The sequence below is a fragment of the Vombatus ursinus genome, unplaced genomic scaffold, assembly GCF_900497805.2.
Source record: "Vombatus ursinus unplaced genomic scaffold, bare-nosed wombat genome assembly UNPS02012515.1, whole genome shotgun sequence".
Classification (NCBI taxonomy): Eukaryota; Metazoa; Chordata; class Mammalia; order Diprotodontia; family Vombatidae; genus Vombatus; species Vombatus ursinus.
The window spans coordinates 1-57,568 of record NW_020952293.1 but is presented as its reverse complement, the minus strand read 5'-3'; the positions used below and the strand labels follow the sequence as shown (position 1 = coordinate 57,568).

At 42.4% G+C, this 57,568-nt stretch overlaps 1 protein-coding gene across 1 annotated transcript; it reads left to right on the top strand.

Moving 5' to 3' along the window:
- Positions 1-12,555: 12,555 nt before the first annotated feature.
- LOC114039952 (WAP four-disulfide core domain protein 8-like) lies at positions 12,556-35,629 on the top strand (the record flags this gene model as incomplete). Its single annotated transcript, XM_027857908.1, has 8 exons — positions 12,556-12,589; positions 13,155-13,255; positions 13,316-13,407; positions 23,695-23,795; positions 32,284-32,433; positions 33,301-33,468; positions 34,559-34,699; positions 35,501-35,629. Coding segments are annotated over exons 1-8 (916 nt in total), but the record flags the coding sequence as incomplete, so codon positions are not given.
- Positions 35,630-57,568: the final 21,939 nt, after the last annotated feature.

Sequence of the window (57,568 nt, the reverse complement as noted above, 5' to 3'; positions counted from 1 at the left end):
AAGAGAAAATGGAGAAAAAAGAGAAGAAAAAAGAGAGAAGAAAAGAAGAGAAGAAAGAGACAGAGAGAGAGAGAGAGAAGGGAGGGAGGGAGGGAGACAGAGAGAGATTAGCCTTCACCCCAGATGCTAGAACTAGGAGCAACAGGGGCAGGTGGGAGGACAGTTTCAGAGGCAGATTTAGGCTTAGTGTAAGGAAAAATTACTTAATTAGAGGCTATCCCAAACTGGAATAGGCCTGCTTTGGAAGATCAACTACTACAGGCTGCTAGAGGTCTTTTGATAGAGACTGGATGCCCACTTTTCTTGAGACCAGAATTCTTGATCTCACCAGGAGCTAGGAAACAGGGTAGATGTCTTCCAAGGTCCCTTCCAACTCTGGGATTTGGTAATAATGTAACCTGGACAGTCCAGGATGTCCTTTGGGAAACTCACCTCTGTGATGTCCTTATCGGTCCAAAGCTCTCCCCTCCTTATTCCCTTTCTCCCTCCCCCCATCCCAGCCTCAGGCTCGCTAAGCACCTAGCTTTTGGTCACACAAAGATTTTAGTTCATGTAAACTAGAAGCTTTCTGGGGGATTCCACTGGGAAGCAGAAGAAAAACAGTTCCTGCCTCAGGGACATCTGAATGCTTCTTGGGCCTGCCTACCTTTTGGTCTTTGATACAGCTCCGAGGCTCCTTTCAGGGAGAAACTGAGGATCAGGAGGCCAGAAAAGAGGCTACTAGGCCCCATGCTGAGACTGGAAGGCAAGAACTGGGAGACTGGGAGGGGCTAGCTGTTGTCACCTGTACAACACTCAGGGGCGGGAGCTATAGTCTGGAGGTGTCCCAGTTTCCCTGGGTTCAGCCTCTTGACCTCTGCCACGTCCTCCAAAGAACCCTCCTCCAATTAATGCTGGTCATCAGTACCATCTGAGTAGTAGGGGCCAAAAGCATCAGTAATGACTTGTGTTCACCCTTCCTAGTACCGGGTCAATTCAGTGACATGATGTGAACAATCATGACATAAAAGCCAGCGGAGAGGAGATCTGGTCCTCACAGAATCCTCCTTATCACCTAATCTGCCCAGGGCCTGTGTCATCCTCTTAAAAATGAGAGATTGCCACTGGGGAATTTGAAAATGCCTTCCAGTCTACTGCTCTTTGTTCTGAAGTCTATTTTAGATTTAATGCCACACAAATGCCCAGGTCCCTCTGTTCGCTGGGGGTTGGCTTACCTTCTTTGGAGGCATCATTGTCCCTGGGGGAAACTACCTAACTCATCGAAGACACTCCTGCAAACCCAAATCAATGCAGTTTAGTCATTGCTATGGCATCGTCATCAATCATCATCAGCCCTTCCCATCCACCATCTTTTCCTCCATCTTCTCTTCCTCTTTCCTCTCTTCCTCCTTTTCTTCCTTGTCCTCTTCTTCTTCCCCTCTTTCTACGGAGACTATGCCCACTAAAGACACTGTTTCTCTCCCTTCTCTTTCTCTTTCTCCTTTGGCTGCTTCTTCTTTCCTCTTCTCATCCTCCTTATTCTCTTTTCCCTAATCCCTCTTTCTTCTGTCTCCTACTCTCCTCCTTTTTCCTCCTTTTCTTCTCACTTCTCCTCTTCCTCCTCCTTCCCTTCTCTCCTCTCTTCTTCTCCTCTTCCTTTATCCTTCTTCCATTCTTTGAGTACCTATTGTGTCCAGGTGATGAACCAGTTATTACCAAGGTGACCAGGCTGAAGCAGGATGGGGCTTTGGGGTTGGTGAGAACAGAAACAGAGCAAGATAATGGGCACTATCCAGAGGGCAGACCTGATGGGGTTGCCAGCAGGGTTATTCAGGGACACTACGAAGGTTGGGGAATGGGGAGGGCAAGGCACTGTGCTAGGCAATTTACAAATATTAACTCATTTGATCCTCACAAAACCCTGAAGGGTAGTTGCTATTATTATCCTTATTTTACAGATGAAGAAACTGAGGCAAACAGGTGAAATGACTTGCCCAGGGTTGCACAGCTAGTAAGTGTCTGAGGCTGGATTTTAACTCAGGTCTTTCTGACTCACAGTAATATTCCATTACGTTCATGTAGCACAATTTATAATTTATTTAGCCTTTTTCCCCGGCAGTGAGCATCTAATGTGTTCCTTGTACTTTGCCACCAGAAAAAGGCTTACTAAAGGAATAGCTTTCCTAGCTATTTTTCAACTTGATTCTTGCAACAGCCCTGTGAAGGATATAGAGCACAGGTTATCCCTAATTTATAGATGAGGAAACTGAGGAACAGAGAGAGGGATGAAATGAAACGTTTCAAGGTCATGGCAAATTGGTGGTAGGACCACGACTTAATCCTGGCAGGGTACCTGGCACATAGTAGGTATTTGGCAAATGTTTGTTGATAGACTAATAAATGTTTATTGACTAACTGTCTCTATGACACTGTCTTCAGCATGGGGCTGGAGGAAGAGTGGAGAAAGAGGGAAAGTGGAAGCACCTGAGGTAAGTGCATACAGGTTATTACCAATACTGCTGGCCTCCACGTGGGCCTCGCTGCCTAGCAGACACTGATGTTCAGTATCTCTGTCTGCAGAGGTTTGGGGCAGGGGCCATGGTGGAGGGAGGGGTGAATGTTGAGGTTGGGGGCTCTGAGTAGACACTGATATCTATTCCCAGGCAAACTGTCCTATTTAATGTTCTTCACACATGATATTCCATCGCCTTTAGCCTGGCTGTATCCCATACCTAGGTTGTTGTCCCTTTGCTTCTCAATCTTTGGGGATCCACAGCTTCCTCAAGAGTCAAGCCAAGCCCCCCTTCAGGAAGAGGCCCCTTGGAATTATTACTGCCTTCCCTTTGCAAGTTCCCTTGTTGCTCTTCTGTATAAGTTTTATATATACTTAAATAGCAAGGCTGTGCCCCGAGATGTAGCCTGCAAGCGAGCATCATTGTGTGGCTCAAAGGGAGGCAGAATAGACACTTGGAGCCTCTTCTCCTCCCACCCTTCTCCAGAGGAGACTTTTAAGCCCTGCCAGGAGAGAAGCAGGAGGGCACTACTCTGTTCTCCTCAGAGAGAGGGATTATCAGGCTAGAATTATATCTGTCTGTTCCCTTCATTGTTATTAGTCTAGGGGGATATAATCAGGCTCAATCTAACTTCTGATCAATGTTCATTATTGGGGGAAGCAGGACCCCAAACATTATATCCAAGGCGTTACCTCATTCCCAGCAAAAACCAGTTTAACAATGAACACACATAGCTCTTAGCTAAGAAAACCCATTTATCCAAATCGGTAGCAAAACAGGAATCAGAGAGGATAGATAGAAGTACACATACCAGACAACGCAGAGGGACGGCGCTCGCCCATTGGAAAAAGGATAATTCAGCTCAACCAAGATAGAGTCCTAGATGTCACCCAAAGGAAAACTCCCTAAAGTCTCTAGTGTAACAAGCTAATGACAGGACCATGATGGAGGCTTCTGGCTCCTGTCATGTCTTCCCAGAGTATTTTTCCTCAATGACCTGAAGTGGGATTGGCTTCTTCCATCTTCTCTCTGGAAACTAGAAATGCCTAAAGTCCAAAGAGACTCAGCAACTCAAAGACAACTGGAAAAAGACTTAAGACATCTCCTTTCTCTCCGTCTCTCTGTCTCTGTCTCTCTGTCTCTGTGTCTCTCTGTCTTTGTCTGTCCATCTGTCTGTTTGTCTGTCTCTCTCTCTCTCTTTCCCCTCATACAGGCACAGGGCATTGTGATTCACCCATCAGGACAGAATACCATCCCAATGGGCTTTGGGACTAGAGTTACACTGACATATGTGTGTATATGTATATGTATGTATGCATGTACATATATATATATATGTATTTGTTGTCTCACTCTTTAGAATGTAAGTTTCTTGAGAGCAGGCATTATTTTTGCTTTTGCTTTTTTTTTTGTCTTTGTATCTCCAGTGCTTAGCAGAGTTCCTGGCACATAATAAAGGTTTAATAAATGTATGTTGATTGATTGATTGCTCTCCCATAGAGGGAAATATTGGGCACTCTATTCTCTGTCTTCTGGAGCTATGGAAGCAGCTTGTTCTTCCCTGGCCTCTAATTTCTGGTTCTAGGTTCCTGGCTTCTAGCCCCAGTATGGAACCCTCCAACTACTTTTCTGAGCTCTTACTTCTCAATCTTACCCTGAGAGGGGCTCCAGGTGCCATCCTTTAGGTAGAACTGGAATCAGCTCAAGAAAACCCTTTTCCTAAGACTCCTGATTTCTTCTCTAACCTCTGTCATCTTAAAAGCAATCTTGGGAGTTGTTGGGAAGGAAAATGGAGGGCATTGGAGGAAAAAGCAAAACATATCTTGCTCTTCCTGATCAAGATCTCAACACTAGAGGATGGGGTGCCTTGGCAAGTGAGGAGTAGATCCTACAGGGTTGGAGGGGAGTTATACAGACAGACTTTTTTCAAAGGGTCAAACTAATACTACATTAGAAGGACTTGGGGACAGAGAAGTTCAGAAATAGAAGGGAAGATAGAGACCTCTGGTCTAACCCCATCATTTTACAGAAGAGGAAGTCCAAAAAGAAGTTAGTAACAGAACAGGGATCTTGACTCCTAATTCTCTTTGCCCTCCCATCTTCTTCCTACACTCATGTACCTTCAGCCCCTAGGACTACTAGATCCATCCAAATCCAAACTTCCATTCACTCCCCCAGCCACTCTTCTCTAATAGACTGGCATTTGGTGTAGCTGACATAAATCTGAACAGAGTATGGACCTCAGGCATCAAGAACCAGGAAGCAAAGGGAACAGAGATGTAAGAGTATCACAGCGCAGTGAGGTGGTGTAGTGAATAGCCTGGAGTCAGGAGGAACTGAGTTCAAATCTGGCCTCAGACACTAGCTGTGTGACCCTGGGCAAGTCACTTAATCCTGTTTGCTTCAGTTTTCTTATCTGTAAGAGGAGTCAGAGAAGGAAAGGACAAACCACTTCAATATGTTTGCCAAGAAAACCCCAAATGGGGTCACAAAGAATTGGATGTGACTAATCAAACAAACAAGAAGAGTATCCTGGAGAAATGTGTGAAAGGGGTTGGAGAAGATGCACTCAGCACAGTGTTTGGCTTATAGTCGGCTTTATATAAATCCCATGTTTTATCCCATTTCCTTCCATGTCCACAACCTCAGTGTCATCAGCTGTGTCACTCTTCTCCAAATTCTGTAATCAGTCAGTTGTCAAGTCTTATCATTTTTATCCCCATGAGATCTTTTACCTTTTTTTTGCATAAACAAAACCAGTGCAGATAAGATTAGAAGGAAAACAGGAAACTGGGAAAAAATCTTCGCACCAAGTTTCTGAGATAAAGGCCTCATTTCTCAAATATACAGAGTATTGAGTCAAATTTACAAGAATATGGTCATTGATAAGTGGTCAAAGATATGAACAGGCAGTTTTCAGAAGAAGAAATCAAAGCTATCTATAATCATATAAGAATGCTCCAAATCACTATTGATTGTTGTTGTTTAGTCATTTTTCAGGTATGTCTGATTCTTTGTGACCCCTTTTGGAGGTTTTCTCAGCAAAGGTCCTAGAGTGGTTTGCCATTTCCTTCTTTAGCTCATTTTACAGATGAAGAAACTGAGGAAAACAGGGTTAAGTGACTTACTCAGGGTCATACAGCTAGTAAGTGTCTGATGCTGGATTTGAACTCAAGTATTTCTGACTCCAAGCCTGATACTCTATCCACTGTGCCACCTAGTTGCACCACAGATTAGACAAATACAAATTAAAATAATTCTTAGGTACTACCTCACACCTATCAGATTGGTTAATATGAGAGAAAAAGAGAATGACAAATGATGGAGGGGAAGTGGAAAACTAGGGATACTAATGCACTGTTGATGGAGTTGTAAACAGATCCAACCATTTTGGTGAGCAATTTGGAACTATGCACAAAGGGCTATAAAAACTGTGCATACCCTTTGACCCAGCAATACCATTACTAGACATGTATCCCAAAGAGCTCAAAGAAAAGGGAAAAATGACCTATAGGAACAAAAATATTTATAGCAGCTCTTTTTGTGGTAGCAAAGAACTGGAAATTGAGATGATGCCCATCAATTGGGAAATGACTGAACAAGTTGTGGTATATGATTGTGATTAAATACTGTTGTGCTATAGAAATGACGAGCAGGATGCTTTCAGAAAAACCTAGGAAGACTTACATGAACTGATGCAAAGTGAAGAGAGCAGAACCAGAAGAACATTGTACACAGTAACAGCAATATTGTATGATAATCAACTGTGAATCGCTTAGTTATTTTCAGCAATACAATTATCCAATACAATTTTAAAGAGACTTATGATGAAAAATACTACATACCTCCAGAGAAAAAACTGATGGCATATAAATGCAGATTGAAATATATATACATATATATGTATATATACATACACATAAACATATGTACATATAAACATATATACACACATATACATATACATACCTATATATGTAAATGTATATGTGTATGTGTGTATACACACAGATATAGATATAGATACATATTCTTAACTTTATTATTCTTGGGGTTTTGGGTCAGTTTTCTTTTGCAACATGGCTAATATGGAAATTTTTTCATGACTGCATGCGTATAATCTATATCAAATTGCTTGCCTGCTTAAGGAGGGGGAAGGGAAGGGAGAGGGAGAATTTGGAACTCAATTTTTTAAAAATATGAATGTTAAAATTTTTTTTTATGTGTAATTGAGAAAAAAATATTTTTTAAAAAACACCAAAAAAATCTACAAATAAAAAAGTAAGAAAGGTTATGCACTATTTAAAAAACTCTTACTTTTGTCCCCTTCTCTCTATTTACACAGTCACAACCTTAGAATTCAAGTCCTCATCACCTCCTAATGGGCTTCCCTCTCCCCTTTCCAATTCATCCACCACACAGCTGCCAAATTGGTATTTATTAAATACTGACCATAGCAGTCCCCTGACCAAGTAGGTCCCTAGTGTCTCCAGAATAAAATACATTTTCCAACATTTAAAGCCCTTCACTGTCTGGATCCAACCCATCTTTCCAGTCTAATAACACATTACTCCTGCTCATGTTTTCTTCTCTAGGTAGATGTCCCTAGACTGTGGGACTTGGGGTCTAATCTAATCTAATCTAAATCTTTTCTCTCTCCTATAATTCCAAAAGACCTAGGTGGAACAGTGTAAAGAGCCTTGGATCTGGAGCCAGGAAGACTTCAGTTAAAATACAGCCTCACATACTTACTGGCTGGTTGAGTGTAAATAAATCACTTAATCTCAATCTTCCTCAGTTTCCTCATTGTAAAATGGGGATAATAGCCCCTGTTTCATAGGATTGTTGAGTGGACCAAATGAGATAATCTATGTGGAGGGCTGTATAAACCTCACTCATACACAGGGATTGTCAAGACCAGAAATGTAGATCAACCACTACCTGACCAGAATCTCCTTGTCCTCCTAAACCTATTTTCCTCCCTCCTTATGACCTCAAACTACTTCATCCCTCAGGACTTTCTCAGACAATTACTCATGCTCTGACTTTACTTTTGTCCTTCCCTGACCATGTAGATAACCAATTAAATTCCATTATCAAATTCTATTTGATATTATCTGTTCTATTCTGTTCTATTCTATTCTATTCTATTCTATTCTATTCTATTCTATTCTATTCTATTCTATTCTATTCTTCTATTATCAAACTCCTCCCCACCTTGGTTTGTCTTAATTCATTTGAAAAACTCAGTCCTAGGTTACTCCTACCATCCACCTCCTCTATTCCTACTTATATAGCCAAGGACTTAACTTTTACTTTACTGAGGAAATTGAGGCCATTCCCCCAAAATCTCCCTCTTCTCCCCTCTTTCTCATCTCACATTACTCAGAAATCTTCCCCCATTATCTCCTCCTGTATCTTACGAAGAGATAACATTTCTCTTCAAGGCCAGTCCTTGAACATTTAATCCCATCTTGTTCTGTCTTCTCTAGTAGATTGACCCCACTATCATTCCCCACTCTTTCTCTAATCTTCAATCTTTCTCTGTCTACTGAATCCCTCTCTTCTGCCCCTCACTCTCCCCCTGCCACCCTAAAAATATCCGTGTCCATGTCCTTCCCATATTTAACAAATTCTCACTTATTCCAATATCCCAGATAGTGATTCCCCTATATCTCTTTTCCTTTTCTTGACTAAACTCCAGCTGTCCACACTCAGTGTCTCCACTTTCCTCTACCTCTCTTCTTAATCCTCTCTATCTGTCTTCTAACCTCATCATTCAAATGGAACTATCTTCTCCAAAGTTGCCCACATTCTCTTCATTACAATAGGCCTTTTCTTAATCTTGATCCTTCATAACCTCTCTTTTCAGCATTTAACACTGTTGATCATCTCTTTTTCCTGGATACTCTCTTCTCTCTGGGTTTTCATGACATTGCTTTTTTCTGATTCTCCTCCTACCTATCTAACTTCTCCTTAGTTCCTATTGCTACGTCTTCATTCATACCATGCCTATTAACCATGGATGTCCCACAAGATTCTGTCCTGGGCCCTCTTCTCTTCTCCTTTTGTACTATCTCATCTGGTGATATCATCAGTTCCTATGGAATCATTTATCATTTCTGTGTAGATGAGTCTGAAGTTTATATATCCAGCGCTAGTCTCTCTCCTGAGCTCCAAACCCACATAATCAATTGCCTTTTAAACATCTTGAATTGTATGTGCCTTAGGTATCTCATACTCAACATTTCCAAAGCAGAACTCTGTATTTTCCCCCAAATCATCCTCCCTTTCAAACTTTCCTATTCCTGTTGAAGGTATTACCATTTACCCAGGTCAACTAAGCTTGAAAATTTGTTATCATCCTTGATTCCTTATTCTCATTTACCTCCCCATCTGCAATCCATTTCCAAACCTTTTTATTTCTACCTTTATGGCATCTCTGTACACATCCTCTTATCTCCATTTACACAGTCACCACCCTACTTCAAGTCTCAATATGTCTCATCTGCTGGTAGAACAGTAGATAGAGTGCTGGGCCTGGAGTAAAGAAGACCTGAGTTAAGTTCAGCCTCAGATGCTTATTAGCTGTCACTTAACCTCTGTCTGCCTCACTTTCCTCATCTGGAAAATGAGGATAATGATAGCACCTATTTCGAGAGTTGTTATGAGGATCAAATGAGATCATATTTGTAATGTTTAACACAGTGCCTGGCACCTAGTAGGCTGCATAGAAATGCTTTTTCTCTCTCACCTGGACTATTGAAATAACCTTCTAATTGGTTTCTGCCTCATATCTCCCTCTATGATACTCCGTCCCCCATTCAGCTGCCAAAGTGATTTTCCTTAAGCATAGTCTGACCATATCACTTCCCTACCAAGAAAACTTAATTATTCCTTGTAAATCTAAGTATAAACTCCTGTTTGACATTTAAAGTTTTTCACCACCAGGGCCCTATCCACTCTTTCAGTCTTATTCCCCAGACTCACAACCTTGATATCATCTTCAACTTATCACTATCTAACATCTCCTAGACCCAATCTTATGCCAAGGCCTGTTGATTTCACCTCTGCACCATCTCTCAAATATGCCCCCTTCTCTCCTCTAACATTTCCCCTACCCTGGTGCAGACCCTCATCACCTCACACCTCGACTATGGCAATAGCTACTGGGGAGTCCGCCTGCCTCCAGTCTCCTCACCTCCAGTCCATTTTCCATTCAGCTATCAAAGTGATCTTCCTTAATTAATCATAGGTTTGACTATATCATTCCCTGCCCCCAATCTGCAGTGAATAAAACCCAGTGGTTCCCAATCACCTCCAGGATCAAATATAAAATGTATTGTTTGGCGTTCAGAGCCCTTCATAACCTGACACACTCCCCCCCCCCCCGTCTTTCTAGTCTTCTTACATATCACACCCCAGTATTTACTCTTTGATCCAGTGACGCTGACCTCCTGGCTGTTCCACAAACAAGACCCTCCATTTGACTCCAGGCATTTTCCCTGGCTGTCCCCCATGCCTGGAGCACTCTCCCTCCTCATCTATGTCCCATGCCTTCCCTGGCTTCCTTCAATTCCCAGCTTAAATCCCACCTTCTACAAAAAGTCTTTCCCAGTTCTCATGAATTCTAGAGCCTTCGCTTTGATGGGTATCTCGAATTTATCTTGTCTGTAGCTTGTTTGCACATAATTATTTGCATTTCATCTCCCTGCCCCCTTAGAATGGGAACCCCTCAAGGACAGGGACTGTTTTGTGCCCTTTTTTGTATCTCCAGTGTTTGATATAGTTCCCGGCATGTAGTAGGTGCCTAATAAATGTTTATTGACTGACTGACTGACTCCCCTCTGTGCATTCTCTGATCCAGCCACACTAGCTGTTCCTTACATATGGCATACCATCTCCCATGCTTGTGTCTTTGCACAGGTTGTCCTTTATCCCTAGATACCCCTCCACTCCTTAGTTTCCGTGTCTTCTTTCAAGCCAGCTCACAACCTACCTCCTGCAATACTTTCCCAGTCCTTCACCCCACCCTGTGCTGCTCATACCTTCCCTATGATATTACCTTCCATCTACTCTGTATATATTTTCTCTGTATCTAATCATTTTCATGTTTGTCTCCCCCACTAGATTGTAAGCTCTCTGAGAGCAGGAACTCTTTTTGCCTTTCTTTTTATCCGCAGAGTCTGACACAGTGCCTGGCACATTGTAAGTGTTTAATGAATACTTGTTGACTGACTGATACTATGACCTTTCAATTTCTAATAGTTTATATTCTAACCCTCAATCAATTAACAAGCATTTATTAAGCATCTTCTGTGTGCCCAGCATTGTACTAGGCACTGAGAATATAGATATAGAAAAGAAAAATATTCTCTCTCTTTTTCTCTCTCTCTGTCTCTCTGTCTCTGTCTCTGTCTCTGTCTTTTTCTGTTTCTCACTGTTTCTCTGCCTCTGTTTCTCTCTCTTTTTCTTTCTCTCTGTGTCTGTGTCTGTCTCTGTCTGTCCCTTTGTCTCTCACTGTTTCTCTCTCTGTCTCTGTTTCTCTCTTTCTTTTTCTCTCACTGTCTCTCTTTCTCTATCTCTTTGTCTCTTGCTGTATCACTCTCTGTCTCTGTTTATATTTGTTTTTCTCTCTGTCTCTCTGTGTCTCTGTCTCTGTCTATCTCTTTCTGTCTCTCACTGTTTCTCTCTGTGTGTCTCTGTTTCTTTTTCTTTCTTTTTCTCTCTCTCCTCCCTATCTTACTCTGGTTGAAAGTGCAGCCACCACAGTCTAATGCTACTTCCAATTAACTCCAGAGCTTTGCCCAGCTCCTTTTCAGACCCAGGTTAGGTTGGCCCTGCTCAGGAAGCTCTTTGAAGGTCACCAGATTATTGGCAGACTTAACATGGACACCTAATTGGCTTTAGTCCTACAGCAACTCAAAACTCTTGAGCTCAAGCAATCCACCAGCCTCAACTTCCCCCCAATTCCTAATCTTAAGAAGCTTAAATTTTTCTTGGGGGGAACATACATAAGAGAGTGAGTAGGAAGATTGTGATGGGATACTTGAGGAGATATGAGAATATGAGAAGGGTCATAACAGCCCCGGTAAAAAGACCCTGAGCAAGTCACTTAACCCTGTTTGCCTCAGTTTCCTCATCTGTAAAATGAGCTGGAGAAAAATATGGCAAATCGCTGTAGTATCTCTGTCAAGAAAACCCCTAATGAAGGAGTCATAAAGAGTCAGATATGACTGAAAAAAATGACTGAACAAAAAGACTACAGAAAGGCTAACTAAAGGTAAAGGAGTTGGGAGAGAGTAAGGAAAGAGCAGAGCTCATGGTCAAGGATTCAGGTTGAGAATGTCAGCAGTTAGTAGGACAGGGCAGTCAGTAGAAGGAGACAGAGAAGGGACAGTAAGAACAGTCAGAAAAGAACAGGCCAGGGCAGACCCTCTCTACTCTGTCACAGAGCCCGGCCCAGGATGGGGGAAGACAAGAGGAGGGTTGAGGTTAGGGTTTACAAATCATTCCAACGCTGTAGGCCCCTGCCTGGAACCCACTGCTTAGTGTGAGGGATTGTCTGATGTTGGCTACTGCCACGTGAGAGTTGTGGCAAGATGGGGTAGGAACAGGATATGGGGAAGTAACCGGAGCTCACTCTCCTGAGGCAGGGGGCTGTGCCATGTGGAGTTGTGGTGAACTGGGGTAGGAACAGGATACGGGCAAGTAGCCGGAGCATGTGCTCCTGAGGCAGGGGGCTGTGCCACGTGGGAGTGGGATGGCAGAGAACGAGCTTCCTTTGTCACGTCCTCTCCCTAGGTGCAGCGCTAACCCCAGACATCCCCTTCCGGTAACTGATCCTACAACGAGTCACTAGTGGGCGGGCTGAGGAGGAGGGACGAAGAAGGTACTTAAGGGACAGTAGGGATCGGAGCGTTCACTCTCTTGCTCCTGCTCTCTTGCTCTTGCTTTCCTGCTTGGCCTTGCTGTGATGGCCTCTGAATAAAGCTCCAGTGTTGGCACCTCCTGATCGGCTCATCTCTGTGTTTATCTGGGTGGGCACCAAAGACTGGTAAGTATGACCCTGGCAGCCTGCTCGTTACAGGAGGAGAGTGCGTGGCATGACCAGCACAGCTTAGCAATCTCTTCTCCATGCTGCCTATACTGTCCCCATCCATCCTCCTCATCTCCCTTTCCCCTTGATCCCCAGTCTTCTAAACCCTGGACTCTGCCCCTGGATCCTCTGGCTTTCATACATGAGCTTTTGCCTCATCTTGCCTAGAATTAGGCCACCATGACACTTCTCTGTCATCTCTACACATCCCCCTCCCCAGCTCTCCTTTACATATTGGATTCCCCACTAGAACACAAGCTCCTTTAGGGCAAGCATTGTCTTGTTTCCTTCCATATGTATCCCTAGCACTTAACACAGTGGCACATGGTAAGGACTTATCTAGCTAGCTGGCAATGATGCCAATGCTAGGCACGAGGCCTGGTGGGAGAAGGCCTGAGCAGTAACTGATTTGTCTGTTCTCAGACAAACAGGAGTCACCTCTTGCCTCTAGCCCCCACCTCCAGAACAGCTGCTTGTGGCAAGGGGATGTTGAATGCTCCCTATCCTATACAAGCTTCACAAATAGCCTCAGCAGCTAGTCATTTCCTGGTTCCTGGCTCTAGACTTCCAGCCTCATCAGGACCCAGCAGCCTCTTTCCTGGCCTCCTCCTCCTCAGCCTCACCTTGGAGAGAGCTACCAGGCTCCACAGGCACCATTCCCCAGGTAGGGCTGAGAGTAGCTCAAGTGGGCTTTTTTTCTGGGGCTTCTGGTTCCCCTGAGCAGGGGTGTCCCTTCCATATCTTGAGCAAAATGTTGGAGATTGTGGGGAAGAGGAAGTTGGAGCCTGTGGATACACAAGAACATCAAAAAGATGGGCAAACCCAAGAATGTGGCTCGTTTTCTCTTCAATTTGTGGGGGTTAAAGAGAGAGATTAGGATACTCAATGGAAGGAAGGCTTGCAGAGTTATCTAGGCCCATCTCATAAACTTGGAATTGTTTTATTTTTATCATTATTATTATTAATGTCAAGTTTGTAAGTGTCAGAGGAAAAAGAGAACTTAAAATATAGCATGTTAGAGCTCAGAGGGACCTTAGAAATAAAAAATGCTAATCCTCTCATTTTACAGATGGGAACATAGAGGCCTAGCAAAGTTAATTGAACATGAAGTCCAGGTATCTTGGCTACCATTTCTCTTTCTACTCCAGAAGGAAGACCTTTTATGCTCTGCACATGCTCATCTCCAGTCTTCTTCCCTCACTCTTTCACCTGCCCCATCCCACCCTCCAAATATAAAACTTCCATCCCTTTCCTGTTCAAGCTGCTCAGCACTGGTTATCCCTTGGCAAGGATTTGACAAATTTGTTCCCACCCAAGTCACAACAGTTGTAGTTGCGCATCTGTCCTCCCATCCCCGACTAGTCCAATGCTTAGTTCCAGTTTGGATTCTGGATCACCTTGGGTTTTAACCCAAAGAAAGCAGTTGAAGGTTAGGATCACATTTCAGGGCCCTGAGATGAGTGAGAGTCAACATCCAAGGTGGGAAAGAGACCTTATTCTGGGCTAAGGGGAATGGATGAAAGAGAGTTAGTTCCCTGAGGTTGTTGGGTATGGAGAGGGGAGATGGGTGGTGGCCAAACTTCCTCAGGTCTGCAGAAACTGGACATATGCCCGGAAGATATTCTAAATGTACTATCAAGGATTCCCGGGACTGCTTTGAAGACAATCAGTGCCTAGAAAATATGACATGTTGTCATTTCAGCTGTGGCTACAAATGCCTGAATCCAGGTGCTGGCAAGGCTCTAAGTCCTAGGGAGAGAGAAAGCAAAGAGAGAGGTGAAATAGATATCTTCCCCTAAACATTACTCCACCCTTACCATCCCATATTTCCAGCCCTTTTATCCCAAGGGGTCATGCCTCCCTCTCCACTCCCCCAACTCACAGCAGGTTCTCACATCCACTTACCCTATCTCTGGGCAGCCATCTCCCTTCCTTCTACTATCTAATGGTCCATGTAAAGAATTGACCCTGAAGGGATCTCCAGGAAATAGGTCCTCTGACTGGCTGTCCTAAGTTTACTTCTATTTGCTTAGTGTTTGAAGATTACAGAGCCCAGTCATTTCAACAGCCCTAGGAGGTAGTACAAGTGAATAGGAGTGGGGGGGCTGGCTTAGAGGGGAAGAGCCTTACCCAAGGTCACATAAGCACTGGAGGCAGGATTTAAATTAGATCAGGCAGAACACTCTGTTAAACCATATTTGAAAGAACAAAACCTTAAACTCAATAGTCCTAGGACTGAGGGTAGCTCAGCCCTTCTGGGGCCATTCCCTCAGGCCCAGAACAGAGATCCCTGGCCCTTCTCCCCACCCATGGGATTCTAGGCCCCAGAAACAGAGCTTGTTTTCAGTCATGGAAGAGAAGACATTACCAAACACCTCTCCTTCCTTGCCTCCAAACAGTTCCCCAACCATTAGAAATCACAGGAGAGCAGATTGTCCAAGCTTAGTAATATTATTTCAATCAATTCTTTTCAGTTCCAAGGGCCTTTCCACTTTAGCAGTCACAAGCCACATTGGGCTGTTTCTTGAACCTTCTTTCAGGTATTGGCTCATTCTTAGGACACTTTAAAGGGCCCTGGCTGTTGACAAGAAGGGAGCACAAGTATCTCCACTCTAGGCCAGAGAATCTGGCCTGTGCACCCACTTACGAAATTCAGCAGATAGAGTCAAGTGATTTATCCCCAACTCAGGAGCCAAGCAAAATGAGGGAATGGGGAAGGGAAGTTAAATGCTGCCTTACGAACCCCACCTTCCTTCTCTTTATCCCTGGGCTCTCTTCCTCCTCTTCTCCCCCATCCCTGGGCCCTTTTCTTTCTCCCCTTGAACTCTTCTCCTCTCCCTTTTCTTGCTCAGCCTTGGGATCTCCCCCTCTCCTCTCCCTTTCTCAGGATATCCATCCCTCTCCCACTTGGAGTGTCTTTTTCCTATCCTGTCCTTCCCCAACCCCAAGTTTCTTCTCCAGGGTTTCACCCCGCAGTTGCCAGGATGGCCAGCCCTTACCACTCCTGACTCATCTCTCTCTGGTGACTCCTGAGCCCCATTCTCTTCAGATCCATGCTTGTTGCCTTTGGACCTTGGTTCCTACATGACCTCCACCCCTTGACGGTACTTGTCAGCTAACTACACTTGCCACCTCTTTTTCTATAGTGACTGCAAAGGCAACACTAATAAGGAGGACTGCAGGAAGGTCTGTGGAAGTACAACCCCAGAGGACCCTGCCAAAGACATACAACCCAAGCCCACAGCTTAGAGTCTGGAGCTTGGTTGAGTGGCAGGTCATTCTCACCCAAGACTTCTTCCTCCATCCTGAGTGTCCTCATTCTAGCTGAAACACTGGCCAGCTGTGTGACTCTGGACAAATCTCTTTCTGAGCTGTTTCCTCTTCTGTGAAAAGTGGATGGAGGAGGATGGTTGCTGGAGAAAACAGGTTCTTAAAATGCAATAGAAACATGAACTATTATTATTCTTCCCTCTTCTGCCCCAATCCATAACACTCTTCCCTTTAAAAAAAAAAAGTGCTCACATCCTACCTTCATCCCTCTATCCTACCACAGAGTTGACCAAAAATACCTCATCTGAACCTTATGACCTTAGGAAGGGGCACTATTGTCCCCCTTTTATAAGTGGCCCTCAAAAGGGAGTGACATGCCCAAGACTACAACTGGTTTTAGTGGAAGACCAAACAGGGGCTTTAGTGAGAACCTTTGCTTTTACAGCTGAGGCAACTGAGGGGAAAAGAAGACAAGTAATTCATTTACCATTAAACGCTGAGTCTCTCTCATTCTAAGCTGTCTCCCCCAAGGTATAAATCATGAAGAGGTTTCCCCATGGGTGTGGTTGACCCAAGTACACTTTGCTATTTACTTTTGCTTTTTAAAATTTTTTTTCTAAAAATATAACTTCTTATTAAATTAACCCAGCACTAATACATCTAAACTAACCGTTCATTTCTATGCAACAAATAAAAATGACCTGCTCTAGAAAGGCTATATTCAAAGAGTTTTGAATAAACCAATTTACACTCAAGTGTTACTGTTTCCCAAATGTGTGGAAAATGCTATGGGCCTTTGTTATTAAAGTCAGGGCTGAATGAAGTGACTTCTTCTCTAGGTATTTGTAATCTCAAAGAGAGGCTTTCACTCTTTCCATGAATGCCACCTGGCCCCTTCACTGTTGCCTTGTCCAGTGACTTGGGCAGAACAGTTGGCACATGTTGATGAAATAGATCAGAATGAGACATGCTTCTGGGGCAGACAGTGAGTTCACTGCCGTAGAAGCAAATTGTTCAGCAGGGGGGATGGGAAGTTGGTGAAGTCACCTGGGAGCCAGTTCCTTTGCTCTGCAGAGCCCAAGACTCATTGTCCAGAGATTGTAACTTGGACCTCAACTCTCCAGATCACCTGCATGCAGGTCTGACCCTCCTCTATGATGCTCTTCTGGCTACTTCATACAATGACTGTTGGAATCTGGGGAAACCGAGCAAAGAGGTAGGGAATGGAACCACTTAACCAGTCATAAAATCATACCATTGTAAGGGTCCTTAAAATAGAAAATTAGAATGTTGAGAGCTGGAAGGGATCTTGGAGTAATAGAATGTTGAAGGTCTAAGGGATATCAGGACCTAGAACCCAGGACCTAGAATGATAGATAAAACAATAAAACTTTGTGATCAGGTAGCAAAGTACTATATAAATGTGATTGTTACTGTTCTTCTTCTACTAATGACCTCTTCTGATGCTTTGTCATGGCATAGATATGACCCTGATTTCTTGAAAGCTGTGTAGTGGGACTCAAGTTGAAAAGGTATTCTAGGGGGGCAGCTAGGTGGCGCAGTGGATAAAGCTCCAGCCTTAGAGTCAGGAGGACCTGAGTTCAAACCTGGCCTCAGACAATTGACACTTACTAGCTGTGTGACCTTGGGCAAGTCACTTAAACCCAATTGCCTCACCAAAAAGTAAAAAAAAAAAAAAAAAAAGGTATTCTAGAGTGGGCTCAGTTATTATCTGAGGGACCAGCTTGGCTAAGAGGAAGACTCCTTGCCAAATGGCTGGCCAAGAGCTATTTCACAAGCTATTCATTTGGGGGGACAAGGAGAGGGGAAGAGAACAGTAATTCATAAAGACTCTGTTATCTTCCCCAGGGATGGTTTCACTCATTGTATTTGTAGCTGCATTCCTAACACAGTGCCTGGCACATAGTAGGTGCTTAATAAATACTTACTGATTGATTCTTACTCAAATATAGAGGAATCCCAATACAATATGTATTGATGAAGGAAGTATACACAGCAGCCAATGAAAATACAGAATTTTGAAGTGTTATTATTTTGTGTAGGGGAATGATAGATCTGTGATTATATTGGGATAGGGAATTCTCAGTGTGGAGATTCCTTCTGTTAGTGCAGATTGGCAACCTGTCTATAGCTAAGAGTCTTGAGAATCTCAGAAATCATAGATTTAGAGCTAGAGAGACCTTAGAGGTAGAAACTGATAATCGAGAGTTCTCATAGCCCCAGGGTGATGGCAATAGGTCTTATTCTATGCCAGGGGTTCTTTTTTTAAAGCATTTACTAAGCACCTACTATGTGCCAGGCATTGTACCAAGTGCTTTACAAATATTATCTCATTTGCTCCTTACAACAACTCTGGAAGGTAGGTGCTATTATTACCCCCATTTAACAATTGATGAGATTGAGGCAGACAGGTAAAGTGACTTACCCAAGGTCACATAGCTAGTAAGTATCTAAGACTTGGTTTGAACTCAAATTTTCCTGATTCTAGGCCCAGTGATCCACTATATCAACTAACTTTGAGGTCAAAAGATATGGATTCAAACCTTACCTCTGATACATACTGCCTGTGTGACCTTGGACAAGTCACTTAGCCTTTCCAAGCCTCATTTTCCCCTTGTGTAAAAATGAGGGAATTGGACTATATGACATCCTATATTTTATGGTTCCATTCAACTTGAACACTGTATGCTCTATGGTACAAGGGCAGCACCAGAACTAATTCTGGTATTCTGTATTCTAGGAAAGAGAAATTGAATAGGTCCTCCTTTGGGGATGCCAAGAAGGCCTAGCCAAGTCTAGGTAGCTTGGGTAGGACCACACTGGCAACCTGAGCCAACAGAGGAAAGGAAATCTAGGATGAGATTTTTCTTTCAGCTATAGAAGTTGCCTTGGACCTGTAAGGAGTACCTGCTTTACTCACCGGCAGAGTATGAAATTCCCATGGTGTGTAACCACCTTCACCTTAGTCAACCCTTGGTTTGGGTAGATCCTAACTACCTTTCTGCTGAGCCTAGAGGCTTCCCATTAGATATTCAATCTTTGGGCTGCCCATTAAGCCTAGGCTCCCCTTTGAAAATTCTAACCCTTAAGAGGTGGAAACAGTCAGGCTTAGATAGTTCAGGTCACTCACAGAGGAGTCTGGATGGATCTGAATGGACAGCAGAATGGATGGTGGGGAAAGAATGAGTAATCATTTGGAGGCAACAATCACACCCTGTAAATAATGAGGTCATTAGGTCATTAGCAGGGCTTAAGTCAGGTGGCACCAGGAGAGATGACAAGGGAAATCAGTGGGTACATGTCAAAGATGTACCTTCATGGGAAAGATTGCCCCTCCCCCTAAAAAAGTTTTATTGATTCTGCCATTTTTGGTCAAAGACACGTACCTTTTGGGGAAAGATTTCCCCTCCCCCTAAGAAAAGTTTTGATTCTGCCATTTTTTGGAGGATCCTTCTGGAGGTGGCCCAATCAATCCTGATAATTTGGATTTTCCACTACTTTAAGAGAAGTGAAAGTACCCAGAAGCATCTGGGGCAATATGGTGTCATGAGAAGGGCCCTGAGTTTGGAGTCAGAAAACCTGGATTCAAATCTTGATTCTGCCATCTACCCCTTCTGTAACTTTGGACAATTTGCTTAATTTCTCCAGACTAGGCCTGATTCCAAAGGTCTTTAAAGCAGGGTTTTAACCCTGGGGTCTGTGAACTTGAGTTTCTAAAAAATGTTTTGATAACTACTTCATTATAATTGGTTCCTTCTGCACTCTCCCATATTTTATTTTATGCATCTAAAATTATTCTGAGACTCTCCTCTGAATCTGTAAGCTTCACCAGCCTACTAAAGGGATCTAGGGCACAAAAAGGTTAATAATCCCTATACTAAAGGAAACAGGTGGTACAGTGGATAGATACTGGGCCTGGAGTCAGAAAGACCTGAGTTCAAATCTGCTCTGACACTTAACTAGCTGTGTGACCCTGGGCAAGTCATTTAACCTTTATCTGCCTCAGTTTCTTCAATTATAAAATGGAGATTATAATAGCACCTTCTTCTTAGTGTTGTTGTTAGGATCAAAGGATAGAATATTTATAAAGCATTTAGTCCAGTGCCTGGCACGCAGTTGATGTTTAATAAATGCTTTTTCCCTTCCCTTAATTGACAAGGTTAATTAGAAAAGATACCAGGTAGGTAATTTTAGCCAAATTATTTCTCCTTTCACTCAGTTTCGGGTTGGACTAGAAGGTCTCTAAGATTTGTTTCTGCTCTAAATCATCTGTGATCTGTCTACCATTGTGGTGTTGGGGGCCCTCACATCCCCAGAATCCTGGGGGCAGATCCGTAAGATCAGCCTGTGCTTGGCAAGAGTCTGTGATCTGCCAAGCATCTCTGCCTTGAGGCCTGGAAGACTTGGAGTTTAGTGTGGGCTGTTGAGGGAAGAAGGTAGGGGGAGGGCTTCAAGAGGAAAGCAGCCCAAAGAGGAAGGCAGTTTGCCAGATCGAGCCCCAGCTGACTCTGCCTCCCTTGGGACCATAGGATTTAATGCTTCAGGGGACCCTGGAGTTCATTCAGTGCAAACTCCTCATTTTGTGGAAGAGAACAGTTAGCCACAGAAGTCAAGTGACCTGACCAAGGTCATCTAGGTCACAGAACCAGCAGGTTCTTTGACCCTATTTTCTGGGCTTTTTCTATTCCTTTTCTGGATGGTCCCCCAAGTCCCTGGGCCACAGCCACCTCAAGGTTTTTCTCAAACTCTTAGAATCCTTAGTTTTCTGGAAGATTCAGCTCAAGCACCACCTTCTATGCATCTTTTCTTGATCCCCCATCTGTTAGTGCCAGCCCCCCAAATTGACCTTGTATCTATTTTGTGTATATACCTATATTTGTACATTGATGTTCCTGGCTTGATGGTAAGCTCCTTGAAGGCAGGCACTTTTTCACCTTTGTCTTTTTATTCCCCAAAGCAACTCGGTGGCACAGTGGATAGCCTGCTAGGCCTAAAGTCAGAACTCATCTTTCTGAATTCAAATCTGGCCTCAGATACTTACTAGCTGTGTGACCCTGGGCAAGTCACTTAACTCTGTTTGCGTCAGCTCTCTCATCTATAAAATGAGCTAGAGAAGGAAATGGCAAACTCCAGTATCTTTGCCAATAAAATCCCCAATGGGATCACAAAGAATCAAACATGACTGAACGACAACTTTTCATCCCTACACCTAGTAGGGAGCCTGACATATAGTAGGCACTTAATAAATGAGTAATTGATACATTGATTTCTCTTACTGCCATCAACTGAAATATTGCTCTCAGGGATGAAAGGATGTAGTCCAGTGCCTAGAATGTTGTATTTGAAGCAAGGGGTCCTGGGTTTCAAATCCAGCTCTGCTTCTTCCTAACTATGACTTTGAGCAAATCACTGAACTTCTCTGGACTCAATTTCCTCTGTAAAATGGGGGTGCACAAGCAGGGAACAATCATTTATGAAGTCCTTACTATGTTCCAGGTACCACCTAAATGCTAGAGATACAAGCAAAGAAGTCCAGTGGCTGCCCTCAAGAAGCTTGCTTTCTAATGCAGGAAGATAGCACAAAAAAGGGAACTAAAAGGGGGAGATAAGGTAGAGAATGAACTGGAGCAGGGCCATGGTGAGACTCTGGAGAGTCAGAAATATAGCTGGGAGAAGAATGGAGCATGGCCAGTGTACGTCTATCCCCAAAATGGAAGCCTTTGAAGAAACTCCCCAATTGGAGAAGGGGGCCAGGGTGTCAAAGGGATGTTCCAGTGTGAGAAGTCAGTGGGGCCATGGAGTTAGAAGAGTTAGAAGCTGAGCCCAAAGAGAGTCATAAGCCCAGTCAGGAGAGGAACGAAGCATGGGCTTCCACTAAGGGACGTCCACAGTCCCTTTCAGCTCCAAGTCTATAATTTCTTCGGGTTCAGTTCAGGCTTCCCTTTCTTCCATTTAGTGTGCCCAAGATGGGGATTGGGTTACACAATAGGATTTTTACTAATACTTAAAGGAAAACAAGGTAAAATGATAGCAATTTCTAGGACAAAGAATTAGAGCCACAAAGTTCAAAGATTTGAGACCTGAGTTAAAATGCCATCTAGGACATTTACTCACTGAGTGAATCTGCAAACCACTTACCTTTGTAAAATCATAGATTCCTTATCTGTAAAATATGGATGATAATAATTTCACAGACAACTCTCTAAGACTCTATTGCAGAGAAGATGTTGCTTTTATTGGTAATGGAACTTCCTCACCAAGAGCACTCTACTTTGATGAAATCATAGGTTCAATCAAAATTATAATACTCATAATAATTATTATCATCATCATTATTGCTGTTATTCCCCCACTTCACAGGATTATCTTGGAAAAATCAACTTGTAGACCTTAAATATGATATAAATGTGATGTTGTTGTTATTACTAGCAGGGGATAGCCTGAATTAAAATTTTGCAGTGACTGTTATGCAATGCATTGCAATAAATATTTTATTAGTAACATTTTGTTCATAGATCACTGTGCTAGGCTACAGTATACAAGGCTCCATGCTAGGCTCTTGGGGGATACAAAGCTTTAAAAAAAAATGACCCAGTCCCTGCCCCCAAGGAGCATGCACTCTAGTTGAAGATAAGACAATGTCCACAAATATGTATACAAAATGCTCACAAATAATCATGATTCAAGTTAGAAGGCAGAGTGAAGAGTGGATAGAGGGATGGTCTTAGAATTAGGAAGACCTGGGTTCAAATCTTGCCTCTGACATGGGCTGATTTTGTGATCCTTGGGAAGTAACTGAACTAGATGACCTGTAAGTTCTCTAACATCTATAAATCAGTGATCCTTTGTACTTAACCTTTCAGCATTCCAAATAACTATGAATCACAAAACCATTGATAGAGGGAGTTTGCTATAAAAATAAAAGCAGAAATGCAGTCCCACCCCATCTTCCCCATGAGCATAGGATACTGTCAAACAAAATGGGATAAGAGACTGGGGAAAAAACGAGATAAGTGGCACCAGGTTGGGCCTGGAAGGAAGAGAAGGGTCTCATCTAAAAGACAAAAGGAGGGAGTGCATTCCAGGCAAGGGAGGAGGCTTGCATTAATTCATAGGGGTAGGAGGCAAAGGATAAAGTCAGCAGTATGGCTGGAACTTTGGATTCATGAAGGAGACTAATAGGAAACGAGACTAAAAAGGCAGGCAAAGGCCACATGACTGAGGGCTTTGAATGCCAGGTTGAATCACTAATATTTTATTCTATTTTATTCTAAAGGTAATGGAGAGGGGTCATCACATCTTCCAAGTCTTAGTATCCTTACAGAAATACACAGAGCCTGTGGTCCTGATTCAGCACCATGGCTAGATGCCTCAGGCTTTGTTCCTCCTCTCCCTAGGCCCACCTAAATCTCATTCCTCTTCCAATTCACACCTGGTCCCTCCCTCACCAAACATTGAGGATCACTGTTCCCCAATACTATTAGTCTTATTTTTTATAGGATCAGAGAATATCAGAGCTGGAAGGGACGTTAGAGATCAGCCCATTTTGCAGATGAAGAAGAAAAGACCTAGAGTGGTTAAGTAACTTTCCCAATGCCACAAAAATCATAAGTAGCAGTCAGAAGAACCCAGGACCTCTGACTTTAAATTCTTTGCTCTTTTCACTATAGCAGGCTGTCCCCTTACCACACACAGTAACAGACAGTCACCATATACCCACAATAAGTCATATGCACATACAATTCTTGCCTTCAGGACATTTTCACAGGCTTGAGTCTCTTCCTAACTCTCTTCTCTCTGCTTTATCCTCAGTCCCAGCTGCACATGGATTTGGAGGTCTATCATCACCATCTTCCTGATCCTCATTCTCGCCTTGGAATTGATGTCTACTTTGACCTTTAAGAGACCAACAAGTAGGCGCAAGGAAGACAATGCTCACCCTCTGTACTGTCCTGATGACATTTCCCAGGGGCAAGTCACCTTGGGTGTGGGTTGAGGACTGGCCTGTGGCTGAGAATTACAGGTAGAGGACTTGCTCATGGACAGGGTAGATGGCCACTAAGGCCCACAGACTATGAAGGGACATCAACAGAGAAATGTGATACACCATATATATGACAAATGATAAAGGACTAAATGAAATCTGAGGGGAAAGGTTGTTACTGCCCAGGTCAAACATCAGAAGGCTTGAGTCTGATTCTTAGAATCAGAGTCACAACTAGGTAGAATTTCATCCAGTGAAAATTGGAGGGAGGGTGGTATGGTGAAGCACATTTGAGACAAAAGAATACCCAAACCAGGGAGAGCAAGAGTGACACAGGACCTCCCCACTGCCAAGAGAAGGTAACCTACCACCCAGAGAGACCCACAGGACAGTTGCATTCCATTCCTCTAGAAGGGGAATGGCAAAGGAAGGGAATAAGCATTTATATAGCAGCTACTATCTAGTAGGCACTGTACCAAAGGCTTTACATATATCTCATCTCGTCCTCATGGGAACCCTCTTATTATCCTCATTTTTCAAATGAGGAAACTGAGGCAAACAGAGTTTAAGGGCCACACAGCTAGTAGAACTCAGGTCTTCCTGACTCCAGTCCCAATGCTCTATCCACTTTGCCGCCTAGCTACCCTTAAGTTCCTAAGAGGCCCTGATGATGGTCTCTATGGGGGTAAACCATGGAAGCAGGCTCTCCCACCATGTCTGTACCCTATCTCTCAACTTCTTACATTTGCACTGGCTTTCCCCCATGCTTGAAATACTCTCTCTCCTCAGCTCTCCTGGTTTCTCTGACTTACTTCAAGACTCAGGTCAAAATCCTACCTTTTGTCAAAGAAGGTTTTTCCTGCCTCCACTAGTCCTAAGCAGTTAGTGCTTTCTCCTATGAGATTGCCTTCCTCTATCCTGTTTATATCTCATTTATATGTAGTTGTTTGCATGTTGTCTCCCCTGTTAGTGTATTGATCAGAGTTACTAAATCTCCCACAGTTGATTATCTTCACAATATTTCTGTTACTGTGTAAATTGTTCTCCTGATTCTGCTCACTTTACTTTATATTGGTTCATTCAAGTCCTCCTAGGTTTTTCTGAAATAATACCCTTCATCATTCTTATAACACAATACTTTTCCATCACATTCACATATCATAACCCATATAGTCATTCCCCAGTTGATGGGCATTTTCTCAGTTTCCAATTCTTTGCCATCACAAAAAGTACTGTAAATATTTTTATACACATGAGTCCTTTCCCTTTTTTATTTAATCTCTTTGGGGTGTAGACCTAGTACTGATATTGTTAAGTCAAAAGGCATGCAACGTTTTTCTAGATTTTTTGGCATAGTTCCAATTGCTCTCCATAATGGTTGTACTTGTTCACAGCTTCACCAACAGTTCGTTATTGTCCCTATTTTCCCACATTCCCTCCAGGAATTGTCGTTTCTCTTTTCTATCATCTTAACCAATATTATGGGAGTGAGGTGGTACCTCAGAGTTATTTTAATTTGCATTTCTTCAATTATTCGTGATTTAGAGAATTTTTGTATGACTGTTGATTACTTTGATTTCTTCTTATTAAAACTGCTTATTTATATCTCTTGACCATTTATCAATAGGGGAATGGTTCTTATTCTTATAAATTTGGCTCAATTCCCTATATATTTGAGACATGAGACCTTTATCAGAGAAATGTGCTCTGAAGATGTTTCCCTAGTTTCCTGCTTTTCTTCTCATTTTAACTGCATTGGTTTTATATGTGCAAAAACTTTATTAGCTATTTTACTTTCTGTGAACCTCTCTATCTCTTCTTTCATCATGAACTCTTCCCCTAACCATAGAACTGACAAGTAATTTCTTCCATACTCCAGTAATTTCCTTATGATATCATCCTTTATAGCTAAATCATGTAACCATTTTGACTTATCTTGGTATATGATGTGAATGTTGGTCTATGTTTATTTTCTGACAGATTACTTTTCAGTTTTCCCAGAAGTTTTTGTCAAACAGTGAGTTCTTGCCCAGAAGCTGGAATTTAGATTTATCAAACATTCAGTTAATGTGCTCATTTGTTGCTTTATATTGTGTACTAATCTGTTCCATTGATCAGCTACTATTTTTCTTATCCAGTACCAAATTGTTTTGATTATTTTATATTTATAGTATCATTGAATTAAATTTTATAGTACATAATATAATAGATAGTTAATATTAAATTTTGTAGCATAGTTTGAGATCTGATACTGGTAGGTCCCCTTTATTAACATTTTTTCCACTGATTCCTTTGATATTCTTGGCCTTTTGTTCCTCCAGAAGAATTTTGTTATTATTTTTTCTAGCTCTATAAAATAATTCTCTGGTAGTTTGACTGGCATGACACTGAATAAGTAAATTAATTTAGGCAATACTGTCATTTTACTATAGTGGTTTGGCCCAGCTATGAGGATTAATATTTCTCCAGTTATTTAAATATCTTTATTTGCATGAAGTGTTTTGTAATTATGTTCACATATTAAGGGTCAAAGACACTTTATCAAATGCAATTTTATTGCATTATGGTCAGAAAAAGACGCATTTAATATTTTTTGCTCTTCTGAATTTGTTTGTGAGATTTTTATGTCCTAATACTTGGTTAATTTTTGTATAGGTGCCATGTACAGTTGAAAAATAGGTATACTCCTTTCTTTTCCCTTCAATATTCTCCAGAATATTTTTTATGGTTTTTATGGTTAGATTTACCTGGGTATGAGAGGAATAAATTGAGGCCCCCCACTAGTATAGTTTTACTGCTCATTTCTTTCTGTAACTCATTCAGCTTTTCCTTTAAAAAATTGGTTGCTATCAATATTGATATTAATTTGTGGTCTGTGGTATCTTTAAGCAAAATGTAGTTTCCCTGATTATCTTTTTATTAGGTTTATTTTTGCTTTTGCTTTGTCTGAGATCATAATTTATACCCCTACCTTTTTTTTTTTTTACTTCAGATGAAGCGTAATAGATTCTACTCCAGCTCCTTATTTTAACTCTGTGTGTACTTTTCTATTTCAAGTGTGTTTCATGTAAACAACACGTTATTGGCTTTCTAATCCATTCTATTATTCTCTTCCATTTTATAAGTGAGTTCATCCCATTTATATTCACAAATATGAGTGCTAGCAGTGTATTCTCCTCCATCCTGTTATTTTATATTTAACCTTCTCTTTTTTATCCTGTCCCCTCCTCAAGAACCTATTTTGCTTTGACCACTGCCTCCCTTACTTTACCCTGTTTCTTAATCCCCATCCTTCCTCTGAGCCCCTTTCCCTCCTACCTCCTTACTGCATAAAAGGAAATTCTCTACCCAACTGTGTGTGCATTTATTCTTCCCTCTTTGAACCAGTTCAAATGAGAGTGAAGTTCAAGTATTGCCTGCTCCCATCCTCCATTCTCCCATCCATGGTGTAAACTCTTCTTTGTGCACCTCATTTATGTAAGATACTTTCCCCATTCTTCTTCCTTCCACCTTCTCCCAGTTCATCCCTCTTTCTCACCCTTCCATTATTCATTTGAGATCATCCCAACATAATAGACTCATGACCATGCACTCTAAGAAGACTCTCTCTAACTGCCCTAGTGATGACAAAGTTCTTAGTTTCTACATGCATCCTCTTCCCATATAGGAATGTAAACAGTTTAACCTTGTTTAGTCCTTTATGATTTCTCACTCATGTTTACCTTTTTATGATTCTCATGAGACTTGTGTTTGAATGTCAAAATTTCTACTCAATTCTGGTCTTTTCATAAAGAATGCTTTAAAGCCTTCTGTTTCATTAAATATCCATTTTTCCCCTGCAGGATTATACTTTAATTTACTGGGTAGGTTGTTCTATGCCTTCTGGAATATCATATTTCCAAGTCCTCACTTCTTTAGAGTGGTAGTCACTAAATCTTGTGTGATCCTGACTGTGGCTCCAAGGTATTTAGATTATTTCTTTCTGGCTGCTTTCAACCTTTTCTCCTTTACCTGGGAGTTCTGGATTTAGGTCATAATATTTCTTCAGTTTTCATTTTGGAATTTCTTTCAGGAAGTGATCAGATTCTTTCAATATCTGCTTTGCCTTCTGATTCTAAGATATCTGGGCCATTTTCCTTTATAATTTCTTGAAAAACAATGTCCAGGCTCTGTTTTTGTTCATGAAATTCATAGTATTTTTATCAATATTTTTATCAACTTTATCAATAATTTTAAAGTTATCTCTCCTCAATCTATTTTCCAGATTTTTCCAGTTATTTTTCTATGAGATATTTCATATGTTCTTTTTTCAGCCCTTTGACTTTGTTTTATTGTTTCTTGATGTCTTGTGAAGTCGCTAATTTCCATTTAACTAGTTCTAATTTTTAAGAAACTATTTTCTTTAGTTAGATTTTGTACTTTTTTAAAAAATCATTTGTCCAATTCTGATTTTTAAAAAGTTATTTCCTTCAATATTTTTGGGCCTCTTTTACAAAGCTGTTAATTCTCTTTCCACACTTTTCTTGAATTGCCCTAATTTCTTTTTCCAATGTTCCCTCTACTTTTCTCATTTAATTTTTTAAAAATTGCTATTTTAAAAAATTATTTTCTTTAGCTTTTCTAAGAATTCTTGTTGGATGTGTGTCCAATCTGCATTTTTCTTTCAGGCTTTACTTATAGATATTTTCAAGTATTGTCTTCTTTTGAGTTCTTGACTTGAGTTTCCCTGTAACTATAACTTTTTATGGTCAGGTACTTTTTTTGTTGTTGTAACTAAGCTTTTCATGGGCAGGTACTTTTTTTGTTGTTTGTTCATGAGTCCAGCCTATTTCTTGACTTTGGACTTTTTGTTAGAGTTGGGTTCTGCTCACTCATGAGGAAATGTCTGGCCTGAGCTGCCTTTTATGTCCTTCAGTTATTTTCACAGTTCAGTCTGGGTGCCTGTAAGTTTTTTAGTGCTTCAATCTGGTTTGATCCAGGAAGTGGTCTGTTCTGTACCCTCCTGGTCTGCTCCTTATACAGCCAAAGCCTTTGATCCTTTTGTGACCATGACCTCTCCTCTCCAGCTTGAAATTGTGTCCCAGAACTGAGTAATTGGAAACAGAGCTGCCAGATGACACTTATTCCTGCTTCCAGTGATAGTACAGGGATCCCCTGGGATCTCTTTCTGCCCAGGTGCTTGGTCCCCTTGCCATCACTGAGTGCTGGGTTGCTCCCTACTGCTGCTGCCGTCACCAGAGCCCAATGTTGCTTTAGCTTCTGTGCTGTGCTCCTAGCTGTCCCCCACCCCAGTGTCCACAAACCTCTCTTTCTGTCTTCCTAAGCTGCCCTTAGTCCTAGAAAAAATAATTTATGGTGACTTTTGCTTGACTACCTCACTAAGAATTAGGTCTGGTGCATTTTCTAGGTTGTTGTAGAAGAGGGAACTGAGGCAAAGTTGCTACCCCTTCCTCTACCATTTTGACTTCACCCTTGAGAAAAGTACTTTGCAAATGGAAAAATTAGAGTTGCCATTGCTGATTTCTACCCTCTGTGCTCTTTTCCCTCCTTGGGGATACTGTCTTGCCCTAGGGCTCTCTCCATCTTTCCTTTCCTTCCATCAGAACTCATCACATCTGCTCTCAGAGACTTTATTCACACTAAAGCATCAATGATTGAGAACAGCATAGAGGGGAACCATTTTCAGGGCTCTTTGCTTTTGTACAAAGATTAGGTCTTCAGCTAGAGGTTAAGTTAAAATAGTAGGATTTTAGGTCAGCCAGTTGGTGGAAAGGATTTGAGTGATTATTGGGAACTTCCTGGGGCTTCTGAAATTGCACCCTATAAAAACAGTTCCCTTTTAGATGTAGGAGGGAATGGGGAGAGAACACAAAATGTGTGATGTTTGTAGGTGTTTCAAGTTTTCCGACCCAGGTGGGTGGATATGGGGCATCTGGGATGGCCCCATCTACTAAAAGTCCCAGAATTCAAGAAAGAACCTATCTTTTGAAGCCAGGACTCCCATCTGTAACTCACAGAATATTAACAGAATGCCAGTCAGTCAATAATCATTCATTAAATGTTTTCTATGTGTAAGGCACTGGGATAAGAACTGGAGCTACAAAGAGAGGAAAAATAAACATAAAACTCCACAATCCTTGCCCTCAGGGCATCTGCATTCTAACAGGGGAGTCAAAATATAAATATCCAGTTATATACAAGATATATTCAGAATATATGAAGGTAACCTGAAAAGAGAAGGTCTTAACAGTGGGCAGAAGAAGAGGGGTGAAGAGAGACCTGGGAAAGGGTCCTTTGAAGAATTTAGGATTGGAGCCAAGTCTTCACGGAAGCCAGGGGAGCCAGAGGCAGATATGAAGTAGAAGAACATTCCAAGGCATGGGGGAGAGCCAGGGAAAAAGCAAGAAGAGAAGAGATGAATTGTCCAGTTTGAGAAACTGTAAGTAGGATAGTAGTTGGATTAGAAAGTTCATGGAGAGACAGCTAGGTGGCACAGTGCATAGAGCACCAGCCCTGGATTCAGGAGGACCTGAGTTCAAATCCAGCCTCAGCAACGTAACACTTACTAGCTGTGTGACCCTAGGAAAGTCACTTAACCCCATTGCCTAGCCAAAAATTAATAAATGAAATTTGAAAAAGAAAAGAAAGTTAATGGAGGGGGATAAAAAGAAGATTGCAAAGGTAGACAGTAGCCAGATGTGAGAAGTCTTAAACAGAAGTTTTTTTATTTAATCCTGGTGGTAATAGGGAACCACTGGAGCTCCTGCAGGTTAGGGAAGACCGTGGCAGAGTCAGACTTGTGCTTTAGAAAAATCCCCTTGGCAACTGAGTGGAGGATGGATTGGAGGAGGGAGAGGTTTGAGGCAGGTAGACTAGTTAGAAGGCTATTGAAATAATCCAAAGGAAAGGTGTTGAGAGTCCTGTGGCAGCATAATAATAGTTAACATGCATCAGTGAGTTAACATTTGTAAAGCCCTTTGCACACTTTAAAGTGCCATATGAATACTAGCTATTATTTTTACCATTATCATTATTATTACACGGAGAGGAGGGGATGGGCATGTGATAGATATTGTGAAGGTAGAAATGATAAAAGAAAGAATAGAACTTGGGCATCACTAAGTTCAACTCACTCATTTTAACAGATGAAGAAACTGAGGCCCAGAGCTAGCCAGTGACTCAATATAGTTGGTGAGGAGCCCGACAGGGACCCCAACCCAAGTGTCCTTGTCCCCAGGACTGGGCTCTTTTTGCTACACTGTGCTTCTGGCTTCTTGACTTGGAGTGCATGTTCCCCAATTTAGCATCAAGTTGCTAATTCATCCTGGGGGCAAGGGAATCTGGAACAGAAGTTCCTAAGCAATATGAAGGGATGGGGAAATAGAGGCAAGATGTCGTGGTCCAAAGGGGAAAGCTCTGGGTTTGAGATTAGAAGAATGGGTTGTTTCCCAGCTTTGTCTCTTACTAGAAGCGTGATGTAGGCCAACACCACTAACTTCTATGAGTGTCAGTTTTCTCATCTGCAAAATGGGACCAGGATTTCCTGCGCTGACCTTGCCAAGTTATTGGGAGGAAATAAAAAATACAATAGAAATATGGGTTGTTGTTATTATTTTTATGCCTCCAAGGGACCTTTATTCCAATTCTTCTCATCCCAGGCCAGGGGGGTCCCATGGTTTGAGAGGTTGACAACAGCTCTTGTTGGTGCTTGGACCGCTGGGTGGTCCAGGACCAGATATAAGAGCAAGAATTCTGTCTTGGGCTGAAGCACCTCGATCAATCATTTACTAAGCACTGAGCACGTGCCGGGTACTGTGCTAAATGCTGGGATACAAAAAGAGGCAAAAGACAGTCCCTGGCCTCAGGGAGGCTACAGTCTAATGCTCCTTTCTTCTCCACCCAGCCCCTCCTCTCAGGAGCACTCTCCTAAGCCACCCAGAATGGGCTGACACCTCTGAAAGAAAGAAACAAAGTGCCTCAAAACTCCCCAGGATCCAACTAGGTGGTTCTTGGGGGAAGGCAAGGGGATTGTCCTTCCCCACCTCCATTTCTAGTATTCATTCTCTATGTCTCTTATTCTAGTCCTGACAAATCTGGGTTCTAAGATTCCTGACAGCTCTGACATTCTGTGTTCATAAGATCATGGATCTAGAGCTTGAAGGTACCTTATGAGTCATATCATCCAACCCTTTCATTTTATAAGTGAGGGAGCTGAGACCCAGAAGAGCTAAGTGATTTTCCCAACATCACACAATCAGTAAATGGCAAAAATCAGGATTTGAACTCAGGTCCTCTGACCCCAAATTCAGTGCTTGTTCCACTGTATCACACTGCCTCTTCAAAGATCTCTTCCAGTTCTGATCTAATCTAATCTGATCTTTTTGGTCATCCAATCTTCTCTCCCTAATCTACCTAAGGACCTAGTGAGAAGCCAGGAAAATGTCCACGGCAAAATATAACATGTGATTTTGTTGAAAAAGGCCAGTGTCACACAGATTTCAACTGCAAGCATTCCATGAAGTGCTGCCATTACAGCTGTGGGAAGAAATGCTTGGACCCAAAGGCAGGTAAAGAAAGGCCCTGAACAGGACTTGTTCTGGGTTTTCTACTCATAGATTATTGTTGCTCACCCTTCGTTCTAGAAGAGAACCAGTGATATCAGGAGGGTGATGTCTTGACTCGCAAGTGAATTGGATTTGAGTGAGGAAGGGCTGTGCAAAGTCATCAGCCTCTTAAGGCAAGGCTTGGATACTTTGCAGTCTGCTGGTCCCAGAAAGGCTGAGGGTGCTGAGCTAGAGAGTTCCAGGGCTAGGACAACTGTTCTTTTCAGACTCCGTATCCTGGACAGTCAGCAAACCTTCCATCCATACTGCTCAGCAGTGTCTGTGATGTCAGGATTGTGCTCCTTCAATGAGATGGTGGATATGAAAGTATTTTCTTAATAACATAAGCAGTTATTAGAATCATTATTGTTATGATTATTCATCTTTCTATTCATCTCTGAAAACTGAACAGATTCTCTTTTACCATGTTGTCTGCTAATTGTCACCTGCATTTACAAAATGCAGGTATTTAACTAGATGACCCCTAAGGTCCCTTTGGATGGTCCAAATAGCCCCTTCTGTTTGCTGAGGATTTTCAGCTTCATTTCAAGGGTCCTCTTTTATTCCATCCAATCTCCATGAGACATCTGTAAGAGAGAAAAAGACGAGTACAAACCTATAGGTTAATACCAACCCTCAGTTTATATGGAGGCCTGGAGAGGGAAAGGGATTTGCTTGAGACCACAGGAGTAGGGAGTGGCAGAGCTCAAGTCTCTAGATTCTCCTGCCCTAGTACCACAGCCCTGGCTGGGACTGAGCAGCCATAGCAAGCACACAGAAACAAGGAATCTGCTCCCATTCTTTATCCCTCATTTTCCATCCTCCCCCCAGATTTATGCATCCTGTCACCAGAAGTGGGCAACTGTGATGACTTTCACTTACGCTGGTTCTACAGCATAGAGGCACGTACCTGTGAATATTTCTTCTACAGTGGATGCAACGGGAATGTCAACAATTTTCCCAGCAAGAAAATCTGCGAGGACACCTGTGGTGGGACAGGTGAGATGCCAAGCATGGTAGACTCGGGGCTGAAGGGCTGGGCATGGAGATAAAGGGAGGAGTCTGCCTGCATCTTTCAAGACACCATAGAGCTCACCTAGTTCAAGAGTTCTTAGCCTTTTTTACATGACAGGCTACCTTGGCAGTCTGGAGAATAGGAACACCTCAGACTAATGTTGCTGTCACTTTTTAATTCATTACTTAAGGAAGTGCTAAATTTCAGCTACAAGTTACTAAAATGAAGATGTAATTTTTTTGCCACCCAAGTTCACAGACCACCTGAAATCTATTTGATGCCTAGCTGTGTCTAATCTGATTCTTTTGTGGAAGGGAAAAGCTGAGGCCCAGAGAGAAGAAAATTATTTGACTGAGGTCATACAGTTTGTAAGTGGCAGAGTTTGGTTTAGAACCCTGGACTCCCTGTGCTACTTTAACTTCTGGCAAGGGATCTCCCTCAGACACTGGGTCCCATTGGGCCATCCCTCCTGCCTGAGAAGGTTTGCTACAGTTCTATCTTAGTCCTTTCCTTCCCTCCAGTGGAAGATGCAAGGCCAGGAATGAGGATTGAATTGGTGATACAGGATTGGGGGAGATTAGAAACCAGACTAGGGGGGCAGCTAGGTGGCGCAGTGGATAGACCACTGACCTTGAAGTCAGGAGGACCTAGGTTCAAATCCAGCCTCAGACCAAACATGACACTTACTAGCTGTGTGACCCTGGGCAAGTCATTTAAGCCCAATTGCCTAAAAAAGAAACAAAGAAAGAAACCAGACTGGGCCAGTAAATGGGAAAGGGAAGGAAAGACTGGTTTAGTTAGCTGACTGTACTGAGAGCCAGGTCGTGGTCATGATGGGGAGCAGAGTACCAAGGACATGGAAGATATAGACTTCTGTAATCACATATAATAATACCTATGGACTTAGAAAAAGAATAGAGAAGTAATCAGTGAATTAAAGGAGGGAAAGTGTCCTGGAGAAGGCTTGGGGCCATGCTTTGAAGGAAGAGGGGGATATTATTCTGGTGAAATAAATTTTGGTGGAAAGCAGGGGTGGCTGCATCTAATGGGGAGTGCCTGTGTCTTCTCTTCCAGTCAGGAAAGGATTTTGTCCACCCTTCCCCTTCAAAGGCATTAGCAACTGTTCTGCGCCCTGTCATAAAGACCCAGAGTGTCCTGAGACATACAAATGCTGTGATTCTAGCTGTGGTTTGGTGTGTACCCCACCCTGGAAAGGTGAGATCTGGAGGGAGAATTTGTGCCTCAAAGCTGACTAGACACATGACCAGAATTAGAGATTTGGGGCATCAAAGCTGGCCCTGAGCAAAGATTCCCAGCTATACAAGTTGGTCACAAACAGTATCTCATCTTAGAGCTAAGGGAGAACAACTAGCCTCATTTTACTGATGAGGACACTAGAACTCAAGATCTCTGATGTTTAGAGATTGTCTCAATTTGGTTTAAAGAGTCACCAGGGGACTAGCCAAACTTTTGGAGCCAATGACTAGCCACCCTCTAATTCCTCCAGGCTTAATCAAAGGTTAATTAATGCTGCTACAAGAAGTGTGACCCCTGGCAGCAAAGAAGAGAGCCAGCCATGGATTTAAGTAAGAATTAGTCTTGGCAGTCAGAAATTGAGTTGCATAGAGGAGTAGGACCATAGAGACATTCTTAGCAGAGACACCATACCCAGTGAGGACGTAAGAAGAGGCAGGATATCAGGATTCTGCAACATCAGAGGCCAGAGTCACCTTGACATATATATTCCCTAAGTGTGTACTTCTTTGCTAGCACATATATGCTCACTCTTCCTACTTATACTGTGTGTATTTGTGGGAGAGTATACCCCAGGTTTATAAGGTTAATGTTTTGTAGCTATTATTCCTATGATGCCATTACAATAAATATCTTTTTTTAGGTAATTATGTCAACTGGTTGACTATTAAAGGTGAAAGCCTGAGCACTGGTTAAGACCACTGAGAGCTAAGTTCTAGGCCTAAGTCATGGAGTTGTCTGCTTTCTTGTGTTGCTATACAGTTAAGCCCTGGGACTGTCCGCCTCAGCCATCCTCTTGCAAGGCAATTAAGAAACCCCTGTGTCAGAGAGACAGAGACTGTGAATGGAACGAAAAGTGCTGTTCTGATTGTGGTTTGATGTGCATTAAAAGTTAGTAATGAATGAGGTTGGGGAAGGTGGGAGGAAAGGGAGGTGAATGCCCTTGGGAATAATGTCAAGTTCCCCTCCTGACTGTGGGATCTCAGGTTGGGAGTGAAGGAAAGGGCTTGGGGATGGCAAATGGAGCCCAGTTCAGAAGAAAGAAAGATAGGGCAAATTTTCTATTTAGGAAGTCCAGAGAACATTGCCACCAGCATCTGTAACAAAAACTAGGCTAGGCTAGAAGAACTTTACCTTCATCAACCACATCCCCCACTCATGTTCCACGGAAATGAGCCAATCCCAAAGCCTTCACAGAAGCCCCTGGATTTTGAGATGTTGCTGAGAGTGCCGTTGCTGCATAGCGCCTGGCTCTTAGGAAGTGGAGCAGGGATTCTTCATCTATTTTGTGTTATGGACCCTTTAACTATCTTGGCCATTCTAGTGAAGCTGATGGATCTCATCTTTGAATGTTTTTAACTGCATAAATAGAATATATAAGATCACAAAGGAATCTAATCATATTGAAATGCAGTTGCCAAAGTATTTTTTTAATTCATGGACCCCAGGTTAAGACCCACTCATATAGAGCTTAATCTGACCTTGGAGATCATCAACATATTTTACAAGTAGGGAATGGGCAATGAGGTGGCACAGTGGATAGAGCTCTAGCCTTAGAGTCGGAGGACTTGAGTTCAAATACAGCCTCAGACACTTGACACTTACTAGCTGTGTGACCCTGGGCAAGTCACTTAACCCCAATTGCCTAAGCAAAACAACAACAAGTAGGAAAACTGAGGCCCAGAGAGTTTGAATAATTTTTCTGAGGTCATATGGGAAGCACATGGTGATGATGACGATGTTGTCTAATACTTCTATAATGCTTTCAGATTTGCCAAAGCTTTACATATGTTATCTCATTTGATTTAGGGTCAAGGAATTAATACAAGTCCTTCTAATCTAACTGTCATGATGGCTTTCAACTGTTGCCCTGTATTTGCTGGACTTTTGACTGAAAAAGACTCAAAAGAGAAAAGAACTTCAATCATGAAAAGAAGGAATCCTTTCCAATTCCTGGGAAGGGCTGACTTGTAGAACACCACCATCATCTTTCATGCCACCAAATTCCTTTTCAGGCTATCTTCCTATGTGGAGTGTTTGTGACCCCCAAAATAATCAAATCAGAGACTTTTTCTTAAGAAAGGCAAAAAGGAGTTTTATTGCTTTCTCATGAGAAAGGACACACCCAGCATTCCCTCAAGATGGCTCCAGCCAGGGTGTGTGAGGGAGTGGAGCTGAAAGCCAGTTTATGTAGACCCTAAGGCAGAATCTCCACCCTCCCACTAGCTCCTCTTCCCATTGGCTGGGCTTCAGAGTTCACAGTCTAAGAGAGGAAACTTCCCCAGCAGCAAGGTTTGCAAAAAGGCTCAAAACAAGGAACTGTTGGTTCAGCAGGAAAGTAAGAAAAAAGGAGGGGAGAGCCAGAAAGCCTGGATAAACAAGATACTTTCGGGGACATGGCCTAATGTACTCCCATATCTTGTTTACATATTTGTATAAACCAATAAACCAGGAAATCAATTAACCAATCAATAACCTACTCTCCCCCTGTCCTGTTTTCTTATCAATTCTGTGGGAACCAAACTGTTACCATTCCTCACATCCCAATGCTTTCCACCATATATTATGGGACACTCTCTGTCCTCCAGAATTCCCTGCCCACCTCTTTCAATGTCTTCCATTTTCCCCTTAATTGAAATGTTTTCCCTCTTCCTCTTTGTCTGTCAAAATCCTATTTGTCCTTCAACTTGCAACTCAGATGCTCTCTCCTCCATGAAGCCTTCCCTGCTCCCCTTAGTAAGTAATGGCTTTCCCTGGCACCTCACTTTGTTTGCTCTCTGTAGCATATTCATCGTGTAACGTTAGATGACAGGCAGCATGGCATCATGAACAGAAACCTGACCTTAGTGTCAGTAAGACATGGGTTGGAGTCCATACTGGCTCTGGAAACCCGGGCAGGTCTCAGTGCTCTAGGCCAGTGGTGCCACATTCAAATGGAAATGGGGGCCATTAAGCCATACGTAAGGATCCCTGCAGGCCAGAAAATCACAAAGAAACATTATCTATGTTTTATTGTATTTCTACTTATTTTGTTAAATATTTTTATTTAAATTCAGAGAAAGCCCATCAATTACGGAACAGCTGAACAAATTGTGGTATACATTCTGATGAAATACTATTGTGCTGTAAGAAGTGGTGAGCAGGATGGTTTCAGAAAAGCCTGGGAAGACTTACATGAACTGATGCAAAGTGGAGTGAGCAGAACCCGAAGAACATTGTACACTCTAACAGCAACATTGTAAGGATAATCAAATGTGAAAGACTTAGCTACTCTGATTCAAAACAGTGATTCAAGATGATTCCAAAGGTCCCATAATAAAAAAAAAATGCTATCCCCTTCTAGAGAGAGAACTGATGAACTCTGAGTAGCACATTAAAGCATGCTTTTTTTCCCCTTTTCTTTGTTTCTTGCTTTTATTTGGGGTTTTTGGACTACATAGCTAACCTGAACATATGTTTTACATGATTTCCTATGTACTTACCTTCTCAATGAGTGGAGGAGGAGCAAGAGAATTTGGAAGTTAATTTTTTTTAAAAAATAGTAAAAAATAAAATAATGAATTTAAAGAAAATTTCCACCTAGATTTTAATTTGATTCAGGCTGCACTTGAAAGAGTTGTGACTGAATATTTGAGTCCTCTGTTCTAGGCAATTCTCTTAGATTATAAATTGCAGAAAAGTTGCTGGTTTGCATTGGTGAAGTGAATTTCCTTATCCAGGAGCTCCCTAAACAATTGAAATCATAGATCTGGTGTCTATCCGTATGCCTGATAATAGATATCATAGCTTTCTGTGTCGGTTTCTCATCACCCTGGGGACAAGAAGTGTATAACACCTAAGAAATGCTTGAGAAGGATGAGGGAGAGACAAGAGAGAAATGAACGTCAGTCTTTGAGTGGACAGAGGGGAAGATGATAATAATAACTCGTATTTATTTAGTTCTTTGAGTTTTCACAAAGTTTTGCCCTCTTAGTAAGATAGTATGAGAATTTTTCTCTATATTGTATCAGTCAATAAGTTTTAGAGTTAGAAAAAACCTTGGAGATCATTATCTCCAATGATCCTCAACTCATGGGTTGTAGATCAACTCAGAGGGGTGCATGAGGCCACACAGTGAATGCCACTGATCGGGGGCATAGGATCAGATGGTGCATTAGGGGTCATCTAGTCCAACGCTCTCACTTTACTGATGAGGAAACTGTGGCCCAGAAATTTTAAATGATTTGTCCAAGGTCACACAGATGATAAGTGTCAGAGGTGGGATGACTCCAAACCAGCCCTCTGAGAATTCATGAGTTGTGGGAAACCATATCAGCCCTCTCATCAAAAAATTCAGCATGATAAGTAAGCAAGCATATAAGTATCAGAGTCAAAGAAAGGAATAAAACCTTTGGAGCTGAGGGAAAAGGCATATTTTACACACTATAAATTACTACTTTTCCATTAGAAGCATGGCTGCATTCACAGTAGCCTTTTGCTCTTAAGATCTTTCAGTTAATAGATACTGATAACACAACTGGGGCAGCTAGGTGGCATCATAGTGCATGGAGCACTGGGCTTGGAATCAGGAAGATTCATTTTTCTGAGCTCAAATCTGGTCTCAGATGCTTACTAGCTATGTGATCCTGGGCAAGTCACTTACCCCAGTTTGCCTCAGTTTCCTCATCTATAAAATGAGCTGGAGAAGGAAGTAGCAAACCACTCCAGTATCTCTGCCAAAACAACCCCCCAAGTAGGGTCGTGAAGAGTTGGACACAACTGAAATGACTGAACCACAAAAACAGTACAACTATGACTAGGGGCAGGGGGAGGGCAACCCGAAAATTTTGGTATTAAAAAGATTGAGACCCATGAACTCATCCAACCTTCACATTTTATAGATGAGAATAAAGAAGTGAGTTGTCCAAGATGATACTGGTGCTGAGAATCAAAGCTACAATTCACACTGGGGTCTCTGACTTCAAGACCCATATGTTTTCTGCTAAATGTGAGGTAACTAAGTCGAAGAGGTGAAACAGTCAGAAAGGTATACCTCATACCTCAAAGATATTGCAGGTTAAATTCCAGACCACTGCAATGAAGTAAATATACAATGATCTGGGAATCACATGAATTTTTTTGTTTCCCAGTGCATATAAAAGTTATGTTTACACTGTGCTGTAGTCTCAATAGTATTATGTCTAAAAAAATTATGTATATACCTTTATACCATTATTACTGAGCAGGTAATCAAGGAAAGAAAGGATAATTAAGAAGGGAATTTTCATTCCTACTGAGGCAATTGTGAATTTTACAGAAAGGTTCTATTTATCCCTTCATTCCCCATCTTGCAACACACACACACACACACACACACACACACACACACACACACACACAATATCTTAAGAGGGAACACAATTTCAACCCAAACAATCTTAGAGATCTACTTGTCCAGAGGCTCTCCACCCATAGACCCATAGTCTGTAGACCCTGGGGGAAAGAGGGGGAACCTATAAGGTAACTTGGAATGATTTAAGGTAGGATCATACACTCAAAGGACATAAATGAATATCTGCTTGTGGAATTAGAAGGCCGGGAGTGTACAAGAATCTGCTAGAATCATAGGGCTGGTTGTTAAATTTTCAACATGATCATTATATATCTCCCAAATCAGCAGATGCTACAAATCTCAGCTTAATTTCTTGTTTTGTTGATTGTCTAGACCTAAAGTGAAGGTTAAAATGTTAATAATGAAGATTAAACTTTAAAAGGTATCAGTATTTTTTTTCCTCAGAGAACCAGTTGTTAAAATCAGCACCCCCATGGCATCTTACCCTACCAGGGTCTGTGAGGCAATTTTTGTGACACACGTGAGGTCTTGGTGTCCTGACATTTGCTACCCAGCCTCGCCCATCCCAAGAAAGTTGAAGGTGTCTCAGTTTCCAGTTCCCATAGCTCCCAAGCTGGCCCCAGTCAGCCTGGTTCCAGCAGATACATCATGACTGAGAAAGCTACAGCTATCTGCCACCCACAACATCTGGCTCCTAGCCCTTAAAACCACAATCCCTCTCATCCTTCCTTTCCTTTTTTCCTCTAGTTCCTGCTGCTGTTAATGCTCTGAGAACGAAGCCCCAGGGGGCCCTGATCTTCAAGGGGACCATCAAGAATTAGAGGTTCAGGGAGGGGATTAACCTTCATTAAGCACCTACTATGTGCCAGGTACTGTGCTAAGTGCTTTTTCACAAATATTATCTCATTTGATCCTCACAGTAACCCTGAGAAGCAGTTGCTATTATTACTCTTTTACAGTTGAGGAAACTGAGGCAAATAGCAGTAAAGTGACTTGCCCAGGATCACACAGCTAGTAAATGTCTGAGACCAGATTTGAATTTAGGTCTTCCTGATTCCAAGCCCTGTTCTATCCACTGTACCACCAGTTGCTTGAATAGAGTATTGAAGGGAAGTCTTGTTATCCCCCAGGAAAAGAGGGGACTCTAGACTAGGCAGTGACTCACTCCAGGGAAAGGACAAAGATAGGGAGGGAAGAACTTCTTCTTAGACCCTTTTAGCCTTCTCAGTGAAATTTCCTTATTTCACCTCATCTTGCTTTTTTTAAGCTACTTTTTTTTTAAATTTAAGAAATCCTAAATCAGCTGTGGTGACACATGCCTGTAATCCCTGCTCCTGGGGACACAGAGGTTGTTGGATTACTTGAGCTCAGAGCTAAAGTCAATCACGTGTCTTCACTAAATCTGACACCAATAAGGTGAGCCTCCTGGTTGGGGAAGGTGGGGCACACCAGTCTGCCTTAGGAGGGGTAAGCCAACCCCAATATCAGCAACAAGTCTGGACCTGTAAGAGTCCCTTCCTGGGCAGGATGGAGAAGCCTGGCTGAAAGATAGACAGACAGACAGACAGACTGACGGACAGATGGACAGATGGATGGATGGATGGATGGGTGAATGAATAAATGAATGGTTAGGTAGATGAATAAATAAACAAACAAATGAATGAATAGATAGCTAGACAAATAAGTAAATGAATAAACTAATAAACAGACAAATAAATGAATGAATAAATAAATAGAGTCAGTCTCAGTGGAAGCCCAAGGCGACCTCATACTGAGCTGCAATGGTGGGACATGATGGTCAAAAAATAAACAAACCTCCCAATATATGAGAGGGTTAATGCCCAGACTGAATGAGGGGCTGGTCCAGCAATTCTCTGCCCTTCGCATACTCAGCCTAGAATGTTGTGGTTACTTCAAGGTAATGTATTTTAGGAAGAACAATGATAGATTAAGACACATTAAGGATGGTGAGAGGACTAGCAATCATGTCATATGAGGGTTCAATCAGAGGAGCTTGCATGTTGAGTTTGGAGAAGAGAAGACTTAGGCAGGACATGATTCCTGACATCAAGTATTAGAAGAGAATTTAGACCAATTCTGTTCAGCCCTTGGATGTAGTATTAGGAAGAGTGGGATAAAGTTGCATAAAAAATATTTGTTTCTCTAACAGATAAATGGAGAGACAGGCAGACAGGGAGATGTACAGGCAAGTAGAGACAGACAGATGGACAGATAGATTCTAGATAGATTCATAGATACATAGATAGACAGACAGATGGACAGACAATTAGATGGATGAACAGGCAGATGGATGAACAGATATACAGATGAGAGAGAGACAGACAGACAGCCTGAAGCTATTATATGGCAGGCACTGTTCTAAGCTTTGGGAATATTAAAAAAAAATAAGCAAGAGAGTCCCTGCTCTCAAGAAGCTTACAATCTATTGGGAGACAACATGTGAAGGGATATTGGAAAGCTGGCACCAAGGGAGGGGTGCATACACATGGTAACATGGTCTGGAGAAGGTTGGGAGATGAGGTAAAAACCTGGATCTAGACATGATAAGGCAGTAGACAGATGGATGACCAGCTACCCAAGCCCATAATGGTTCCAGGGAACAGAGTACAAGCTTTCAATAAGGTTGAAGGTTAAAGTGAAAACAAAATGATCAGGGAAGTCAGCCTTCTGCTCAGAAATTTAAAGTGATTTCCTATTGCCTGCCGAGTTAAGTTCAGACATTGAAGGTCATCCACAATATCCATCCATGATAACCTAACATGATGGAGAATTCACTACTTTTCCAGGAATCCCTCTCACTTTCTAACCTGTAGGGTAGCACCATCATCTTGGATGCTGCCACATTGCTTTTCAGCCTTTTCTCCTACTGCTATTCTCTGTGTTCTCCACTCTAGCCACAGAGGTCTGTCTATTCTGTCTCCTTCCAGACCCCGAACTCTCTGCCTAATCCCCCTCTTCAGTGTCTTTATTCCACATTACCTGCAATAAAGATGTCCTCCCTGCCCCTCCTTTTCCTGTTAAAATCCTATCCATTCTTTGAAGCCCAACTTGGATGCTCTCTCCTTCATGAAGCTTTCACCATTCCTCTTGTTAGGCAAGAACCCTCCCTGGAACCTCAGTTGGTTTGTACTGTCTCATCCCTCCCTTCTTCTCCCACTCTTGTCCCTTTCCATCATGTCATATTATGTATCAGAGTTTGTTTGTTTCTCATGCCCTGTCCACACTGTTACATCCTTTAGTTCAGGAGTCATGTCTAATAGAAATCTTCCTTTATTTTATCTCAGTCCCAGAATCCCAACCCACCTCTCACCTAGCAATGTGCTCGCCAAACAGCCCAGAACATGTGTTTGCTTGCTTTGTATTTGTGTCTCTAGTAAAGACTTCATTAGTTTTTCTTTGTAAGAAGGGAAATTTCCATGGAGGGAGGAGAGGTGGGGAGGAAGAGAGAGAGGCTAGTGATATCGAAATGACTGGTGTAAAGACAAAAGGAATCAATAAAACATTTTTTTAAAGTCAGAGGATGATTGAGTGGAGAAATGCAAATTAAAACAATTCTGAGGTACTACCTCATACCTATTAGATTGGCTAATAGGACAGAAAAGGTAAATGACAAATGTTGGAGGGAATGTGGGAAAAATGGGACTTTAATGCACTGTGGTGGAGTTGTGAACTGATTTCAACCATTCTGTAGAGCAATTTGGAACTATGCCCCAAGGGCTATAAAACCATGCATACCCTTTGACCTAGCAATACCACTGGTGGGTCTGTATCCAAAAAGAGGTTTAAAAAAAGGAAAAGAACACATATGTACAAAAATATTTATAGCAGCTCTTTTCTGGAGGCAAAGAATTAGAAACTGAGGGGATGCCATACTAAGAAATGATAAGCAGGATGCCCTCAGGAAAACCTGGAAAGACTAGCATGAGCTGATGCAGAGTGAAATGTACTGTGTGCAAAGTAACAGCAATATTGTAAGATGATTGGCTAGGAATGACTTAGCTGTTCTCAGCAATACAATGATCCAAGACAACTCTGAAGGACTTAGGATGAAAAATGCTATCCATCCCCAGAAAAAGAACTGTTCGCGTCTGGATGGAGATTGAAGCATACTTTTTTTTACCTTATTTTTCTTGAGCTTTTTTTCTTATCTATGTTTTCTTTCACAACATGACTATTATGAGTATGTTTTCCATGATTATACATGCATAACCTGTATGGAATTACTTGCCTTCTCAATGGCGGGGGGGGGGGGGGGGGAGAGAATTTGGAGCTCAAAGTTTTAAAAACGAATGTTAAAAATTGTTTTTAAATGTAACTGTGGAAAAATAAAATACTAAATAAAAGCTTAAAAATAAAGTCAGAGGATGAAACTCCCCCTCCCATTTTAAGTAGGGGCAAAACTTTAACCAGGGGAAATGAGAAAGGTGCTGTGGGTTCCAGCCTGGTACCAGGGCACCATGTACTTGGGTACTTGGTGTACTTATAGGAAATTGGAGGTCACTGAATGGTGCTGGACAGCCTCCAGCTGTCCTCGTCCAGAGCCAGATTCCAGGACCATCTACCTTCATAAGAAGGCAGCCAGAGGGCATTCTTCAAAGAGGACACATCATCTGAGTGGTACCACAGCTTTGGCCCCTGGGCCCTCAGCTCCATGAGGTTCCTCAATGTCTTCTTACTTCTAATGCTGATCACCCAGGGCACCTTCAGGAAAAGTAAGTGCCCTAAAGGGATTTACAGAGATGCCTATCCTCAGCCCTGGCCAAGAAGAGGCAGGAGGGAGGGGAGAGGGAGGTAAGGCAAGGGTAAAAAAGTATAAAGTGGTGATGGGTAGCTGTTCCCTTGGCCCCAACTTCATCTCAAAGGGGAGTTAAACTCCCCCTCCTCACTCCCTGGGTGAATGAGGATGAGGGATCGGGGTAAGGGAATCTGGCTCCTCTGGGACAGTAGATTACTCTCAATTTTCTTCATTTTATAGCAGGAGACCAAGTTAACCTCTGTCACACCCCTTTCTTCCCTATAGAGATAAAAGCCAGACCTGTGATTTTATTGGTATAGGGAACTCCCAGAGGGAGGACCAATGCAAGTCAGCTCCTTTTCTGCAACTTAGTATCAGAAAGCTGCCTAGACTACAGCCATACTGCCTTGCTGGGGTCCTAGGATCTTGCATGACAGTTGAGCCCCAGGGTGATCAGAGCTGGAGGATGTGATTTGGCTATTCTCCCTTGCTTTATCAGGGCCCAAAGCCAAAAGGTAAAGTGGAGGGAGACTTAGGAGATTTTCCTTTGAATTTAGACAAATCTTACCCAGGTGGATATGTGAATGCAGATTCAAGAAGCTATGAGGTATCCATTTCTAATCCGTGACTGCACTGAGGGTTCCTAGGGCTTGGATCAGAAATGGACCAGTGGAAAAAGCAGGTTGAGAACACTAACCCCTTCCCTCCCTATCCACTTGGTATTAATTCAATTAACTTTAATTTAGCAAATATTTGTTATAAGCCAACTGCTTCCAGAGCGCTGTCCCAGGTGCTGGGTGAGATACAAGGTATAGATAAGGCACGGTCTCCATTCTCTTCAGGAGATTAGCCACAACCCTAAATAGTTAAATGTGTTAGTTATTTTATAATAATACACGATAATATAACACAATAATACATAATGGGTATACTAGAGAGTCAAGTCAAGAAGCATATATTATGCTCTTGCTATGTGCCGGGCCCTGTAGAAAGGGGAAAAGTGCTATGTGAGGCCCCAGGAAAGGCTTCCTGAAGGAGTTGTCAGTATTGGTCTTTACAGGAGGAGGAGTAGGAATTCAGCAGCTGAATAAGATGAGGAAGGACATTCTAAGCAAAAGAAACAGCCTAAGAAAAGGCACAGAGATGGGAGAGCAGAAGATGCATTCTGTTTTGGGGAAAGGAAGGCAGATAGCAATCCACTTTGGCTGGATTGTGAAGTCAGTCACCCAATACCTGTTATGCACCAGGCACTTACAAAGGAGAGTTCTATGGAATTGTAGAATGACACTAGATCAAGGGGAAAGGAGAGCCTTAAATTCTGGGCAAACAAGCTTACGTTTCATACTATAGAGGTAATAGGGAGCTGTTGAAGATATGGGAGCCAGGAAGGGATCTACAGGATGTTATTATAGATTAGGAGCCAGGAAATCTGGAATCAAATCCCAGTCTTGCTGCTCACTGCCTGTGTAACTTTGAGCAAGTCACTTCATTTCTCAGTGCCTCACTTTCCTCATTTATAAAATGAAGAGCTTGTACAAGCTGACTGCTACGGTCACTCCTGTCTCTGATCTATGATCCCACCTGCTTTTAATTCTCCTGAAGGTCAATATTCCATCATTCTATCTTGCAGGACTGCTGCAGAAGTCAAAGAATCTGGCAGTCAGAAGCCATAGGATCCTAGTATGCATTAGCATGGCTTTCTCTCCCTCATGCACATACACACACACACACACACACACACACACACACACACATACACACACATGTACATATACACTCATTTCCCCCAAAATAATAGGTATCCTCACCTCCACCAAGACAATGGAACTGGATCATAACACATGCATATCCATTCCCACTCAATGCCTATCCATAGGAAGGAAATAGTCACTTTTTTCACAATCTTTTCCTCCAGTGAAGTGCCCCCACATCAATTTCAAATGTGTCTTCAGAGAGAGGAACTCTTGCACCAAAGACAGCCACTGTGAACATGATGAGAAATGTTGCATGCTTGGCTGTGGAAAGAAGTGCTACAATCCTTTTGAAGGTACTGACGAGAGCCCCTTCAGGTACCGCCCCAGATGGCACCCCCCCAAAGCCCTCAGCTCACAGTCTACCAGCCCCATCATGTTTCTGAGCATAGTACCACTTGGCCTTTATAGGGGGTGGCTTTGTCCAATTTTTCATCTCAGTTTGACAATTGCATTTGATCCATTTCAAAGCTTTGGGCATCACGGAAAGATCTCTGAACTGAGAAGCAAGACACCTGAATCCCTACTTCAGTTCTTTGCTGTGTGGTTTTGGGCATGTAACTCCAGCTCTCTGGGTCTCAGTCACAGAGGCTGAAGGAGTTGAGAAATGATGTACAAAAAATGAGTGGGGAAGCCATACTAGTGTCTGGGTCACCGAACACCTGGGTCCAGGTCTCTTCCTCTATGCAGGATATACAGGAAGAGTGATGGGTGATGAGGAGTAATGAAGACCCTAGGGCCTGGACCCCATCAACCATTTTCTTGATGGGGGGGATGTTTCCCTTCAGCCATATGTAAGTTGCACGTGGAGAAAGGCCCCTGTGGGATGTCCTTACTCCACTGGTGGTACAACTCTACAAGCCAGACCTGCCAGGAATTCAACTATGGTGGCTGTTTTGGAAACAACAACAACTTTCAGACTCAGGAAATTTGCTGGGCAATCTGCAAGGCTTTGGGTGAGGCCATGGAACCCTCCCAACCCTACCCCAATTCTTGGCATTGATGCTGGGGGGAGGGGTGACAGAGGCCAAGAAGGATGGGGATGTAGGGACTGATCTCAGTTCTAGCTCAGGCGTGACTCAGATACCCATACTCTCTATATCCTTGTGGAACTGGGAAGAAGGCAGCTGGGTAATCCCTTTTGTTTTCATGAGAGCACAAAACCATCCTATTGTCTTTATGTTATGGCCCTAGCCTCCCCCATCCTCACTTGTTAATTTTCACAATGAACTACAATTTAGGGCATTAAACTCCCAGATTCCCGGGATACAGGACCCTTGTTCCTTGGTGGGGGCTGGGAGGGATTCAGACTCAGGTCTGGGCTGGGCTAGGTTATTCCGTGGAAGATCATATCACCACCTATTTTCCAGATCAATGATGAGAAGCTGGGAACCGATTAGGAAGTTTTGAGAACCTTGAGCTCTTCATCCTGTCACCTCAAGATTACCCCCCAACCTATACCATCCCATTTCACCTGCCATTATTTTCCCTTGACCCTCGCTTCATCCCCACCCCAGTGAGGACTTTTTGGATTCATTCTCCTTTTCCCCACATTAAAATATTGAGCTCACCTGTCCTGGAATAGCTCTCCCAACTTTGTCCAGGTCAATCCATCAGTCAGCAAGCATTTATTTAGAACCTACAAAGTGCCAGGAACTGGTTTAAGCAATGGAGATATGTGGAGGATAGGTTTCCTGGGTGTCTGAAAACGTCCAGCCTGAAGAAGAGAAGAAATTCAGGGAAGCATAATACAGTCTTAAAACCCCTGGAGATATGTTGCTCAGTGATTGACTTGTTCAGAATGAGCCCAGAGGAAAGAAATGAGCCCAATAGGTAAAAGTTACAGGGATCTCAGTCAGCCAGTCAGCCAGCATTCAGTTTATTCATTCATTCATTCATTTGTTTGCATTTTAATTTCTTCATTCACTTATTTATTTACTTGCTTATTTGTTTGTTATTTTTATTTATTAAGCACCTACTGGCATTTCTTTCTTTCTTTATTCATTTGTTTGTTTATGTGTTCATTCCTTCATTCACTTATTTATTTGTTCACTCATTTATTTATTATTTTTATGTATTAAGCACCGATGGAATTTTATTTAGTACCTACTGTATCCCAGACATTGTGCTAAGCATTGGGTAGGGATTTTGTCTCAGAGTAAAGAAGAGCTTTCTAATAATCATGGCTGCCCAATAGTGGAACAGGCTTCTTTGGAAGGAAGTGAAGGAAGGATTCCCTCCACTGAAGGAGTCTATACAAAGGGATCAGCAAGTCAGTACATGTTTATTAAGCATCTACTCTGTGCCAATCATTGTTCTAGGCACTGAAGATTCAAAGACAAAAAAAATTAAATGAACAAATAAATAAATGAACGACTAAATGAATGAAAGCAGTCCCTATCCTCAAGGAGTTTGCACTCTACTGGGGGAGAAAGGACTCCCAACAAAATGCAGGATGTCCCAAAAGTCTTAGAGCTGTTTCAACATTTAATAGTTTGAAATGGCACTAAGACTTTTGGGACACCCTGTAGATAAAAGATAGTTTGGGAGACTAGACAAGGCTTCATGGAGGTGAATTTGAGCAGAGCCCTGAATGGAGTAAGGAATTCCCAGATTTGGAAGTAAGGATGGAGAACATTCCAGGCATGAGGAACACAGTATGTGTACAAAAAGGTACAGGGGAATGAGATATAAAATAGATGATGAGGAACAACAAATAGGCCAATTCTAGATAAAGTGGAGAGTGTGGGAGCAAAAGCAGTGAGTAAGTATCCTGAAAAGATGGGCTTGAGAACTTAACAGCCAAACAGAGGAGTTTGTGTTTTATCTTATAGTCAATAAGGAACCAATGAAACTTTGTGAATGGAGGAGTGATGTGATCAGACTCCTGCCTTAGGAATAACATGCAAAGGAGGAAAATTCTTCCATGCTTCTTACAAAGTATTATTGAATCACTTGAAAGAGATTCTGAACCAATCAAAAGAACCTGACCATCCACACAGGAAAAAACAAGTGGATGCAGAATGTCTATTGCCCAGATGATGTCCTGCAATTGGATGGGAGACCTAGAGAACTAGTCTATTACTAGGTATACTTGGGACAGATGGGACAAAAGAATGGGTTGAGCCCAGAATCAAACAGGAGGAGGATATATGGCTGCATTGCCTCCAGGAAATTGCAAAGCTCCTTTAATGTCCCTGAAACTTCTCCCAGGAACAAAGACTTTTTTTTTTGATCAATCATCTTTTGCTGTTGTGAGGCTGCAAGACTCAGTACACTGAAGTCTCTAAAAATGGAAATAAATATCGCACAGAGGGTAATGGAGAGGTGCAGGGTAGGTATGAGAACAGTCTATATCTAACAAACAAGAGTCTCTAAAGAAAAAGAAATGGGAAGAAATGAGTCATGAGGGAAATATATTTTAGAAGACAAAGGATCAAATGAGATAATAGTCATTGTAAAAAGTGCTTAGCACAGTTCCTGGCATCTGGTTTGTGCTTAATAAATACTTATTCCCTTCTGAGAGATGATGGGTACACAGCCCAGGTATCCTTGCAATATCAAGGGAAAGTAAGTATGGCCTTCAGTGCTCTGGATAGACTCCCCGAGTAAAAATTATGGGAGGACATGAGGAAGAACAACACAGGATAAGCAGGTATGGCTGGGTTGGAATCTGTATAGTTGGAAGAAGCTTTCAAATCAATGGGATCAAAAATCTGTTTGAATATTTGAGTAGGGGATGGATTGTACAGAGGAGAGACTGGAACTAGGGAAAACAAAAGCCCATTGAAATAGTGCAGGCAGAAAGGAAGGGAGTGAGGATGGAAGGAAAGAAACATTTATTTAACACCTGCTATGTGCTGCGCACTGTACTAGGTATTTAATTGCTGTCATTATGCCTGTTTTCCAGCTGAGGAAACTGAGGCAAACATAGGTGAAGTGATTTGCCCAGGGTCACTCAGCTAGAAAGTATCTAAGGCCAGATTTGAACATAGCTCATCCTGGCTCTAAGCCCGATATTCTATCCACTGCAGCACCTATTACGTTCAAAAAAATGAGGCAGCTATGAATTAAGGGGGTCGTGGAGTCCATAGAGAGAAAGGGATAGATGCTAAAGATGTCATGGAGGTATGATCCACAAGACTGAATATATGAATATGAATATGAATATCTGAATGGATATGGGGAGTGAGGAGAGAGGAGACTTAAGGATAATTCCAAGGTGGTTAGGCTCAGGGTGGGGTGGGGAATGAGGAATAATATTTGTATTTTGGAGCATGTTAAGTTTGAGATGGCTACAGGACATCAGGGCAGTTAGTGATACAGCATTGGATCTGAAGAGAAATGAGGACTGCATTTGTAGAGTGGGGAATCATCTGCTAACGGTTGCTCAGTGGTTAGAACACTGGGCTTGGAGTCAGGAGGACCTGAGTTCAAATCCAGCTTCAAACACTTATTAGCTATGTGATGCTAGGCAAGTCACTTAACCTCTGTCTACTTCAGTTTCTTCACCTTTTAAAAAGGAGACAAAAGCAGTGCCTACCTCCCAGGGTTGATGTGTGGATAGCATGGCATAATGTGTCCAAAGGGCTTTATAGACTTTAAAGTACTATGTAAACACTGATTATTGTGGCCTTCATTGCCTGACGGTCATCAGGTGTGTTAGATTTCACTCTTTTCCAAGGTTCTCTGATACATTAAGGGACTTAGGGGTGTCTCAGCTCTCTGCCATTGGCTCCAGCCCCTACCAATGGGGTGGTCCCCTGCACTCCATTTAGCCGCTAATAGATTAGTTTCTACACAGAAATATTTACTTCTAGGTGACATCATAGTGCACAGAACACTAGGTCTGGAGTCAGGAAGACTCATCTTCATGAGTTCAAATCCAGCCTCAGACACTTAGCTGTGTGACCCTGGGCAAGTCACTTAACCCTGTTTATCTCAGTTTCTTCATCTGTCAAATGAGCTGGAGAAGGAAATGGCAAACCACTCCAGTATCTTTGCGAAGAAATCCCCAAATGGGGTCACAACTGAAAAATGACTGAACAAATTTACTTCAGAAGGTATCATCCCAAACATACAAATTTACTGCTCCAATACATGGAATACACACTCCTCCTTCCCTCTTGCACCACCTCAGTCTCTGGGGAAGGGAAGGGCATTAGGTTAGGAAGGTTAGGGCATTGGGAAGGTTAACAGCTCAGTTCTCATAGAGCATAGTTCCAGTTCCATGTCCAAAACCCTCCTTAGGTTCCAATCTGAGACCCTGGCTTCTCAGGGCTTCCATGTCAGACTGATTGGTCGCACCATCCTGCTAGCAATCTTGGCTCCAAGGTTGTCATCATGGCTTGAACTCCTGGTGCAGTGGTGTTGGCCTCTGGCACCTGAAGCTGAGGAGGACAAGCAACATAGAACAGAAACAAACACTCCTTGGTCCATTTCTTGGAGCCAGGGATTAAAAAAAAACTGTGTGTAAACTAGAATCTTTACCCTGAGGACACAGCAGAAAGGAGAGAGTCAGAAAGAAAGCATGGTGGAAAATAGAGTGAATGGCTCAGTCTTGACAGTTTTAAAGATGTAGGCAGCCAATCAAAGGAGGCTACCCCTACCTATGTGCTAGGGAATGCAGTTGGCTCCACATTGGGCAAACTGTGCATGCTCAAAAGCTACCTCAATGGTATCTCCCTCAACGGTATCTGGGCATGCCCAGAGAAGCCCAAGTTACAACTACATAAATATAATTATAATAACAATTATTATTAAATGATAACTGCCCCTATGGAAGTTGATGAGATCTCCAAGAAAGAGAGTCTAAAAATAGAAAAGAAAAAAACCCTGACTTTAGGGTTAAAATGTTGGGCTAAATAAATCTGAGGTCATTTCTAACTGAGAGACTGAAAAAAATCTAGAATTCTAAGATTTTACTGGCTACTTCAGGACTAAGGGGTGTCCCAGAACTCCTTGTTTGGTTGGCCTGTAAGTATAGCCTTGTGTCTAATAGCAATAATAATAACAGCAATCTTTGTTTTTATAATACTTTAAGGCTTATGTTTTTATTACAAGAATGGAAGATAGGTAGTATAAGTATTGTCCTTACCTTATAATTGAGGAAATGGAAACTTTGAAAGACCAAGTAAATTGCCCAGGGTTAGACTGTGCATAAATATGTCATTATCAGGATTCAAACTCAGTTTTGTCGACTCCAAGCCCAGTAATCTTTCTACTACTAAAAGGAATGTACAAAAATATTTATAGCAGCTCTTTCTGTGGTGGCAAAGAATTGGAAATTGAGAGGATGACCATCAGTTGGGGAATGGCTGAACAAGTTGTCATATATGAAAGTGGAATATTATTGTGCTATAAGAAATGATGAGCAGGCAGACTTCAGAAAAGCCTGGAAAGACTTACATAAACTGATGCAGAATGAAATGAGCAGAACTAGGAGAATGTTGTACACAGTAACAGCCACATTGTGTGAAGACCAACTTTGATAGACTTTGCCCTTCTCAGCAATGCAAGGATCTAAGATATCTCCAAAAGTCTCATGATGGAAAATGCTATCCACATCCAAAGAAAGAACTATGGAGTTTGAATGCAGATTGAAGCATACTATTTGCTCTTTTTTTCTTCTGTTTTGTTTTGTTTCTTCTCTCTTGTGGTTCTTCGTATTGGTTCTAATTCTTCCTTACAACATGACTAATGTGAAAATATGTTTAATAGGAATGTACATGTAGAGCCTATATCAGATTGCACGCCATGTTGGGGAGGGAGGTAGAGAGGGAGGAAGAGAAAATTTAAAACTCAAAAGCTTATGCAAGTGAATGTTTTAAACTAAAAAAAAATTAATTAATTTTAAAAATAAATAAAAGGAAGGGTTCTTTCTTTCTCCCGTAAGTATTGAAAAGATAGATGCTGAGACAAAGGACAATGGAGGCAAGATAGGCATCTGTTCTCTGGGGTGGGGACAGCCAGCAACCCCAGTCCACAAGAGCAAGGCCAGCAGGAAGAAACAAAACAAATCAGGGAAAGGCTGTTTTCATCACACCACAGTCCCCAGTCAGTCCTCTTCTTGTGACTAGTGTCTTCACTTTGATCCCTGAAGGAGGTCTAGGTCCACACTGGGGGACCACTAAGATCTCCAGCAGAGAATCCTTCTTATGTCCAAGGAGAGGAGAAATTCAGAATGTCAGGTATAGGAAAGAGTACCAGCAAAGACATGGAAGTGGGAGGGCACTGGGCATATTTCTTGAATAGTTTAACTGCAACACAAGGTATAATAAAGGGTCATATTGGTCAATAAGGAAGGTAGATTGGAATTAGTTTAGTACCAGTTAACCACTTGCACTGTTAATTTGTGTATTATTGAGAATGCAATGGGAAGAAGTGATGGGGACTGTGTCCTAGGAGTAGGGGAGAGAGGAATTTTAAATTGTGATGCTTTGCCATTGCCCTATATTTGACTATGGGCTCAAAGCTGTAAAAAGGAACTATGGGCTCATTTTTACACCTTTCCAGAGACAGAGAGAATGCTTTTGTTGGGGTTCCCCTAGACAATGAGTTAGAGGTAGTTAAGGCTATTGCAACTGGGCTGGTCCTGAGACAGGGCTTCTGCCATCTTCCTCTGCTAAGCTTGAGAGGGAAGACACTTCCACAAGGCAGGAGCAGAAGAAGTGGTTGGAGAGAGTCATGGCCAAGATGAGGAATGGTCTGACCCAAATAAAAGTCAGCAGGGGGAGAGTAAGAATGATAGCCCTATTTTCTTGTTCCACGTCAGCAGAATGACCATATCACATCCCTAGATACTATGGGGTAACCCTTGGAGTTCATAGAATCCCAGATTCTCAAAATTGGAAGGGATCTCAGAGTCTCCTCATCCAACCCATAGGTGACCAAGAATCCCTCATGAGAAATTACCATCAAGCTGTCAACTGCCTTCCAGTTAGGGTGGCTACTCCCAAAGCAGCCCCTTCCACTTCAGGATAACTCTAGTTGTAAGTTCTCCTTACATTGAGGGGCAGTTGCTTCTTTGCATCTTCCTCTCATTTCCCTTCTGTCTTCTGACATACAGAACAAGCCTAATTGCTCTTCTACAGGACCTTAAATACTTGAGGACAGTGATCACATTCCCCCTTAAATCTTGTCTTGTTCAGGCTAAGTGTCCCCACTTCTTCCTTCAACCGATCCTTGTATGGCAGAATCTCTAGTCCCCTCATCATCCCAATATCTCTTTTCTGGACATGCTCTGATACGTCAATGTCATTCATGAAATGTGGCATCCAGTATAAATACAATACTCAATATGTGGCCTGGCCAGGGCAGAGTAAAGCAGAACCATCCATCATCTATCTGGCCCTGGATAATATGCATCCTAACATTGTATTATCCTTTTTCACCTCCATGTCATACTTTGACTCACATGTATCTTTTGGTGTTGTTGTTCAGTTATGTCCAACTCTTCGTAACCCCATTTGAGATTTCCTTGGCAGAGATACTGAAGTGGTTTGTCATTTCCTTCTCTAGCTCATTTTACAGATTAGGAAACTGAGGAAACCAGGGTTAAGTGACTTGCCCAATGTCACACAGCTAGTAAGTGTCTGAGGCTAGATTTGAACTCTAGATTTGAGATCAGTCTTCCTAACTCCAGGCCCAGAGCTCTGTGCACCCTGGCACCACCTAGCTGCCCCCTAACAGAGTAGGTGCTTAACAAAGTTTGCTAACTCTATTTGGTTCCATCAGTCAACCAGTACCCAGTTACCCTGACCGATTTTGGAAATAGGCTGAATTTGCATACTGTTGCTGAGTTTAGTCAGTCTCAGGAGTTCTTAACCTGGTGTCTGTGAATTGGTGTTAAAAATGTCTTGATGACTACATTTCACTATCTTTGGTTTCCTTGGTAACCCCATGTAGTTTATTTTATGCATTAAAAAGAAAACCACACACATCATTCTGAAGTTTCACCACACTTCCAAAGAGGACGACCACAGAAAAGTTTAAGAATGCTCACTCTAAATCCTTTTAAAACACAGGAGAGAGCTCAAACCCAGGGCAGCTCAGGCGATCTCCATGTCCCTTCAGCTGGCTCCACCCACCCACCCACCAAGGGCTGTGGGTGAATTTGGCTTCAAGCCTCCAGATCCACACCTGTGTTCGTAGACTTGATGTCTGAGGTGGGAAGCCAGAAAAAGCTGAACACAGTTCAGTTCCCACAGTCCCAGAGCCTGGCTGGATGAAAAAAGATTCAAGAGCAAGAAGAAAAGTGGAGAGACCACTCCTGAGGAGGAACCCCAACTCCTAGGCACCTCGGGTGCCCTGAGCTTCTTCTTCTTCCCATTCCTGTTCTCAGTGTGTGTGTAGACCCTGTGAACTCAGATCATTCCGGCTGGCTTACGTAACAGTAGGTATCCCTATAGGAGACCCTCCCCTTAACCTTAGGCAGAGAGGTGAAGGGGGGAATCTTGGGGTGGGGAGAGAAGGCAAGAGGGGCTCCTTGGGAAAGAGGTTTGGGGTAGAGCAGTCTTGTCTTTGCTTACAAGGGCAGACCTGGCCAAGGGGGAGGAGAACTATGAGAGGTCAACAAGTATGCTTTAAGGACCATTTCAGGAATCATAGGATTTAGAGCAAGAAGGAGCTTAGAAATGATCTAATCCAGAACTTCTTGACCTTCTGTGTGTCATGGACCCCTCTGGCAGTCTGGTGAAACCTATGGAGCCCTTCTCAGTAAATGAGGTTTTTAAATGCATAAAATAAATCATATGCCAATAATATTGAAATAGTTATCAAAATATTAAACAAAAAAAATAAGTTTAGGGACCCCCAACTTAAAAACTCTGAATTCTAGTCCAACCCCAAAGTCCATGCCCAAAGTTCCTCCCCCACCTCCCTGGGGCTGTATTCTCCCTCCCATCCCAGCCTCTCCTGGTATCACCAGGAGTTCCCACTTCCCCTTTCATCTCTGCCCCATTTCCATCAGCTTCTCTTCTTCTCTCTTCCCACTAACTCATGAGTCCTGTGTTTTAATGTGACTCTGCTCCTTTCCAGAATTCTTTTCTTTCTGAAGCCTTCCCTTAAATTCATAGCTTTAATAATAGAAAACACATTGTCCCATCTAAGCACAAGTCTCACTAATCATTCTGGATGATGGAGCATAGAAGCATGAGATAATGTGTAAGATGGGGTGGGGTGGGGTAGAGGCTCCTAGGAAGGGGACACTGAAGTCAATCTTCAGATATGACTTCTGAAATTGTGTGGGAAATCAAAAGGCTTGGGTTCAGAATCTACCTTTGACACTTCCTATCAGCATTACCTTGGGTAAAACTCTTCCCACCTCAGGGCCCAGTTATTCCTCTGTAAAATGAAGTCCTTGGACCAGATTTGATTCAGTTTGACAACTCAACAAATATTTATTAAGCACCTTCTATGTGTAAGGTGAGGGAAGGTATTGAGGGGAAAGACAGGAAGAGAAGAAAATGGGAAGTGGGCATTGCCTTTCAAGGCATTGAAAAATGAGTTGTCCTCCAGCGAGGCACCCCAAAGTCAAGGTTCATTATATCTACAAGAAGACGGATGTTTGTCACGAGGACAGCAACTGCCTAGCCCCCGAGAAGTGCTGCTTGTTCAACTGTGAAAGGAAATGCATGAACTTCTCTAAAGGTGCTGACTGTAGCTTTAGAGCCCCATAGGGGAACCCATCCCTGCCTCTGTCACCTCTTCAATCCACCAAAGGGTCAGATGTTGGCCATCTTTTGGTCTAAGGGCCTGATACAACAATTCCAACTGTCATAATTTAAGGCAATGTAATGTAATGTAAAGGATATATGGGTCCCATTCCCAGCTCTTTCCATAACTTCCTATGGGATATTAGAGAAGGTGTTTCCCCTCTCTGAGTCTTAGCCTGGCATTGAGATCCTGTGATTCAGAAGGTGACCTTCTCTCTAACCACCCAGGCTGAATTTTCTTTTATTTACTCACCTTTGCTTTGAGATATTAAGGAA